Source organism: Macaca mulatta, chromosome 13 (assembly GCF_049350105.2).
Source record: "Macaca mulatta isolate MMU2019108-1 chromosome 13, T2T-MMU8v2.0, whole genome shotgun sequence".
NCBI classification, from domain to species: Eukaryota; Metazoa; Chordata; class Mammalia; order Primates; family Cercopithecidae; genus Macaca; species Macaca mulatta.
The window spans coordinates 86,346,667-86,418,755 of record NC_133418.1 but is presented as its reverse complement, the minus strand read 5'-3'; the positions used below and the strand labels follow the sequence as shown (position 1 = coordinate 86,418,755).

Genomic DNA, 72,089 nt, shown 5'->3' with positions numbered 1-72,089 from the left:
TCTGCCTCCCGGGTTCAAGCAATTCTCCTGCCTCAGCCTCCCAAGTAGCTGGGATTACAGGCATCCGCCACCACGCCCAGCTAATTTTATTTTATTTTTTTAGTAGAGACGGGGTTTCTGCATGTTGGTCAGGCTGGTCTCAAATTCCTGGTCTCAGGTGATCCGCCCCCCTCAGCCTCCCAAAGTGCTGGGATTACAGGCATGAGCCACCGCACCCTGCCTCCAGTCTTCTTTAATAGGCAACAGATGGATTTCTAAGCAGTTACCTCAAGAAAAAGAAAAAAGAAAAGGAAAAGTCCATGAAACAAATCCACAAGGATTAGCCAGTCTCTACTTAGTGATGATGCCTACAGAAACTGCTGTTGGCCAGGCTCCATTCCCTCACCAATCCCAGCAGCAGAATCACCTGAGTACTTACAAAAAAGCCAGATTCTCGGGCCCACCCCAGATCTATGGAATCAGAATCTCTAAGGATAGAGCCTGGGAATCCTCATTTAAAATGATCCCCCATACCGCCAACTCCCAAGCAATTCCCCTTCACAAAGAAGTTGGAGAAGAGCTGCTTGAAGGATGAGCATTCTTCCCAGCTTGCCTGGAAGACAAGTTTATAACTGTTATCCTGGCATATCAATAGTGCCTCACCTTTCCCCCATTAAGTGTTCCAGTTTAGACAACCAACTTGCATGTATATATTTCTATATTTTTTGTACCAAAATGAAACCATACTGTACATGCTATTTTATAACCTGAAATGTTTATGCAATGATTTCTCCTTTTCCATATAAACTTTTATCTTTTCTCATACCAATCTATATTCAGATTTTCTCCGTCATCTTTAAAACATTCCCTACATCTGGTTTAATCAGTCTACGCATTGTGTTATAATAGTTTCTCTTCTAAGCTAGTAAGTTTCTCTTTCTATCTCTTCCTCCCCACCCCACATCCCCACCTCTCTCTCTCTCTCTGACACTGACTTGTTAATAGACTAGGCCAGATATATTATAGGCTGGGCCATGTTTTGGATTTTTCTGGACAGTTCTTTATGGTGTTAGTTTGGTCCCTTGTTTTCTGTATTTCTTATCAACTGAAAATTAGATTAAAATTTTTATTCTTATCAAGTTTGAGCCAAGTTTGGCTGTACGTCACAGGTAATGTTGTTTATTTCATCGTATGTCACATGAGGAACATGTACTGTCTTGTTGACCCACAATTAGTGACACTGAGATCAACCACTGAATGAGAGTGACTTTTTGATCCAATGACAGGACACAGTTACATTGTTTTCCTTGCAACTGGGTAAAAATCTGTATGGTATCACTTTGGCTCTATATAAATATTCAGTTTCCTATCAACCATACAGCTAACACTTTCAACAATTTGATACTTGTTGCCTGAGTTCAGGGTGTTGCAAAATGTCAGTTCACTAGTTCTATCAATCTTCTATGTGATTAGCAGACATTCTTCAGTAGAACAGAGATTTTTCTTCATTATCTGGGACCATTTAGTTACCATGAAAAGCAGTTCCTATTGGAAAGGCAAGTTAAATGTTTCTTTTCTTTTCTTTCTTTTTTTTTTTTTTTGTTGTTGGTGTTGTTGAGACAGAGTCTCACTCTGTCGCCAAGGCTGGAATGCAGTGTGCAATCTCAGCTCACTGCAACCTCAGCCTCTGGAGTAGCTGGGATTACAGGCATGTGCCACCATGCCCGGCTAATGTTTGTATGTTTAGTAGAGATGGGGTTTCGCCATTTTGGCCATGCTGGTCTTGAACTCCTGACCTCAAGTGATCCAACCACCTTGGCTTTCCAAAGTGCTGGGATTACAGGTGTGAGCCACCGCACCCAGCCTGAATGTTTACTTCTTACACTTGGATTATTATTTTCAAAATAAGAAACTAGTTTAATAGCCACTTGGGCCCAATTTCTGTGGTCCATTTGCAGTATCTCCATCAAGACAGCGAGCACCTTCCAGAAAAGTCTAGTGGTTATAGAAGAACTAAACAATGCCAAAAAGTTTGGCCACACTACGCATAGATATGACTGGCGACCGGAAATACTCTACTGGAAATGGTAGCCCTGATGAGAAGTTGTGGCCTAAGCTAACTAGTTTTTCACATCTGATCCTCTAGTCACATCATATATTGCTTTTTTTTTGTTTTTGTTTTTTTTGCTCGGGAAGTTCTCGAAGAGTGCTTCGTTTATGATAGAACACACTCTCTTGCCTCTCCAAAAAGAGCTTTCATTAAGCAGAAACAGAGCTGCTCTAGTGAATGGGCTCTCAACAAACAGGAGTACTGTACCATGCAATGGGACAGTGATTCTTTGTGTTCCCTGAATTTGACACGTGGTGTAGGACTTTTTAAAAGGGCATTTCTGGTTGGGCACTGTGGCTCACACCTGTAATCCGTGGTTTGTTTTCAAAGTTGTTTTGGCTATTCTAGGTCCTTTGCATTTCATATTAATTTTTACAATCAGCTTATAAATTTCTACCTTAAAAAAAAAAAAAAAAAAAAAGACCTGGTGGGATCTTGACAGAGATCTCATTAAATCTATAGGTCAATTCAAGGATAACTGACATTTTAACTGTATTGAATCTTTTGACTCATGAACAAGATATATCTCTCAATTTATTTAGGTCTTCTTTAATTTATCTAAGCAACATTTTATAGTTTTTCAGTATACACGTCCTGCATATCTTTAACTTTTTTTTATTTCTAATTTTTTGTTGTTGTTGTTTTGAGATGCAGCCTCACTCTGTCACCGAGGCTGGAGTGCACTGGCACAACCTCAGCTCACTGCAGCCTCTGCCTTCCAGGTTCAAGTGATTCTCCTGCCTCAGCCTCCCGAGTAGGTGTGATTACAGGCACCCACCACCACACCAGGCTAATTTTCGCATTTTTAGTAGAGACAGGTTTTCTCTATGTTGGCCAGGCTGGTCTCAAACTCCTGGCCTCAAGTGATCCGCCCACCTCAGCCTCCCAAAGTGCTGGGATTACAGGTGTGAGCCACCATGCCAGGCCTATTTCTAATTATTTGTTGCTTATATTCATTGACTTTTTAATTCTTTTAATTTTTATCGTTTACAGTTCTTTATGGTTTTCTGTCCTTTTTTATTTATTTATTTATTTTGAGATGGAGTCTCGCTCTGTCACTCAGGCTGGAGTGCAGTGGCGCAATCTCGGCTCACTGCAAGCTCTGCCTCCTGGGTTCACACCATTCTCCTGCCTCAGCCTCCCGAGTAGCTGGGACTACAGGTGCCCGCCACCACACCCAGCTAATTTTTTGTATTTTTAGTAGAGATGGGGTTTCACCGTGGTGGCCAGGATAGTCTCGATCTCCTGACTTCGTGATCTGCCCACCTTGGCCTCCCAAAGAGCTGAGATTACTGGCGTGAGCCACTGCGCCCAGCCTCTTTTTTATTGTTTAAAAGCATCCCATATTTATTTCAATCATGTAAAATCATCTCATCGAAGAAGGTAAACGTTTTTGCTTTTTAATTTTTTTCTGCTCCCTGCATAGTCTGTTTTCTCTAGCTTTCTGTCTTTCATGTTAAAGGATTAATTTTTAGTGGTCCATTCATAATTAAGAGGGACACACTAAAAAGCCAATTAGCAGCTCTGCATGCATGGGCAAGGAGGGTTCAGTAGTAGCTATCACTATAACTGCCCATTTAACAAGAAACCCTAAAAATGTCAGAATCCGTAGTATTTTTGCCTTTGGCTAGACAGCTTCTCCAGAGAAAAATCCTCCAATCTGCTTAATGAGCTATAAGCTGATGGCCAGAATTCTGGGAGCCTAGTTGGAAGAAGGAGGGAGCAAGAAGAATGAGGGTGGGCAGTCTCAGTCTTCCATATATAGATTCATTTTCATTTTCCGAACGGTGCCTCAGCGCTCATTCTGTCTGCCTTTGTTTCTGAATTTGATGCTTCTCTACTTGAATTTCTCAAGAAAATAAGCTTCCTTTCTTGTTCAGAGGTAAGGAAGAGGTAGCCATCTGGCAGGGTCGGATATGGAAAGGGATCTGTGGTTTTAACTCTTCCTTATGTTCTTTCAACAAGACTCTGTTATGAGCCCCTCTCACCTCCAGCTAGTTAACTCAACTGAAAGGTTCCGATTCTTGAACCTTTCAGAGAAAACTTTGTAAACTGGCATGCCTACTGGCATTTTCTCTGCAGGCTACTTTCCATTTTTCATCGACCACATTTTTCAGTTGGTTGACAGCACTAATTTGCTGGTTTCTTCTATCTTAGGTGGATTTTAAAGCATCCTTATTTTTTGCACAAGTGTGCAATCCACAACATTTATCTAGAAGCCGAAATAGTTTTGAATTACCAAGTAATAACCCAAAGTAGCAGTCCTGACCCTTCGTGCCATCGAGTGTGGCTGCAGAGTTCTTACGTCTAAGGAAGGAAGGGAGGCTGAAAGGTGGGGTCTGGTTCACTCAAATTAGTAATTTTAAAACATATTGTAATTTGTAAAGATATATAAGAAAGTATAGATGACTATTTTCTTTTTTAAGAGATAGTGTCTTGCTTTGTCACCCAGGCTGCAATGCAGTGGCATGATCACTGTAACCTCAACTGCCTGAGCTCAAGTGATCCTTCCACCTTAGCCTCCCAAGTAGCTGGGACTATAGGCACACACCATCATGCTAAAGTGAGAAGTGCTTGAAGCCAGGAGTTCAAGACCAGTCTGGACAGCAGAGGGAGATCTGATGATGTTTTTAAAATTTTTTTTGTAGAGATAGGCTCTCCCTGTGTTGTCCAGACTGGTCTTGAATTCCTGGCCTCAAGCGATTCTCACTTCAGCGTCCCAAAGTGCTGGGATTACAGGCGTGAGCCACCTCACTCAGCCAATTTCTATAATCCTCCTATGATGGCAAACCAATATAAAAGTAAAAATTAAAAATTGCAACATCAGACAGAATTGCACTTACATAAAAAGAATGAAAAATTACAAATCAATAAAAAGATGAGCACCCAGTAGAAAAATAAAGATGGTTAAAATATGTGAAAATAACATTTTTCACCTATGAGGCTAACAAAATTTAATAGGCCATTTCTTGAATTGAGGGGTGCAATTTGCAATTCTCTCGAAATGTGAAATGTGATTACTGTTTTTGACTAAGAAATTCCAGTTCAGGAAGTATCATGAGCACATAAATGGGTGCTTGAAAAGCTGTATGATGGGTAAGCATCGACAGAGTAACAACAACAAAAAAAGAAAAATACAGAAAAATAAAACGAAGAAAAGCTGTATGGCAAAAACCCATCAGCATGGGATCGATGAAATAAGTTACCATTCCATCTCACAGTGGGATACTCTGCAGCAATGAAAAAATGAAGTGGGGAGGTGATTTTCCTTTTGTTTATACCTTTTTGACTTAATCTTTTCTAATAAGTATGTCTTACTTTTATAATCAGAAAAATCAACATTGCCATTTTGTTTTATTCACTTAGAACCGATTTTGAATAGTAGTTGAGAGTATGACCTTGGGAACAAAATTGCCTGGGTTCAAGTCTGAGCACCACCCCCTTTTAAACCTTCAGCAAGCTGCTTGATGTCTTTGCTCCTGTTTGCCTGTCGTTTAAAGGAATATAATAACAACCTCATGAGGTTGTGGTAATAATTAAATAAATATATAAGATATTAATACTTGGAACCTACCTGGCTCACAAAAGGCAGTTGATATGTATTAGCTATTGTTATTTCATTTTGGAAACACAAAGATTATTTAATGATTTGTGTTTAGGCTGTGTCAAAATGTCTCTGATGTCAAACAGCTGTTTTAAAATGCCAGTAGTCAATGGAGAAAGACAAGAACCAAGTGATAGGTTTAAATATTGGAAAGGAAGAAACAACATGTAATTATTTGCAGATGATGCAATTGCCTACCTAAGAAAATATGGGAGAATCAACTGAAAAATTATCAGGATGAGTAAGAAAATTCAGTAGAATAGAAGAATAAAAGAGACATACTCTGAATTCAATAGCCTTACACTAAACTAGCAATTAGAAAATAAAATGGAAAAAAAAAAGATTCAATTCACAATAACAAAAAAATATAAAACATCTAGGAGAAAGTTTTACAGAAATGTATAAATGCACACAAAGAAAATCAAGGTGTTGGCTCCTTTCCGGAGGCTCTAGGGGAGAAGACATTTCCTTGTTCATTCAGTTTGTTGGCAGAATTCAGTTCCTGACAGTGACAGGACTGAATTTACCTGCTGGCTGTCAGCTGAGGACTGTTTCCAGTTTCTAGAAGCTGCCCACATTCCTTGGTTTGCAGCCCCCTTTTTCTACCTTCAAAGCCAGCAACAGCAGGTCAGTTCTCCTCATGCTTTGAATCTCTCCTTTCATCTCCTTTTCTCTCAAAGAAGATAGGAAAGTTTCTCACTTTTAAGGGTTCATATGATTAGATTGGGCCACCTAGATAACCCAGGAAACTTTCGCCATCTAAAGGTCGGTAACCCTTACGCACTTCTGCAATGTCCCTGCTGTCATGAAGGTAACATATTTACAGGGGCTGAGGATTAGGATGTGGATATCTTTGGTGGGACATTATTTTGGGGGGCTGTTATTAGAAGAGTGTCTGCTTTGGAACCAAACCTCAGGGTTTAGAATCCTGGTTTCACCATCTAATGGCTGAGCAAGACTGAACAGGTTACTTTACATTTCCCCATCTTTATAATGGCTTCAGCCTCATCCATCATAAGAATTACATAACATGTATATTTAACAGGATGCCTAACATGCAAGTGCTCAATAAATGTCAGGTATAATTATTAATAGTCAACTTAAATGAACATTTTCTGATCCCAATTAGGTCTCACCTTGTTTCCAACCCAGGGCTGCAGCCTGTTGAGAAAGTTTTTAATCTTGATTCTGTGGTTTTCAGTATTGTAACTTCCTTCTAGATTTGTGTTATCTTCCCTTTGATAGCATGCTTGCTTCTTCATCTCAGTCACAAAGTCAGGCAGGGTCACCCTGTGGCTTTGGCACAGATGGAGACAGTTCTCATCTGTGAGAACAACTTTACATAGGAGACCCTGACTATATGGGCAAGGTGCTGAGAGGAAGCAGAAAGGAAATACAGAGTTCCCTGCCGTTACAGAGTTCAGAGACGAATGGCTGTTTTAACAAAACAACAGGAAAAAAATGGGGTCACTGCAGTGGCACCCAAGGCCTACTCTATGCCACTCAATTTGGGTTTAATGAACAAATAGATAAATAAGAGAGATATTATCACTATTCTATAGATTAACAAAAAACTGAGGCTCACACCATCGTTAGGACTTGTTCAGGCTCATATGGCTGATAAAGGGCAGCATAGGATGCAAATCTAGGATTTCTGACTTTGCTAAGTCCTATGCTTCCTCCCCTTGGCACCTTCTCTCTAAGGATATGGAAACCAAAATGGAAAATAGTTTCCTATGCTTATCTAAAACTGGAGTAGGGTCTGCCACTGGCACACAGTTCTGTTTGCCACATCTGAGAATCTCAAAAACTCCAGAAAGTGGACAACTAAATGATGGAAAAAATCCTGGGGCTTTGATAAAAGAGCTACTTAATCAGAAGAAACTAAAAAGGATAGAAAAAAAAAATTGAGACTCATCAACCTTGAAATGTTGTAGTTAAGAAAAGAAACCTATCAAATCCAGACTGACAGAACTAAGATGGACAGGGACGGTTTATGATAATCTAGTTGGCGCTTTTCAAACACCTGTTAAAGTACTTCTTCACAGACCAGAAAACAAACTTATCAAACTCTGCATCTCCACAGAGTGCTGGCCAGAAATATTCAGGCAGGCAGTCATGCCTGCCTGATTCAGGCTAAGTTGATTCAACTAAGTTGAATCATTAGGAATTAAATTGTGTTTTCCCATATGAACAGAAATATGAAGGGTCCTGGCCAAGGGGGTATCACGTCAAATAAACCATACATATGGCCAACGTAATATTAAAACTCAATGTTGTCTCTGGAAAACTCTATATACATTAAAAGTAAAAGGGTCTTTATGTACCATATCTTGGTTATATGGTTAAAAAAAAATTTTTTAACAGAGATCGTGTCTCACTACATTGCCCAGGCTGGTTTCAAACTCCTGGGCTCAAGCGATCCTCCCACTTCAGCCTCCCAAAGTGCTAGGATTACAGGAATATAATCCTAAAATGATATTAACTTTGCCTGTCTTTAGAATTTAGGAGGGTTCTTACTGATGTTATATGAATGAAGCAAGTATTTTTTGTGTGTGTTATGTGAGCCAGGGTCTTGACCTATTGTCTAGGCTAGAATGAAGTGGTGCCATCACAGCTCACTGCAGCCTCAACCTCCTGAGCTCAAGCAATTCTCCTACCTCAGCCTCCCAAGCAGCTTGGATTACAGGCACACACCACCATACCCAGCTAATTTTTTTTGTAGAGATGGGGACTCATTGTGTTACCCAGGCTGGTCTCAAACTCCTGGGCTCAAGTGATCCTCCCATCTAAGCCTTCCAAAGTATAGGCAAGGTGTGAGCCACTGTGGCTGTCCGGCAAATCTATAAGAAAAAAACAAAAGCCAGGTGCAGTAGCACTGTGTCTGTGGTTCCAGCTACTCGGGAGGCTGAGGCAGAAGGACCACTTGAGCCCAGGAGTTCAAGGATGCGGCACGCTATGATTGTACCTATGAATAACCAGTGCACTCCAGCCTGGGCAACATAGGGAGACCCATCTCTTAGGAAAAGCTGTCCAGGTAGGTTGGGATAATTTGAATTGCCAACTTGCTGTTACTTTCTAGTACCTGAGCTAGACTACTTTTTTATCTACAAAATCCATTTGTATTGCAGAAAAACCACGGATTCACAATGGCAATGATTGGATTGTGGCAGTTGGTATTTTCTATTGTGGTAGCATAGGGACTCTCTGGAACACCCTTATCTCTTCTAGAGATTTGTACTGAATGTCACCAAAAGTACTTTTCTACATAGTATTTCATTATGAGATCAGTTGGTCCTCAGGTATTATTGCTGTTCCCATTTTACATGAAAGGAATCTAAAGTTTAAAAGTCACCTTAAATGACTTGCTCCCAGTCACATAGCTCATTAGTGGCAGAGCCAGGATAAGCAGCCAGGTCTTACAAAGTCCTAACCCAGTGCTCTACTACACAATACTATCTCAAAAATATTGGGAATTATTTTAGGCTCATCCAAAATGACCAGAATGTAATGAGTTGTTTCTGTCCCTTAACTCCACCACATTATCTTGGGCTACCTATAAATTGTATCTTAAATGAAAAATACTACTCTTTCCCACAGGATAACCAGCAGCTGTCTGGTTATCTTGGTTGTATTTCTTCCAAGAATCTTTGGGAGCTGGCGAGATGTATACATAGCCAAGGCAGGATTTCTAGGTGATAACAGTATGACCATAATCCAGACAGTAGACTATAATCCAAGTCTTCCCAGCAAAGTATTTCCTATTTAGCCAATCTGGTTTTCTGTTTTGTTGGTTGGTTTTTTTTTTTTTTTTTTGAGATGGGGTCTTGCTCTGTTGCCCACGCGGGAGAGCAATGGTACAATCTTGGCTCACTGCAGCCTCGACCTCCTGGTCTCAAGCAATCCTCCCACCTCAGCTTCCCCAGTAGCTGGGACTATGAGCGTGTGCCACCACACCTGGCTAACTTTTGCATTTCTTTTGTAGAGATAGGCTCTCACTATGTTGCCCAGACTGGTCTTGAACTCTTGGCTTTTTTTTTTTTTTTTTTTTTTTTTTGAGACGGAGTCTCACTCTGTAGCCCAGGCTGGAGTGCAGTGGCCGGATCTCAGCTCACTGCAAGCTCCGCCTCCTGGGTTCACGCCATTCTCCGGCCTCAGCCTCCCAAGTAGCTGGGACTACAGGCGCCCGCCACCTCGCCCGGCTAGTTTTTTGTATTTCTTAGTAGAGACGGGGGTTCACCGTGTTAGCCAGGATGGTCTCGATCTCCTGACCTCGTGATCCACCCGTCTCGGCCTCCCAAAGTGCTGGGATTACAGGCTTGAGCCACCGTGCCCGGCCGAACTCTTGGCTTTAAGTGATCTTCCCACTTTGGCCTCCAAAAGTGCTGGGATTACAAGCATTGTACCTGACCAATTGATTTTTTAAATGCCTATGATCACTCCCTCTCACCACCAGATGGCCAATGGCATAGTGAGACTTTCTTCTGATTACAAATGCTCTGTTCAGATTTTTCTCAAAGCCACGTGACTGCAGGGGGAGTAATTATTGAGTCTCTTCTTCCTAAGTCTTTAGGATCTGGTATACCCCAGATTTCTTCAAGCTCAGAAAGGCCAGTCTTTGAAGAACACAGCTTTCAAGATATCCAAATCCAATACCTAGGTGTGCAAACACCAATTTCACTCCCTGCATCATAGCAACCCAATCTATCTATAATCTATATCCTGCCCCCATCCACCTTGCCCATTACTTGACTAAGAGGAGGTAGTTGGTGTCAATTGGGAATCCTATGGGATGGAACCACTGCTGCTTAACAATCATTTCCTCAGCTATCTTCCCATAGGGTGGGATAGAAAGTTCCCAGTCTGACCTATCTCTCTGACCTATACCAGCTTTAAGGATCCTCACATGAGCATTTTTCATGATGCAGGGAATTGGCAGGCAGCCTGATCCTTTCCTTTATTCACTAAGATTATTGCTACAATGCAGAGTTACTAGGGAACAAAAATATTATTAAATTAACTTGATCAATTTAAAAACCCTATATGGATAATTCAGGCAAGAATAAAATCTTTACTCAATAGCAGTTTTACCCATTTTATCCAAAGAACTTCAGCAGCCCCTTTCCACACGTGGTAACTGCTGAACCAGAAAAGAATCAGAAAAAATATGGAACAGAACTGCATTCTTAACAAACCATGCCATGTAGCCTAACTTCTACATTATATAGATGAGGAACTAGACCTAGGAACTGAGTTGCCCAAGACCAAATAGTGACAGAAATTACTAAAATCCAGGCCTCGCCCCTCAGTCTCTGCCCTTTCCCTTGTCACTTTTTTTTTTTTTTTTTGTCTTGAGACAGAGTCTCGCTCTGTCGCCCAGGCTGGAGTGCAGTGGCGAGATCTCGGCTCACTGCAAGCTCCGCCTCCTGGTTTACACCATTCTCCTGCTGGGACTACAGGCACCCGCCACCTTGCCCGGCTAGTTTTTTGTATTTTTTAGTAGAGACAGGGTTTCACCGTGTTAGCCAGGATGGTCTCAATCCCCTGACCTCGTGATCTGCCCGTCTCGGCCTCCCAAAGTGCTGGGATTACAGGCTTGAGCCACCGCGCCCGGCCTAACCTGTCACATATTCTTCGTTGGAAGAGCATCACAACCCATCACATGGCCCTGAGCTCCATCCCATGTGTCACACCTGGTGGCAAGTAGTTTGAGGATGGGACTCCAGAATGTATTCCCTGTGCACTTTCAGTGTCTTGCTCTACAGTTTATAAACCATGTGGCCTTCATTCACACATAATGGCAATAATTTGCCAGAGTAGTCTCACCTTCCTCAGAAACATAAATAAACTAACAAAAATAACAGGTTTTACTGATCCCGAGTCAAGTGTTTAAGAGGCAAAACTGCAGGGAGCAAAGGGTTATTACACAGCAGGAGGAGGTACAACAGGTGTGGAGCTATTTTAGTCTTTTTGGTTAAGTGGTGGAAATTTTGGCTCAAATACTAGTGCCTTGCTGAGAAATACTGTGGGATAAGTGATCATACTGGGCCTTTGTGGGATAAGCTTGAATTTGTATTGGCAAGTCATATAAATATTACTTACCCTTGTAACAGTCTAGCAAGAAAACCTCTATCATGACTGAGGTGGCTGACACTGGCATCAGTCCTCTCAATTTTCTATTAGGCAGAAAAATCTCAGGTTTTATTATGACAGGTGCATAAAACAAAATGCATTAGCTATCTCATTTTAGATTTTTTTTTTCAGAAGATTCCTAAAACCCTCTTAAGGATTTATAAATACATTGCACACATAATTTTTGTTTTTATGGATATTTGTCTACATAAATCAGTCTCTTACTGAATTCCTCTTCAAGACTTTGAAGCAGCTATGTATATACATTAGCATATGTGCCAAAGTCTAAATGAAACTGGGTAAACTGGATAAAATAGTCTCTTAATTTTTTAAGAAAATGTGAGTACATTCATGAATAGGTCCTCTTGCAGGCTGAGACTCAGTGAGAGTAGCTCAAAATTAGTTAGGATAAAGTCTGTAAACTAAGCAACCAGAGCATTACTCAGGCTTCAGAACACAAAGAAATTCTATTTTCTATTCATGGAATCATCCCCTCCTCACCCTCAAATCCTCTTTCCTGTCACTGTGCACAAGACCTCAGTGGGCTCTCTTCCCTGGCTCTAAACTCTTGTCCCATAGTCCAAGGTGACCAGAAGCAGCCAGCCACCCTAGCAATACAACCATAAACCAAACTCAGGATCCCATCTCCTGCTGGTGTGGGAGTGAACTAACTCACAGATTTCTCCCTACACACCTCCCCAAATGTATCTAACCGGCTACATTTAAGCCTTGCAGACCCATATTAGCCCTTATTTAAACTAAAGGATTGGTGGGCTAGACCTACTTTGTTACTGTAGTAAAATAAAATTACTATTTTAACCTTTTTAAAGTATACAATTCAGTGGCATTTAGTGCATTCACAAGGTGTACAACCATCAGAACATTCTGATCACCCAAAATATATCTTGTAGCCAATAACAATCACACCTCCATTACCCCCAGCTGGCAACCAGAATTTTGCTTTCTAATCATTTACCAAAGCAGATAACATTGCTTAGGCTACTACAGCTTATACTTCTACTCACTGAGAAAAGCCAATTACTTCAATGACTCAAAAGGGCTTTTGTGTAAGATTTTGAGCATTAACATCTGGATTCAAGTCATTATATCCCCATTTATTTTGTTAAACTTGGGTAGATCACAAAAATCTGGGCCTCTCACCCCCAGTTTGTGAAATGGAATGATTAGACAGCCTTCGCACCCCCACCACAAGTGCTGATCATTCCTTGACCTTATTTTTTCATCTTATAGTGGAATTCATAAAAGCTAAAATATTTAGATTATATTACCCAAAGACTAAAGACTCATTAATCAATTTTCAGTTCCTCTTAAGGATTTAGGAAACAGTCTGCCTCGTATTTAGAAACAAGGTTTAGCCATTTTTCCATTGCTTCCCTTCTAAGCTCAAATGAACCTACTGACTTTTTAAAGCTAACCATCTGCCTGAACTTGTATTGTCTGGCATACGAAGTGTACTTGATAGAAGCTGGAATAAATGCCTGAAATATCCATGAAGCCAAATGGTTGCAAGTGACACTAGTGAAATGGTTTTTGTAGAAACTGAAGGTTTTTTGGTTTAAAATTGTCATTATTTGAATTTTTAAGTTGCAACAAAAATATTATCTACTTTACATTCATGCTTTGTGACATCAAAAATCAGATATTTTAAATGGAAATCAATGAACAAAATTTGCTTTGAATATATACACACATAGTCCAAGTCAGTCAGATTCTGCAGATTATCTGGGATATCAGTATTTTTTAAAAGTTTCCCACATGATCCTTTTTGTTAGTCATGAAATCATCTCCCCACAAAATAAAATGTTCCTAACTGTTGAGAAGCACTGCTAAATATCACTGTGCAGCACAGGCATTATCTACCTTGTTTTTCTTCCCCTACTCTCCTAAGAAAAGGTTATTTCACATAAAGTCACATCCAAAAATCACCTTAATAACCTAAACTTCACAATCGTAAGTTGTAATCAGGTTTCACACTCCCAAGCTATCCCACCGGTACTGTTATTTAATACGCTATACTAAAATTATGGTAACAATCCAAATCTTTAAGGCCATTTACTGATTTTCCGGGCTCTCAATAAACTATGATTACTTCCCAGAAAAAAAAAAAAATAACATTACTTCTTAATTTCTTTTGGTATTACTGGGGAGAAAAAAAAAGGAAAAAATAAATGATGACCAGATTATAATTATCAACTCAACTCAAAGCAAACATTTCAAGGTTGCTCTGCAGCTTAGCCTGATTACTGTGTCACCCCACAAGGGAGGTGTGAAAGTTTTCAAATCAGAGATTGCCACTAATTCAGTGCTTTTACTTTATTAGCAGTTCTGTATCACTTACAAGGGTTTAATGTATACAGTAGAGATTTCTAAGGTACATATAAATAAGCTTTCTGCTCTTAAAAATTAAATGACCCGAGTCTATTTTAAATGTTCTCACTACAAAAGTATGCGACATAGTGGATGTTAATTAACTTGATTGAGCCATTTCATAATGTATACATTATACCCATATATGTAATTTTTGTCCATTAAGTTTTAGAAACCCTTGAAAGAGCCATTAACAAATCTACACACAATACTTTCAGTAAGTGTCCATAAATATTACATCTATGTCTAAACTTTGTGGTACCTGACAGAAGAGTACAAGGTAGTCTCATGCGTGTAATTCCAACACTTTGGGAGGCTAAAGCGGAGGATCATTTGAGGCCAGGAGTTAAAGAACAGCCTGGGCAACATAGTGAGACCCCCACCTCTACAAAACAAAAAGTTTAGAGTTACCAAAAAATAAAGCCTATGGTTAGCAAAAAGACAAAGATATATCATGTTTAAAATAGTGCCTTTTGTCAAACAACTGTCAGTGCTTTCATTTTATTGTGTTGTTTGTAGATTAAACTGCTAAAGATGAGATTTAGGCAAATGGAGACCCTTAAAATACATAGGTTGTGTTTTCAAACTCAAAAGAGAACTCTGAAGATGGGTGTATTGTGCACAAAATACCCAATGAGCCTATGCTCAAGGTGGTTTCCACTGTGTATTCAATTTTTCTCTACTAGCTAGTTTCCCTCAAGACAGCAAAATGTCTCTAACAGTCCCAGGCCTAACCTTACACAAGCAGACCACACTCTTTAGCGAGAGCACTTCCTCATCCATTCGTCAACAAATCCTAGGTGTCATTCTCTTTGGATCAGCCTAGGTTACCTGTTCAACACAGAATCAGACTATTACCTTGTTTACAACAGTGGTTCCCCACCCAATCTGATATCCTTTTACTATGCTGAAATAAAATTCCTAGATAATACCTACCTACACACAGACACACACAGCTTAAAGAAAAACCAAGTAAAACTCTAATTGTTAAGGGAGAAGTAAAATTTATGATAAAATATATGTTGTAATACATAAATGCTCAGGCATGGCTACAATAGAATACAGAGATGAATGTGACAAATGAAGACTGACCCTTGTGTATTATAATGGCAATCCCAATAATACGTTGATGATTTAATTTTCCAAAATGGCAAACAACTCTCGAAAGCATTCTAAACATTATTTCCTTGGTTTGTAAGGTAGTTGTATTGCTAAAAATTCAGTGTACTGCATATTAAAACCACACAAAAATATTTTGCATTAATATATTAAAAAGTCAGACTCTAGGATCAGGTCATTATAAACAGGTTTTTTACCTATTTGAATATCTGATAAGAAATCGGAACGTCATGTAGGACAAGGGATAATTCTTCCTGGTCCTACCCATCGAATTGTTTGCAGCGTCCCCTAAACACTGAAAAAACACCCCTACAAACTGTCAAAATACCCCTCTAGGAAGACCTGCCACCCTTATTAAGAGGTACTGAGTTAGAGTGATGAGGCTAAGTCAATAAGGCTCACTCAAACCTTGATTACTGCTAAAAAATAGGGGAGGGTGGAATGGAGGATAGAGAAAACAATATCCAACATTACTAGCTTCCTCATTTGTAAATTAAAACTCAGAGAATTTCAAGTGTTCCCTCGAATGAAGGACTTTCTACGAAAGTAACTAGTAAAGCAAAGTCCATTTTATTTGTTCAAGTTCAAAAAACATTAGAACTAAGATCCCTAGAAGATGGTATTTTGCTAAATAAAATATATTAGGTTTTAATTAACACTTGAATCCATTTGATGAAAATGTTAGGTTTTAGGCAAAAGCAACGATATTATGGATTAAATATCCACTATTTAAAATCCAAAATATCTGCGATTTAATATCCCAAATAATTTATTTGGTTTAAATAGTATTCATGCCTGCACATTCACTTACTTTTTGGTTGACACTGAAAATCATCATGAGCAGAGCTGCAGTACTGTGAAGACAAAGGCCTGCTACTCTTCACACGAACCCTCAGTGGACTAAAAGTCTCTTAGACCAAACAACCACATGGAGATAGGAAGTTCATCGCTGTTATCTCACAAGCACTTTCGTTACCTTTAAGAGAAGCAAAGCTCCTTGTGCTTCAGATTCCTAAGTATGGGAGAATGTTCTCCACTCAAAATTTCTGTATTCCAGAAAGAGTATCACTGACAGCTACTTTGCAGTTCCCTAGCAGCCTGTCTGTAAAGAAAACATGAAACAACTGACCCCATTTAGTCATTTTTTCCCCTCTTCTCAATTCTGTTCAAGACATAGTTGAGACAACCAAATCACTAGGATGTTTGCAAAGTCTCATGTTGGCTACAGTTGCAAATATTTTTATTTGGTGAAGCAACACCTTTAGCAGAACAGGGATTTTTAAAAGGCAGCTCATATTCCATAACTCAGTTTGGCAGATTTATTATCAAATACGTAGTAGGATTTGGATACAGAGATGGGATTTCAATATTTTTTTAAAGAAACTCAAAGCTAGTATTATTTCTTTATAGTTCTTAAATCTGATTTTTCTTGTTCTTCTAAAAGCATAAAGATAGCTCAGAGAAGAATGTTGCCAAGGCTAAGGAAAGAGGGAGTATTCACAAAGCAAACTTCATTAACAGCAGTCATCCCTAAGTAAACTATCAAAAACATTAGTGACAGCAGCAGTATAGGGCTTACGCACCAGTGCATATATCTATCAGCAAGGCCCAACTTACCAACCAGTTTACTCCCAAAGAATACACTTATTTTGGTAGAGAGAGAGCCTTACAGATAAAAATCATTTCTACAAGTCAAAACTAATTAAAATCTAAATGCCCTGCCAATACCTACAGGTTTATTTCTTAGTATCTTAGGCATTAAAAAGTCTGTAGGCCGGGCGCGGTGGCTCAAGCCTGTAATCCCAGCACTTTGGGAGGCCGAGACGGGCGGATCACGAGGTCAGGAGATCGAGACCATCCTGGCTAACACGGTGAAACCCCGTCTCTACTAAAAAATACAAAAAACTAGCCGGGCGAGGTGGCGGGCGCCTGTAGTCCCAGCTACTCGGGAGGCTGAGGCAGGAGAATGGTCTAAACCCGGGAGGCGGAGCTTGCAGTGAGCTGAGATCCGGCCACTGCACCCCAGCCTGGGCGACAGAGCAAGACTCTGTCTCAAAAAAAAAAAAAAAAAGTCTGTAATTCTGTAACCCACATTAATTTTCAGAGGAGGAAAGAAAGTAGACAACTATTACATAAACCAAAATTAAGGCATTTCAATTTTTCAACAGAGGTAGAAAAGTATTTATAGGGGGAAAAAAGCTTTGTTTATTGTAAAGTTAGATAAACTTAGGTATTAAATTGGCAACGAGTAAGAAACATACATAGCCCAGTATCGAACACAGTTCACACAGTTACCCTTGGCATAACTTACTGGGTTCTGTGATAAGGGTCTAAAATACTTCTAGGTTAAAATTTAATTTTTTATTTATCTTTAGAGGAAATGCTGGTCCACTGCCATCAAAATGAGGGGAAATAAATGTTAATGTGTGTTTAGTTTCCATCTAAACTTTCTATTAAACAGCTCTAAAACTGTAAACACGTGCCTTATTTATAAAAGGACTTTTATATTAAAATTTAAAATAAAGTCTTTACAAAAGATCTAAATGGAACTTGCATTTACAAATTTGTTTAAAAGTGTCAGGATTACAAAACTGCTATTACCAACTATTGATATCAGTTATTCTAGGTAGATGACACATATTCTCCCTTTTTTTAAAGATGAAAACAAAATGGCCACATCAGTTTTTCTATTGCAAAAAAGCTGTGAACTTGATAACAATCGTGCTATAGTCTCTTAATACCACGTTTGGTCCTTAAATCTTACTTGCCTAGGTATAAAATCTATTATTTTAAAAAGAAAAAAAAAAAAAAGCAGATCCAGTGGGAGAAAGAATGTTTAATAAATGGTATTGAGACAAATAGCTATCTGTTTGGAATAAAAATAAAATTAGATCCTTAAATCTTGTACCATATAGAAAAATACATATTACTGATGGATTCAAGAGTAAAAAATAAAAATGTAAATATCCAAAATTCTACATACAATTTTAGGGGGTACACAGATTCTCTGAAGCCCACCCATAGATCCCAGATTATTATCTATAAGAGGAACTGTTAATTATAACCTCTATTAAAATCTCAATGCCAAATACTAGCTGTATTTAAGTCACATGCAACAAATGAAAATGAACACATTAACTCATTGTTATAAGTTTATAAAATCTCCAAACTGGACTAGAAACAGAGAGGCATGTCAATACAAATGGACACTGACTTAAAAAAAAATACACCAATTTAAATAAGTTTGAATGCATACTGTACAAGTGTATCCATGTCTGTTAGCCTTTCAGAAATATAAAATCAGTTAAATCTGTAGTACTTAAAATTCAACATATGTAATGTTATTCTCAAACTTGATTAAATAAATACAAAGTTATGTTTAATATGAGTAACTGCAACATACTTAAACATCTAAACATATAATAGGAATTCTATATTAAAATGCAATACTTTCACCTGCATTAATCTCTTACACAATGAAAAAATACTTGCAGATAATTAGCATTAAGAATGCAAATATATTTTTACTGTGGAAGAAAAATTACAGTAATAAGGTTAGAAATTATATATCTGTATAATCTACAATGAAGCTGTAGATAGTCTACATTATGATATTCTATCTTAAAATGAAAACAATTCAATATTTAAGTTTACAACAAATTTACTCAAGGCAAAATATGTTTATTACAGAACAGGATCTTAAAGTAAGCAAGGCAACATGAGATCAACCATTTTAGATTTTTTTAATGAAGTGTAGCTTTGAAATTGTAATAAAGGTGAACATAAATTCTAACATGCTCTTCTCTTCTTATAAATGGGATGATGTAGAAAAGCAAAGCTTCAATGTATAGGGATTGGAACCATCTGTAAAAAGTAAAAAACAGAGTTAATATTTCACTTCATCAAACTTTCAATATCACTTTGAAGTACCAGAGTAAATTATTTCACCTTTTTATACTAAATATAAAGAATATGGTGAATATAAAGCAGGAATATAAAGAAGTAAAACTGACCAGACTTGGTGGCTCACCTGAAGTCAGGAGTTCGAGACTAGCCTGGCTAGTAAGGCGAAACCCCTCTCTACTAAAAATACAAAAGTTAGCTTGGTGTGGTGGTGTGCGACTGTAGTCCCAGCTACTCTGGAGGCTGAGGCAGAACTGCATGAACCTGGGTGGGAGGTGGAAGTTGCAGCGAGCTGAGATTGTACCACTGCACTCCAGCCTGGGTGACAGAGTGGGGTGACAGAGTGAGACTCCGTCTCAAAAAAAAAAAAAAAAGTAAAATTTCTAAGTAAGGTAAGGGGAAGATTTTTATTCATATTTACTGAAAGGTAAGCTCATGAAGGCAGACTTTATTGACTGCTACATTTCTATTGTTCTCAACACTGTTCGGCACTCAATTTTTTTTAGTGAACTGATCATTAAAGAATAAACAGTATTGGCCGGGCGTGGTGGCTCATGCCTGGGAGGCCAAGACGGGTGGATCACGAGGTTGGGAGATCAAGACCATCCTGGCTAACATGGTGAAATCCCGTCTCTACAAAAAATACAAAAAAACTAGCCGGGCATGGTGGCGGGCGCCTGTAGTCCCAGCCACTCAGGAGGCTGAGGCAGGAGAATGGTGTGAACCGGAGAGGCGGAGCTTGCAGTGAGCTGATTATCAGGCCGCTGCACTCCAGCCTGCACTCTAGCCTGAGGGACCGAGCGAGACTCCGTCTCAAAAAAACAAAACAAAACAAAACAAAAAGAATAAATAGTATCAGGATTAAGCAGCAAAGTTCACATTGCAAAAATACTGCCAGCAGTTAACTCTCTATAAAAGTCAATTCAGGCCAGGCGCAGTGGCTCACGCTTGTAATCCCGGCACTTTGGGAGGCCGAGGTGGGCGGATCACGAGGTCAGGAGATCGAGACCATCCTGGCTAACACAGTGAAACCCTATCTCTACTAAAAATACAAAAAATTGGCCAGTCGTGGTGGCAGGCGCCTGTAGTCCCAGCTACTCGGGAGGCTGAGGCAGAAGAATGGCGTGAACCCAGGAGGCGGAGCTTGCAGTGAGCAGAGAATGTACATGTACAAAGCTGGAATTTACATTTACATGTACAAAGCTGGAATTTACAAAGCTTTGTACATGTACAAAGCTGGAATGTACATGAAGACATCTGTGATCCCAAAAGTTTCCAGGAAATCTAGTATTAAATCTCTCTTCATCAATGGGGCATGTAAGTTTTGAAATTACTGGGGAAAAAAAAAAAATTGGGTATACTTCACAAAAATATTTCCACTTTGCAAATTTTTCTTTCCTTTAATTTTTCAGACCAGGCAGAAAATAGCTCTTCCTCAACTGTATATATAAGAAATCAAAGCAAAGAACCGGTTTTGCTATCTTAATGTATCACAATTTTAGTATTAAAAGCTGTAGTTCATTAAAGAAAAAAAATTCCTGTAAGGGGAAAAGCATATGCATCAACAAGTGTGTACAAGACACTGCGGAGGATAAAAACATACATAACTGTCCCTATCTGCAAATAGTTTACAATTTATATACTATCTCTAATGTATTTCATATAACTTTAAAGCTTTTTAAAACTTTCTCTCAAAAATTAAGCCTGACTCACTACTTAATAACATTTCCCTTTTTTTTTTTTAAACTAAAAGTAAAATGAGAAGGAAGTCGACATTGTGGCTTGTGCCTATAATCCCAGCAACTTGGGAGGCTGAGGCCAGAGGATTGCTTGAGGCCAGGAGTTCAAGACCACCAGCCTAGGCAATACAGCAGGACCCCCCCATCTAAAACATTTTTTAAAATAAATATACATCAATAAGCTGGGCATAGTGTTGCATGCCTGTAGCCCCAGCTATTTGGGAGGCTGAGGTGGGAGGATCACTTGAGCTCAGGGAAGTTGAGGCTGCAGTAGGCTGTGATTGCACCACTGCATTCCAGGCTAGGACATGAGCAAGACCCTGTCTCAAAAAAAAATAAAGTGTTTCTTACTTTTTATTAAGGAATTTTCAAACATACACAAAAATATAGATAGGTTTAATGAATCCCCACATACCTATCACTCAGCTTCAGTAATTGTCAATATTTGGCTGTCTTACTTCATCTACCTACCCTTCACACGTAGTTTTGAAAGACAGAATATTTCAAAGCAAATTTCAGATGTTATTCCACCCATAAATCATTCAGTGGTTTTTTTTCTCTTTTTTAAACCATCATTCATCACCACACCCAATAAGGTTCCCCTATTATTTAAATACCCTTTAGATCCAGGATCAAAGTAAATTACACAGCACAAAGTTTCAAAAATTAAACTTGAGTTTTCTCATGCCTGTAATCCCAGCACTTCAGGAGGCCGAGGTGGGCGGATCATGAAGTCCAGGAGTTTGAGACGAGCCTGGCCAACATGGTGAAACCCCGTCTCTACCAAAAATACAAAAATTAGCTGGGTGTGGTGGCAGGTGCCTATAATCCCAGCTACTTGGAAAGCTGAGGCAGGAGAATTGCTTGAACCTGGGAGGCGGGGGTTGCAGTGAGCTGAGATTGTGCCACTGCACTACAGTCTGGGGGACAGAGTGAGACTCGTCTCAAAAAAAAAAAAAGAGGCCATTGTTAGTATAATGGAGACAATAAACAAGCGGTAACAATTTCACTTGGCACAAATTAAAACAACAGAATACCATTTTTAATCTATCATACTGGTAAAAATTGAGTATCTGACAACACTCAGTGTTGCTAAGAGTGCTGAGCAATGAACATTTTCATATACCACAGGTGGTAATGTAAACTGGTGCAACCTTTATAAGGTACAATCTAGCAACATTTTACCTAACTATAAATCTTCATGTCCTACACTACTGAAAAACTGTCCTAAAAACACACATTAGAAAGTGCAACTATTGATCAGTCGTGGGTGCTCACGTCTGTAATCCTAGCACTTTAGGAGGCTGAGGCAGAGCTCAGGAGTTCAAGACCAGCCTGGGCAACACAGTGAGACCTTGTCTCTATTAAAAAAAAAAAAAAAAAAAAATTAAAAACTAAAAAATATTAAAAAATAAAAAAGTGCAACTATAAGGATGTTTATATTATATTACAATAACAGATAAAAACAAACAGAAGCAACCAGAGTGTTCATCAGTGGGGAGATATGGTAAATAAGACAAAACTGTGATACATCTCAATTATAAATAGCTATCCTGAAAATGCTTTAAAAAAGCAGCTTTGAATGTGGCAATATAGAAATAGCTCCAAGATATATTAAGTGAAAACAGCAAGACATAGGCAAGTATGTACAGAAGAATCATTTTGTTTTTCTATTTTTTTTTTTTGAGACGGAGTCTTGCTCTGTTGCCCAGGTTGGAGGACAATGGCGTGATCTCGGCTCACTGCAACCTCACCTCCTGGGTTCAAGCAATTCTCCTGCCTCAGCCTCCCAAGTAGCTGAAACTACAAGTGTGTGCCACCACGCCGGGTTAATTTTTTTTTTTTTTTTTTTTTGTATTTTTAGTAGAGACAGGGTTTCGCCATGTTGGCCAGGCTGGTCTCAAACTCCTGACCTCAGACGATCCGCCTGCCTCAGTCTCCCCAAGTGCTGGAATTACAGGTGTGAGCCACAGGGCCCGGCCAAGTTTTAAAAATATATATAATCATATACACACACTAGGGAAGAAAAAAAGAATGAGACAAAAGGTTCGAGGTTGTAGAAAGCTTTAACTTTTCATTTTGTACCTTTATGTACTGTCTGAGTTTTCTAACCATATGCATGTATTGCTTTCCTCTAAAATGATCAATAGGGATTGTAGAAGTTATAGCTTGAAGGTGATTCCAACCTCCTGGTACTCCCACCCTGTATAGTCCCCTCCCACACTCACTGTACTATGTTTGGTCTCTGTGACCAAAAAAATTGTAACGTTAAGTGATGGTATGCCACTTCCAATGTTAGGTTATAAAAAACATTGTTGATTTATCTCTTGGATCACTCAGAGAGAAGTCAGCTACCATGAAAAGGCCAATGTGGCTTGACTGAGCCTGCACACAACAACATGAGTGCGCCTGGGGGTGGATCTTCTGGCTTCAGTCAAGCCCTGAGATTACTGCAGACTTAGATAACAGTTTGACTGCCAACTTCATGAGAGATCCTAAGCCTGAATCACCCAGCTGAAATGCACCCAAAATACTAACCCTCAGAAACAGTAAGATGATAAATGTTTGCTGTTTTAAGATGCTAAATTGTATAGCAATTTGTTATACAGCAATACAGGAATTAATATGCCTTTTGTTTTCGTATTTATCTGTATTTTTTAAGAAGCCTATTAAGTGTTATTTTTATATTACCATGAATGTTTCTGTGAAGGTAACTCCCACTAAATAATTATGACACAAATACAGCATTTTACTTACTCGGGACTCTTATCTGATAGTGATTCAGTGCCGTCAGGGCTTCTACTGCATCAGTTTTGCACTCCCATTCTAATAGCCCAGAAAGTGTTTTGGCTGAAGCTAAAACAAAAAAACACAAACTCAGTTATTATTACTTGCTTATCACCAACTTAACCAGAAAACTTTAAAAGAGGGACTGTTCACTTACGTTTTGCATCAAACACTTTATATTTGATGAATGTAAGAACTTCATGGTCATTACACAACTGCCAAAGAAAGTAAAACTTCATTAAAAATATAGTCAAAATAATATCCCACTTTTTTACAGAAAGTAAACTTTATGGCAGAATTTAAGTTTCAATTCTGGAATGAATGGATTAAATCAAGTATGTTTTTACATACTTTCTCAAGTTGTATGAGAAAATCAATTAAAAACAGTAAAATTCTATAAATTATGTTAAGTAACTTAGTGCCGTACAATAAAATCACCAATTTGTTAACTAAAATACATATTCTCAGAGTTGACCAGGATTTATCTAGTACTTAAGGTAGGGAGTAGAGTTCCAGAAAATCATTTATCTGAAGCATTTCTTACAATTCTTACTTAGCATTTTCTAAGTTAGGGGAAACAATATGGATAAAATTTTGTTGTGGGTGAGATTTAAAGACATGAATGTCTTTAAATAACTTTCTGAATGCAGGAGTAAGACGACCTCATTCTAATTCCAACTCTCAAAAGGACTGAACCACACATCAACAAAGACCAATGAGGAATGGAGGCCAAAAAAGTACAACAGTCAAAGAATAAATTATCCGTACCAAGTAAATAAAATACTAATAATATCAAAAGCAAAAGAATGAGCAAGGCGACTTCCAAATGAAGCTAAAACAGATTTTAAAATAGGAAATGGCAACATTCTATACACATTTGTATTTCAGTGCCTACCTTTGTGAAGGTCTCCTCTGTGACACACAATGGAACATTATAATAATGCAAAACACAGGAGGGTGGCTGGATTATATTCTTAGATGCTTGGCCAGCACTTGTAAAGCGATTATTTTTGCTCATTGCAAAATCCTTGTAGCTACTCGTACCATCCTCCAGCTCAAATATTTGACTTGGAACAACTGAATGTTGTTTAGACACGCTAAAGATTAGAAAGAAAAGACATACAAAAGTACTTTGTTAGATAAAAAGCAACAAGTAGTCTCAGAATGCTGATATATTTTGCTTGCATAAATCTTAACCAAAAAAGGCATACATAGAGCTATTTAAATAGAGGATTTAGTTTGGGTTATAATCAATCACTCTTGTAGTTTAGACATCAATTAGAAAGAAAATCTATTAAATATATTCTCATATTAGAAAACTTTAACATAAAAACTTGCCCATTTTAACGTTTTATCATCATAAAACTAAAAAACAGGTATAGCTAAGCAAAATCTGAGTGATATGACCCTAATCCTTATCTAAAATCACAATACTACAGCTGTTGTTTAAGATGTGCCCTCAGTTACATTAAAATATTCTCAAGTTGACATTAATGTCTCTAATAAAAAAGGATAAAGATTTAAAAATATTTTTAAAAATTTATCATTTAAGATAGATAATTACCAAACATTAAGTCTTTTCCCAAATAATTTGACATTATTAAGGTGTGTGACAGCTCTTTCTACAGCATACTCATCACCCATTTCTACCAGTGCTGTACCAGGAATGGTCTTCATAAATTTTACCTGTAAACACAAAATCCCAAAAAGGTGACCATTTAATTCCCTTTTACAGTAGCAGAATTTTTTAAAGACAATATGACCTAAGTGGTTTAAAATACAGAAGATCACCTGGATTTTAACTATATTCTGCCATGTTACGAGATACCCTTAACTCTTATCAAAATTCAGTAGTTAAAAAGGAACACTATACTACTATTGTATAGCCCACTGAAGAACAGCACATTAATACATAATGTTATATATTAATTATGTGATTTGAGGGCAATATACTTAACTTCTCTGAGCCATGGATTGTTGTTGAAAATGTAGATAATACCATCTGGCAGGACTCATTAATATTTATTCTTTCAACAAATATTTATTAAGTGTCTAATATGTATTCATAAGCACTGTGGTAGGTACTGGGGATTTAATGGTGAATGTTAACAGACATTATCTTCCTGAACCTTATATTCTAGTAGTTAAGTCAGAAATGTAAAAGTAAACAAATAGTAATTACAAACTATGTAGAATTCTATTAATGCAACAAACAAGATGCTATAAAAGAAATAATACAAAATAGCCTTGAGATAGCATGGTCACAGGAAGGCCTGTACAACGTAGGGGAATACATGTTATTTCAGGACAGTTTGGGCAGAGGCCAAAGTTACCCTCTTGTACTATTTCCAGTTTTAGAATATAATGCTGTAAGGGTTAGAAGGTGTAAAGTATGATATCATTCAGCATAGTGCTTAGTCTTGGAAGTCCCTAAGTAGCTATTAAGTACAGTAGTTCCCCCTTATCTTTGAGGGATACATTCCAAGAACCCCAATGGATGCCTAAAACTGCAGACAATGCCTGGCGCAGTGGCTCACACCTGTAATCCCAGCACTTTGAGAGGCCAAGGTGGGATGCTTGGTTGAGCCTAGGAGCTTGAGACCAGCCTAGGCAACATAGTTGAGACCCCATCTCTACAAAAAAAAAAAAATGCAAAAACTAGCTGGGCATGGTGGCACACACCTGTAGTCCCAGCTACTCAGAGCGAGACTCCGTCTCGAAAAGAGAAGAGAAGAGAAAAAAGAAAGGAGAAAAGAAAGGAGGGAGGAAAGGAAGAAAGGAAGGAAAGAAAGAAGGAAGGAAGGAGGGAAGGAGGGAAGGAGGGAAGGAGGGAGGGAGGGAGGGAAGGAAGGAAGGAGGGAAGAAAGGAAAAGAAAGGAAAAGAAAACAGATAGAGGTTAAGCATAGTATATACTATATATAAGCATAGCATATATATACTACACTTTTTCCTGTACATACATACCTATGATAAAGTTTAATTTATAAATTAGGCACAGTAATAGACTAACAAAACAATAAAATAGAAAAGTTATAAATGATCTACTATAATAAAAATTATGTGAACATGCTCTCTCTCTCACAGAATCTTATTTTACTGTAGTCACCTATTGTTGGAGCAGTTAACAGTGAGTAACTGAAAGCAAAACTGTGGATAAGGGAGGCCTCCTGTATCAATGGCATAGATGACACCTTGAATGTATTTCCTTCTTATCTATTGACCTCTAAAGAATACTGAGAATATATTTACACAACAAATGCAACATGGCATCTATTTCCATCACTTCAACTACCCACTTTAATAGGATATACTACACCTGTACTTAAACAAAACTCAGTTGTAACAATTTTTCAGCTTTATTTGAAATCTCTTGTCTTCTCATGGGCTAAATTCTCTCCCTTGATTTAATCCAATGACTATCTACAAATCTAATAGTGACTAAATATACACATTAAATATGTGGTTCTTGTATTGGTAAATCTTCAACAGAAAGAAAAAATTAACTATATACGGATCTTTAAAGGATTATGATAGTTTGAGTTCAATGTACCACAGCCTATCATTTAAAATGTTTTAAAAACTTGGGAGATGTAGAGTGAAAGACACTAGAATTACTCAAATAACATATAGAAAATCTAAGTTTCATTAGAAAAAGTAATTTGAGTTTCTAAATCATGAGACAGTTTATAACACAAAAGACAAAGATCTACTAAAAATGTTGATTAAATTGCCTGATTCTGATTGTCTGCATATGTGAATAGCACAAAAAGAAAATATAAAGGAAGTTAAAATATACATTAAAGCCCATTTAATTATCAAACATGCAGTTCCCTCCACTTAACACTTGGGTCTAAGATAAAGTGTCTGTGTGAAAATAATACTTCTCCCAATGCTACTAAACCTATCCCATGTATTCTTGGCCAGTTACGCAAGCGTAAGTATCCCATATGTTATCCCCCAGACCAAATGTGGAGTTTTCTTTTTTTTTTTTTTCCTACTGTGATCAAATGGTTGACAAAATTCTTGTTTCAGAATTTTGAAGAGTTGCTTCCTTTGATCAAGGAGGCTTTAGAATTAATGAACTAAGAACTAAATGTACCAACTTTTTAAGCCATGTTCCCCTCCCACACAGTGACTCACATGCTGCAAGTACTTACTGTTGCAAAGAACACTAAAATCACTTAAAACAGGAAAAAAACACATTACTACAGTACTAAAACTCAAATTAGCAAGTGTATCAAACAACTGGTAACTTAAGACTACCATTCACTTTCCTAGTTAAATTTTCCATGATTCTTTCAAAAACTATTTATCTCACATTTGTGAGACATCAATAAATAAAATGTCATAGATTTGGGGAAAACACAGTTATTTGATAATAAAGTTACAATTATTAAAGACCTCCAAAATATGTAAATTGCTAGACAGAAAGTTTTGGACACATTCTATCAAAGTGGGTCAGTTTCAAATACTGATTGAGCTAAATGCACATGGTTCCTCTGAAGATAATAGAACCCTGGCATTTAGGAGGCAAGTGCCTAAATTCTAGAACTCTTCTGAAATTCACAACTTCTGGCTGGGCTCTTAAGCTTGTTTTTACATATACCCTCCATGAAAGTAACTGTTCTTTCAACATGTTAAATGCTAGAATCTCTTTGAAATGAGATCACAAAAATATAGACTTCATGCCTCTCATACCATAAGGTTGATTACTACTGCTTTAGATTTCTTTTTATAATGGTTATTTAAAAAATATTTGTAATATCAACAACCTATACTTATTACTTACCAACAAAAAACATTTTCCAGAGTTCCTATATAATGGATTTTTAGCTTATGTGGGTCATTACTGAAAGAACTTGGATATTCCTGACACGTATTTGCAGCCTTTTCAGAATTACTACTGAGTATCCTAGCAAAAGAAACTAATATAAAGAGAAACTTACCTTCTCAATATTTCCATATAAGCAGAATAGGTTGAAGACTCTTGAACAATTCATTTTTAGTTGATGTAATCCACTAACCATTACAACTGAACCAGAGGGATTTCCTCCATGCATGTAAGAGGAAGAAGCCTGTGGTAATGGATAAGCAACAAGCTCAGGTGTATCTCGAGAGCCCATTCTGTAACGACTTGGCAAAGGCAATAATGGACCATGGGATCCTATAAAAATGATCAAAATAAACAAATTAACTAACATATACATATAGTTCTGTTTGTAAATACTTTAGGAGATATACTGCACCACACAAAAAATAAACTCTTAATATTAGCTAGTTTGATGTACAAAGAAAATTCAAATGTATGGATATTTCAGTATAACCTAAGGAAAATTAATAAAATTTGTATTCATTTGCACCAGATACAATATATATTGACCTATACCTGCATACACCAGGCTATGAGTTTATATTTTTAAAATATGATAGTTTAACAAAAAAGGCAATGAGGTGGGGGTTAAGAAAATGAATGTAAAATTTGGGGCCACTGTATATAAATTATACCTCAAATTTTAAAAATATCACACACCAGGTCCTATGGGGGGGGGCAGGGATAGCATTAGGAGATATAGCTAATGTAAATGACGAGTTAATGGGTACAGCACACCAGCATGGCACATGTATATATATGTAACAAACCTGCACATTGTGCACATGTACCCTAGAACTTAAAGTATAATAAAATAAATAAATAAATAAATAATAAACCTCCTGCCAATGTCTTTTGGAGGAGTAATAATATTACATGTACAGTGAAATCTAGGAAGCTATCTCTATACAGATATAATAAAAAGAACCTCTTCAGTCCCACTGAAAAGTTGTTTCCTTGAATATATTTTACTGTGTACTTTCAGGTTGGTATCTTATTCCTAATTCTAATTTAGGAAACTAAACCCTATATTTAGTTAATAACTCAACTACACACAGGTGTCTTATTACAACTTCCATTTTTGAAACAATATCAAAAACCCAGAAGGAAATAATGCCTGAGTATCTAAAACTATTTCAGCAGAAACACACACACAAATCTGTGTTTCTTACATTGAGAATCCTCATTAAGAATCAACTTGCTAACTTTAGAGTAGCTTTAAACAACTTTATCTGTTTTTCCCATCCACAATACAAGTAACAAAAAATAAAGCGAGAGTGTAGAATGAAAAGAAATGACGGTGGAGAAAACTGACACTCAAAGTAGGCACAGGGCACATTTTACAGCAATAAGAAGACAGAGAAACTCAAAAGCAGCAACTAAGATGGAGACATGCAGCTCAGAAACAGAAACCCAGGGCCGGGCGCGGTGGCTCAAGCCTGTAATCCCAGCACTTTGGGAGGCCGAGACGGGTGGATCACAAGGTCAGGAGATGGAGACCATCCTGGCTAACACGGTGAAACCCCGTCTCTACTAAAAAATACAAAAAACTAGCCGGGCGAGGTGGCGGGCGCCTGTAGTCCCAGCTACTCGGGAGGCTGAGGCAGGAGAATGGCGTGAACCCGGGAGGCGGAGCTTGCAGTGAGCTGAGATCCGGCCACTGCACTCCAGCCTGGGTGACAGAGCGAGACCCCGTCTCAAAAAAAAAAAAAAAAAAAAAAAAAAAGAAACAGAAACCCTACACATCTTAGGTGCTCCTAAGTTAATTATAACAGAAGCATCGTCTGGGGTACGTGCAAAGGTCCCCCTGATGTGCAAAACCAATCCAAAAACCCAAGTCCTTTCTCCATTTCTCAAGAACTAAAGAGTATGCAATGTCACTGAGTTGCACTTTTTGTAAGTAAGACTAAGGGACAACTGTCATCTACCTACTAAGTGAATTACTAAGAACTACTAAATTTTGGTATTCATAACATACTATTAGAGCTTATAGGTGGACTCCAATTTTCGGTATTCTAATAACAGCTGCCATTCATAACAACACAGTAACACTACCACCAAGCACACGCAAACACGGTGTGAATTTCGGCAGTTTCAGGGAGGAATACTTTATCAATTTATCATCATCAGTGTCTCCTTAAATTGGTCATGGATTTCAACTACTCCTTTTATTGTCAACTGGTAGTTTAACAAAACAATCCAGCCGGGCGCGGTGGCTCACGCCTGTAATCCCAGCACTTTGGGAGGCCGAGGCGGGCGGATCACAAGGTCAGGAGATCGAGACCACGGTGAAACCCCGTCTCTACTAAAAATACAAAAAATTAGGTGGGCGCGGTTGTGGGCGCCTGTAGTCCCAGCTACTCGGGAGGCTGAGGCAGGAGAATGGCGTGAACCCGGGAGGCGGAGCTTGCAGTGAGCCGAGATCGCGCCACTGCACTCCAGCCTGGGCAACAGAGCGAGACTCCGTCTCAAAAAAAAAAAAAAAAAAAAAACAAAACAATCCAAATGAGCGACTGTTTAGTAATTACATATTTTAGCCTCTTAGACTGTTATACACACACCAAGATTCAAATATCAATTATTCTTATTCCTACTGCAAAAGTACATATACATAATATACTGCCTCCCCACCACCTACCATTTGCTTATACAGTAATAACACTTCACCATCATCACACTGAATTTTCTTTTTCATGGAAGTAAAAAGACACATGGTAGATAGGCAGTGGAAACTTTTACTCTATGTATAGTGGCTAAGGTCCAAAACCTCTGAGATCTACAGCCCTAACAACCAAAATCAGTCCAAAAGAATAACTGATGTTTATAATTATGACTTTGAACCATCATTATTAAATTACCTTATCTATACTACTTAAATTATTACCTATATTGTTTAAGATAAGAAAAATCAGAAGTCTTTTAAAAGTTTTCTATACTAAATTGATAATAGAAAGTCTGGGTGTTCAAAAAACTAATGCTTCAAATATTTAAAAAACTGATGTGGAAAAATAAATGGTATATTAACATCTTGAAGGCATTTTTCATCTTTTAAGCTTTAAAATCTTTGGTCTACAAACCATATCCAAAGATGCTACAAATTAATATACAAACTCTTCTTGAGCTTATAGCAAATAAATCTATATATCAATTTCTGCCACAGTTCAACTAAGAAAGCTTCTACCAGCTCATATCATTAAGTCTGGGCTTCCCAAATTAAAAGATGTAAAGAATTGTGATGATTCACATATATTTCATACTGCTATAATAAACCAATGAATAAACTTACTCTGATGGAATCTATGGGTCCTGAACCATAATTAACTCTTTCTATTCCCTTATAGGTCATCATATAGGAAAAGGAAAGGTAATCTACAAGGTGATTCCAAAATGCAAGTAAACCTGTTTTGCCGAACTGCTGTTCTGAAGGGATACATTTGTGATTTGCAATATTTGTCAAAAGGCTCAATATCACTAGCACACATCCCCATCTTTGCTTTTTCCCCTATTACTCATCTTACTTCACTTCTCTGCCTCTTTATTCACTCTCTTTCCTCCTATATCCCATTTTGCTTACTTCTCTAGAAAAGTAGAACAAATTAACCTCAGAGTTAAATATCTTAATGGAGACAGGTCAGAATGGATATCCCCCTAATACAATCCCACCACAACTCTCAAAAAATTTCACAATAGGCTTTTTAAAAATAAAAAATTTTTGCAGGGTATATAACATATTTTGTTTATACTATTTTTTGGTAAAAATTTTATAAAGGAAGGCAGACTTATACTAAGAAAAAATCTGTTTCCACACTACTACAGTACAGTTCCTTGTCCGCCATTTATTCTTTCACAGATGTTTCTAATCCCCTTTGGCAAACTATTTAACCAGGTTTTAGCCTTCAGCTGACTGCCATGACTCTACAACTATACTACAAACTTGCAACGGCAAATTTTTTGTAATCCTCCATTATCAAAGTGCAAAAGACACCCAATGTTTCTTTATTGCAGGATCAGAACTACCCATACAACCATGTTTAATATTTACTCTGTTACAGGAATAACTAAGAAAAATAATCAAGGTACACATTCACTAAACCAACTGTAGTAAGATTTTCATTCTATACCACACTTACTGTTTTGACAAAACAGAGATGGTTTCAATCTTTTCTGCCATATAGACTATGGAACCTTAAAACACACACACACACACACACACACACACACACACACACACACACACACACTCTCTCTCTCTCTCTCTCTCTCTCCCCCCCACCAGAGTTCAAAAGAAAAACACTAGAAAATAAGCCAAAACTCACAGCTAAGAATGGTCATTAAAGTAAATATGTAAGCAATTTGAACCATTTAGGACAATAGGCAATACTAGGTGCTTTTCAGTGACCAATCCCAAGACTACAACATAGCAATTTCTATTTTCTGCCACTTTTAATAGTATTGTGCTTCAACTTTAAAGCACAGAATAGGTAGAGTCAATAACTACCACTAAAAACTAAAGAATATTTTAAAACCATTTACAGCTAGTTAAAAGATCTACTTATAAGGACAATAGTTTGATACCTAATGTTACCCTAACTTTTTCCTGGGGCAGATTATTATTCTAGGTTCCATAACCTTGTCAACGTAGCAAACAGTAAAAGCTGAGAAGTTTTAAAAGGGGAATAAATATGAACAAATTTAACTGAAGCCAAAATACCAGCTATAGAACTAAAAGGTGAGTCTAACCAAAAGCATGGTTCCTTTTTGACAAATACCCTATTCTTTCTGCCTTTATTACTCAAAATTCCTCTTTGTTCCTAATTGCTGGAATGAAAGAAAATACACTTACTGAACAATAATTCTTCTTTCTGGTCCTCTTACAAGCCAGAACCCATTAAAAATCAAAACCAAACCAAAATATAATGGCAAAAAAGTATTCAATCCCCGACTAGTAGCTCTCACTTATCTCAATGTTTTTTTTTATAATCAATATCCTAAGAAAACAAATTTTGGACAACTCCTGGGAGTACATTATAAGGGACTGATCCCATATAAACCAAGGCAGATGCGCAGGAAAAATACAGAGACAAGAAATGTGCCATACTTCATCAGAAATGCAGCAAGTCAAACAGTTCATCTATACTACCTTCTTTCTGCCTTGACAACTTACCATAGCCATCATGTCTAAACGAAGAAGGGTGTTCTCCCAAAATGGCTTGTCTCTGGCGACCCTTTCCTCTATCTGACACAAAAGTAGAAACATGATTTTAACAATTTTGACCCAAGTACTTAACAGAGTTCTCAGATGGGAAACACCCATTCAAAACATCCAATACAACAATTCATAAAAGAAATATGATTCCTGGTTAACTTTAAACATCCATTCATATCCAATTTAAATACAACACCAAGAGTGTAAAAAATTAATTCTATCTAACAAATTCCACTTAACTTGAATATATCTTTTTGGCAAATGCCAAATACAATCACACTTTCAAATTTAAGGAAGAATGGATACTTTTCAGAAAGTGAATGTACACAATGCTAGAGGTTTGACACTGTACAGAAGTTTTTACCAATACATGTCTTTAAAACAAGCTTTAAGTGCAGTACTTTTGAAAGACAGTACCTGAATCATACTATTAGCTTCAACAGCAACACATTTTCAAAGTGGGCTTCTTTCAAGAAGTTTCAGCATAAGCCAACAACAACCTGTATTACATGGTTTCACAATCAGTAAACACAGAGTATTTTACATGTATATGCACATATTTACAAACACCTGACTTGAGAGCTGAAAATGTTCACATCACTGGCTCATATTATATCATGAATAGGTCATTGTCTATTGACCTTAACACCAGGTAGGACTATGAGCAACCCCCAAACTTTAAAGATGCCAAGATAAAGCTAACCAAGGGGGCTACATTATTGGATGAGAATACTACAATACTCTAAAGGATAATTTTTATTCTAGCTACATTTTCAGAAAAAGCATGCCAATTTTCCCAAATCTAATTAGAGACATCAACAAAAAAATTACTTATAAGTTTCTAAAATAGCACCTCCCATGTTGGTTAGTAAATTTTAAAAATCATTGTACAATACTTTTAGAAAGTTTGCTGATGAAATTACAGTGCCCAATAAGATTTTTAAAAATATGAATCTTAAGACTCTGGTCATTCTAATCCTTGAATATTCAGAGAGGCTTTACCTATATCCTTAGTCATTTAAACAAATGAGGTTTATGGGAGATGAGAAATACTTTAATTTTCACTTCAGTCTAGAGAAGTAGAGTTTTAATCATGTATTCCAAGTTATTGTAGCATTGAAATGGACTGACACCATCTAGTTTAACTTTTATTCAATGTAAAAATTCTCTTTACATCATCTCTGTCAGTTGGGACCATTTAGCTTCTGCTTACCCAAAACCAATAAGAAGATTTCCAGATAGCCCTAAATTGTGAGAAAATTAATTTTTATATTGTATAGAAATTGATCCTCTACCCATATTCTACCCCATTTGGGGCCTTACAGACTTAGTCATTGTCCAAAACCTCTTCTAAATGCTTGAGTAGTTATTATGACTGTCCCCCCGACCCCATTTCCCCCAAGTCATTTCTTCTTCAATCTTAACATTCACAGTTCCTTCTACTACATGGCTTCTAACGTCTCTCATCATGCAAGTCTCACTCCTTTTGAGCCAATCTAGCCTACTAATCCATCCTGTTAATATTCCTCTGCTTAAGCATATGCCATCGAACACTAAATACAATTCCTTATCTGACCTAGGAATCTTAAAACCACAACCATAATGTCTTCATGACTCAGTTTTACTGAGTTAACAGTGTGCTATAAAGGAAAGAGAACTGGGTTGGGAATCAGATGATTCCAATTTAAACCACTAGTTTGCTGTATAGTCACAGAAACAATTTTCATTCATAAATGAAGGAGTTAGATTATCTTCCAAGGTATCTTTCAGCCAAACATTCTCATTAATAATTCCCTTCATTTGAAGTATTCGCTACCTAATAGGTCACGTAAAACAGAAGTGAGCAGAAAGCTGAACACTAAATATAACAGTTTCTTTTTTTTTTCTTTTTTTTTTTGAGACGGAGTCTCGCTCTGTCACCCCGGCTGGAGTGCAGTGGCCGGATCTCAGCTCACTGCAAGCTCCGCCTCCCGGGTTTACGCCATTCTCCTGCCTCAGGCTCCCAAGTAGCTGGGACTACAGGCGCCCGCCACCTCGCCCGGCTAGTTTTTTTGGTATTTTTTAGTAGAGTCGGGGTTTCACTGTGTTAGCCAGGATGGTCTCAATCTCCTGACCTCGTGATCTGCCCGTCTCGGCCTCCCAAAGTGCTGGGATTACAGGCTTGAGCCACCGCGCCCGGCTAAATGTAAGTTTCTAAACAGTGGTAAGCTTTCCTAGAGTCAATTGATCTGATGGAAGCTGTGGACCTTCTCCCCAAAAAGATGCACCTATCTACAGGTTTTAAGATTTCTGGAGGGGTCCGGCATCCTGGTTAGGGATTCTTTACACTAAAATATAACTCAAGCTGAAAAGGGCTTTGAAAAAAGTGAAGTTATGTTTTTAAAAGAGCTATTTTTTTTTTTTTTTTGGTAAAAAAAAGTTTATGAAGGTCTTTATTTAGGGATAGCAACCTAACAGTTTCAATAGCTATCAACTTGAGTGTAAGCTAAGAGCTCTACAGAAACAAAAACATAAACTGTTATGGTCTTGCAAGACAAATATCTGTAAGGAATTAGAAAACAAAAAAAATTCCTTGAAAGCATAAACTAAAACTCTTTTACTTGCTTTAATTATATTTCACTATTCACTTATCTACCTTACACATTTCCAAACTTATCTGACCGACTAGAATTATATGAAGAACTAACCTCAGCTGGCTTTGTGTAAACTTCAGACCTTTTAAAAGAATAAATGTAAACACTATTAAAATAAGCTTATCTATACCTGTTAAAAGAGACCCTGAGAAAACCACAACCAAAACTATTTCAAATGAGATTTTTTTGTTAAAAAACAAAACCGAGTGGTCAAAAACTGTAAATTGACAGAAGTGAGAGATTTCTCATCAACCACTTGTCCTGTTGTTTGAGTGCTAAGGATTTGCTTTTTAATACTGACATCAACTGCACCAACCCTAGGCCAAGCAGATTTCCATAAGTAGTGAAAAACATGGGGTCTAGCCAAAGCTGCATTACAAAACAAATCTATTTGCAATTTCATGCATGAGGCAAGATCATTTCCTGGGAATTGAGAGTTAAAGGAGCCAATCATGTAAAAGTCCTAAATATGCAAACATGCAAAAGATCAATCATCACATTGTCTTTTTCTTTTTGCTAGAGTACATGCACTATAGAGTACCCACTGCCCAAGATATTTTGTATGCCATAAAATTTTTTTCTAGTCACTGACTTTTACAGACATACTTATCTTGAGTTTTTCCAATCTGTGGTTCAAACACTGATATTGTAGTTAAGATGTAGCCAATACTGCAGCCCCCTTGTTTTTACAAGATCCACATTTTAATTTGTATATTCCAGAATTGCCACACACTTAGTTGAACAATTTTATCAGTCAAATTTATGCTCATGAAATCTAGCACTTATAGGTGAAGATGCATCTCAAATGAAATGCTCTTATTTTCAGATTTATCAAGTTTAAATATATTCTACCTTGAACAGACATGTTACTTTCACCTACATTTGAAATGTCAAAATTTCTAGTTACACAAATTGACATAGTGATAACCTTAAATTGTTACAAAAAGTGACAACTTATAAACAGCCACTTTACAAAAATCAAACCACACAGAACATCTTTCACATATAATGCACCTTTTCATTATGTTAGAATTTGTTTAGTGTCCACAATTGAGGAAAAAACAAAAAATTTAAAAAGTAAACAAGTGCAGCAAGTGTGCACCTTTCTAATCCTTTTATTTTTACTATCTGTGTGGATTGGTTGAGCGTTATCAATTCCCAAGACCTGTTAATAAACTGGTCCTCGTTATTTGCCAATTAACAATTTGAATCTAAGCTGCAAACAGTTACAGTAATGGGCATTAAGATTTACAACATTGCAGATGAAGTCTAGTTTCCGTTAGTGGAAAGTCTTAATTTCTACAACTGAAACCTTAAGGGAAATCAGACCAATATATACATACAACTTGAATAAATGGGCACAGTCTATCATGGTGTTCATCCCATGCAATTCTGAAGTACTGTTAAGTGTCCTCCTTTAAAAACTTGGGGTGATGGTGCATGCAGTATGCAGTCAAGGTGAATTGCGAGTCTGAGTTTTTCAGAGGGCTTTTTGCTGATGCCGATGTTGTGCATGATGAAGTGTAGAGTCAGCCTGCTGGAGTCCTCTATCCTTCTTAATGCCTCGTCCAGCTTGGGGGAAAGTCCTTTCCATAGAGAAGCAGTGTGCAAGTTTGCAGTTTGTAAGGAATATTCTGAATCAGTTTCCTCTCCTCCAAAGAGAGAGAGCTGCTTGGAGAAATGCAAGTCCTTGAACTGCGGGCGTGCCTGAATGTGTGGGCTCCTTGTTGAACTAAATATAAATAGCTCAGTACATACCAGTAGGGGGCACTAATGTTCAAGGTTATTTTCCAGCATTACATGGCCTTTTGCAACAAAAGCATTCATCAACAAGGTTTTCATTTGAACTAGCTCATCTCAGGAAAAAAAGAATCTAACTGCATGTAAATATTTGTCAGCAGATTAAGTACATTCTAAAATGCATGAAATACCTACCTCGTCTTCCCAAATATGGTTTAGTGTAGTCCCAACTGTCATTGTCATTCCTAATAACATTTAGACGAGTTGGCTGTTAAGATTGAAAATAATGTAAGTTCAAACTGTATATCCAAAGCATAAATATTTCTTTGGTAGGGTGTTGAAAAAAATATTTACCCGTGCATATTCAATTTTTAGTGTGCAACATCCAGCATATATATCAGCTCCATTGAGTGCTGCTTTAGCTTTCTGGGCACAAAGGACTGATTCAAACATAAGCTCTATTAAGGAAATTTGGTTTAAGGTATCTGATACTTAATCATTATTCACTCCCAAAGGACAGGATTGAAAATAATCAGAAGTAGCTCTTTTATTTCTGGAAATGTTTTACCTATTTCAGGATGAATTTTAACAGAATTGTTTGTTTTGTTTTGTTTTTGAGACGGAGTCTTGCTCTGTCGCCAGGCTGGAATGCAGTGGTGCAATCTGGGCTCACTGCAACCTCCATCTCCCGGGTTCAAGCAATTCTCCTGCCTCAGCCTCCCGAGTAGCTGGGACTACAGGTGTGCGCCACCACACCCAGCTGATTTTTTATTTTTTTAGCAGAGACAGGGTTTCACCATGTTGGCCAGGATGGTCTTGATCTCTTGACTTCGTGATCCGCCCACCCTGGCCTCTCAAAGTGCTGGGATCACAGACGTGAGCCACCGCGCCTGGCCAGGAGAATTTATTTTTAAGATCAAGGGTGGCTGGGCACAGTGGCTCATATCTGTAATCCCAGCACTTTGGGAGGCTGAGGCAGCTCAGGAGTTCGAGACCAGCCTGGTCAACGTGGTGAAGCCCCGTCTCTACTAAAAATACAAAAATTAGCCGGGTGTGGTGGTGGGTGCCTGTCATCCCAGCTACTCGGGAGGCTGAGACAGGAGAATCACTTGACCACAACTCTGTCTTAAAAAAAAAAAAAAAAAAAAAATCAAGGGTACCAAAGAAAACAATACAACCAAACTATCTACCTTAATTCTTTTAGGTCATCATTAGTACTTTATAAATTGGAAAGCAGAGGAGATAATGGAGCATGGTCCCATTCCCTAGCAAAGGACAACTTGCAACCTTGAAACAGAAAAGATTTTACTCTTTAAGAAGAATATTACAAAGACCCAAAATAATACAAAATATATAATTTTTATATATTTCTGAGAAGGCAGAGTTTTATAATACTTTATCTAAAATTTTATCAGTGTTTTAAAAAAATAATACTTAACTCCATAATTTAAAAAAAATAAAATCACAAAGGTATATAAGGTAAAAAAACAAAAAAACAAAAGTGCCTTGCCAGAAGTAAGCACTATTAAAGAGTTTGCTGTATATCCCTACCTATTTCTATGCATACACATGCACACGTAGGTTGGGGTTTTCTCTTTATTATTATTTTTCAAGATGGGTCCAGCTTGGGGGAAAGAGTATTATCTATACTATTTTGTAAAACTTGCTCTTTTTACTCAACGTGTGACAAATTTAACATAAAGAAGTTCTTACATAAACCATTACCATTTTAAAGGTTCAATAAAAAAAAGGTAAGATTTTACTGACTCTAAAGTTTTGGTACTTCCAAACTATTTTAAAGAGGGAGTCAGAAAAGTTCACTTGGGATAAATTCCAAAATAGTACAAGTGTACATATCTTCAAATAGTGTTATTTAACAGCTTAAAGAGGAAGTACTAGATTGCTTTCTGGTAGCAAGTCATTCTTATAAATAGTAAAATTCCCTATGAGTACTGCAGTTTCATTTTTTAAATCTAAGTCACGTAGATTTTTGTGAGAGGAGAAAGTAAACACCACTTGTCTAGAAATGCTTAAGCCAGAAAAAATAAGATCTGCATTAATTACACATCAATAAAAATTTACAAATAAAGGATATTCAACCATTGCTTGTATCCCATTTCTTTTGAATATAACAATACGCTGCACTTTGCCAACAGGGTTGCAGACAGTATATAAAACATCCTATGAAGGAAAAGAACAAGATTTCTTCACACTTTACATTTGGAAAAACATTAATGCTATGCTTCGTTTTGTTTTACCTAAAAACCATCAACTGTCAAGATGTCATTTCTATTGATTATTAATAAAATTAGATTTTTAAATTATTACTTTTTTTTTGAGACAGGGTCTCACACTGTTGCTCAGGCTAGAGCGCAGTGGCATGATCACAGTTCCCTACAGCCCTTGACTTCCCAGGCTGAAACGATCCTCCCACCTCAGCCTCCCAAGTAGCTTGAGACTTCAAGGCATGCACCACCACACAAGGTTAATTTTTCATTTTCTGTAGAGACAGAGTCTCACTATGTTGCCCAGGCTGCCTCAAACTCCTAAGCTCAAGGAATCCTACTATCTCAGTCTCCCAAAATACTAGGATTACAGGCATGAACCACCATACTGGCCTAAAATTATTACACTTTAATAAATCTTAAGTTATTTCTTCACCTAAACAATACACCCACATTAAAGTAGTTCCAATGGAACATTTGGAAAGCACTGTCACCTATTTTATCTCCTAAATGAATCCTCAATTGTTATTTTCTTAATAGGTGACTAAAATAACTTCTGATGATATAAAATAAACCGAAACTATAATCAATGAGTATTTTTTCCAAATGTGACTCTGAAATGTTTAATATTATAATCACTTGCATTATAGTAATAAATATGTATTAAGGGCTAATATTAGAACAACTCTGGTACTCATTTTTCAAGGGATAATGGCTATAAAGAAAAGTCCCAAGGAAGATCAAACAGTTAGATGTCACTAAACAAGACGCCTGAGTCATCTAAGATTCTAAATACCTACTTAGGAGTAACTATTCAACTACCAAGAAATTTCTTGAGCACCTATAATTTACAGTTGCATTGTTACACACCAGAGATATAACAAAAAACAGAGTACCTATACTATATTACTTATATGTTTTCCCAACACCGAATATTATAAATATATTAATTCTATATATTTATAAGTCTATATTTAAGATACAAAATGTCTAATTAAATCTAAAGAATATCTTACGCTTTAAGTTTATGTCCCAGTATCATATGCCCAGACTACATATGATACCAACTGAAGTTTCCCTTACTATGATGTTCTTCTATTCATTACAAAAATCAAGTGTCTGTGTTACTAGCTTATCACCAGTAACACTTTTCAAAAGAGTAAAGAAGCAGGGAATTTAAAGTAAATCAAAGACAGATTTTTAACAAGCTATTGCAAAATAGTTCAAAATGGTATGTGCATCTTACCGTAACATGGGATTCTGTCACTACCTAGTAGATGCTCTTACACATATGCTGGCATATGCGTGACAGAGATTTTTTGAACCATTTCAAACAAGTCTCTCTAATTCCTTATTATCAAAACCAACACTGGTACTGATTATACATTAAAAATTTCAATGTGCCTATTTAATTATGACAACTGTGCTTATCTTTTTAACTACAGTGCTCAGCATTTTTTCTTTGTTCATTAAACTTGCTAGTCAAGATTAATTTTCAAAATTAAAAAAGCTATTTCCTAGTATCTAGATGGTAATGAAAAAACTACAGATCAGTCACTCTGGACACAAACTGCAAAATCACTTTTAATTTCATTTGTCACACTGAAACACATACCACTGTAATTGGATAAAGCGGATTCTGAATTGAGAGCAGAAGAACTTTGTTGCCTCCTGATGGATCATCAGTATTTCCTGGCCTAGTGATCCTTTTGCTTGTAGAATAGTTGAAAAAAGCCTGTTGACCAGCAATGTACACGGGTTCATCTGCAGCAAATGTCACACATTCTTTGGCACTATCTATGTTTTCAAATTCCACTAGAGCCTGTCGTTTAAATGGCATCATCATCACATAGCTGAAAAGGGAGATAAGGAGGAAACACAAAAACACAGGAAGTTCCGTTAACATTATTTGTCCTCAATTAGGTAAAAGCAGACTTTAATACAAATGTGTCAAATCCCACAGATTAGTACTCTTCACTACCTGTGTTCAATGTAAGTCAACTCTTTTTTGAGACAGAGTCAGTCTCTATCACCCAGGCTGGAATGCAGTGGCGCGATCTGGGCTCACTGCAAGCTCCGCCTCTTGGGTTCACGCCATTCTATTGCCTCAGCCTCCTTAGTAGCTGGGACTACAGATGTCCGCCACCATGCCCAGCTAATTTTTTATATTTTCAGTAGAGACAGGGTTTCACTGTGTTAGCCAGGGTGGTCTCGATCTCCTGACCTCATGATCCGCCCACCTCAGCCTCCCAAAGTGCTGGGATTACAGGCATAAAATAAATCAACTCTTAAATCATCCAAAGAATTGTGGTACACCAGGTAGATGTACACATATGAAAGCTTATCTCCCAGTGATTAAGTTTATCTACCTCATGATCTCCTCAAAAACAATTACCTGTTATTAGTTACTAACAAGACAACCCAGTTTATTCTTTGGGGTGCTACTCCGAAGCAGTATTAGAAAATTTCAAAGACACAGAAACCAACAGAGACTAAACTCAACAGAAGGTTGGCAGACAGAATCCCTACTTAACAGCAGAAACTACGAACCTCTCTTGAATTTTCTTGAATAAACATCCACACTAACAGCTAAGAACTGACTTTACTTTTAAAACAGATATAAATGGAAGCAACCACAGACTGACCAAAGTTCCAAAGTTCATACAAATAATCTCCTCCGAAACATTTTTACTATTAACCATCCATGAAAAAAATTCATTAGAATATGGCAATCATGATTGTCTATGAGCAGGAAGGTAAGATGTTTACTTTTCATAGTATACTCTTTACTAGAGAGACAAACAAAGCAGCCAAAAAACCCCAAAATACAACACATTAAGTAGTTCTTTTTGGAGGAGATACATTTTAAAACAGAAAATGAAGAATAAAGAAGTAAAGGAAGGGTGGAAGACAGAAATCACAGCACATGGATCACAATGGGGGAAACACGTCCTCTATTCACAGGAACGAAAACCTTAAAAATGCTTTAAAATACAATTAAGTGGTTTTAGTAATAGCAGAAGGCCAAAGAAATGTCGGGTCCAGTACTCAGTGACATCACTGTTTCTCAATCAGGCATCCAGGACCTACTGCTACACTATGGAAACTGACGAATGGTACAGTATTAATAAGAAACAGATCACCTTACAGCCTAGCAAATTATTATTATAATAAATGTCAGCCTCCTCATTGATAAAACTTGGGAGAATTGTCAAGATTAGAGTTACTACATACAAACTGCTAAGCGGATTGCCTTGCACGTTGTACACCCTCAATAAAAGGTAACTATGACTGTATTATTATTTTTTTAACATACCTTTCCTCATTCATCTTTATGTCCTCAGAAGCTAGAAACAGAGCCTGGCACATATTTGTTACTCTAGGGGGCTTGTTAGTTTTCCCCATCCGTATCATTCAAAATTAAAGAAGTACAAAAACAAGGTGTTGGATTTAAATATTTACCAACTAAAAGTGCAAGATATAAATCCCAGGAGACATTCATTTTAGAAACACAGACGCTTCACTGAAGTTCTAAAGTCTTGCACATGGAAAACAGAAAATCCTGGTATCAGGTCTATGCTAAAGAAATTCAAGGAGAAAAAATCTTCTTTCACAAAACAAAAAAGTTGGTTTAATATCTAAATGTATTACTAAGTTTATGTCATTATGCTAATGATGCCATTTGAAAACAAAATTATAAAGGTACTGATATGGTTTGGCTCTATGTCCCCATCCAAACCTCGTATTGAATTGTCATCACCAGTGTAGGAGATGGGGCCTAGTGGGAGGTGATTGGCTCATGGGGGTGGTTTCTAATAGCTTAGCACTATCCCCCTAGTGCTGTCTCCTGACAGAGTTCTCACAAGATCTGGTGGTTTGACAGTGTGCAACACCTCCCCCTTTGTGTGCGCGCTCTCTCTCCCTCTCTCTTTTTTTCTCTCTCTCTCCTGCTGGCTATGTAAAGACATGCCTACTTCCCCTTCACCTTTTGCCATGATTCTAAGTTTTCTGAGGCCACTCCAGAAGCAGAAGACTGTATATCCTGCAGAACCATGAGCCGATTAAATGTCTTTTCTTTATAAATTACCCACTCTCAAGTACATCTTTATAGCAGTATAGCAATGTTAACAACAGACTAATACAGATACAGAAGTAAATTATTTATTGGCCTGTTAGAGACTTAGTAAATTTGCTTTCAGTAACTAAAATAAGAAGTGAGCTGGCCGGGTGCGGTGGCTCATGCCTGTAATCTCAGTACTTTGGGGAGGCCGAGGTGGGTGGATCACAAGGTCAGGAGTTCAAGGCCAGCCTGGCCAACACGGTGAAACCCTGTCTCTACTAAAAATACAAAAAATTAGCCAGGCATAGTGGTGGGTGCCTGTAGTCCCACCTACCTGGGAGGCTGAGGCAGGAGAATGGTGTGAGTCCAGGAGGCAGAGCTTGCAGTGAGCCGAGATCGTGCCACTGCACTCTAGCCTGGGCGACAGTGAGACTCCGTCTCAAAAAAAAAAAAAAAAAAATTAGCTGGGTGCGATGACAGGTGCCTGTAATACCAGCTACTTGGGAGGCTGAGGCAGGAGAATTGCTTGAACTCAGAGGGCGGAGGTTGCAGTGAGCCGAGATCACGCCACTGCAGTGCAGCCTGGGTGACAGAGTGAAACTCTGTCTCAAAAAAAAAAAAAAGAAATGAGATAAAAGCACAACTTAAAAGTGAAGGTTACCCAGAAAAGTAGCATCAATGAAGAAAAAATTAAAATGTTTTATTTTCCTTTTTATTGCCAATATTCAATATAAAAAAACTGAAATGTTACAGACATTTTACCATGTGCTTAAATTGTCTGGTGCACAGTTTTTTTTCAATCTTTAAAACGCACTCATATGAAACCAGGTATGGTGGCTTGTGCCTATAGTCCCAGCTACTTGGGAAGTTGAAGTGAGAAGACTGCTTGAGCCCAGGAGTTCAAAAAAATAAAGAAAAAAGGTATTAATATGAGAAAGAGTGGGAGATCAAAGAGACAAAAGGCTAAAGAAACAAAAAAGCTAAGGGACATGGTGGGATCAATGCTTTTAACTCCATCAATTTAAACATCTTTACTAATTTCTAAAAAAAAACATAGGAGAAGACAACAGATTTAGTGCACAAACCGGGTCCCAAATGTTGTATTGTAAAACTAATCATTTCCTAATATCTCCTTTAATGGGAGAGAAGGGGAAAAAGAAATACAACATATACTTTAAATATTCTTTTGATTATAATTCATACAGTATAGAAAAATAACAAACGTTAACAAATACAAGCAATTTTATCCTGACACAACACAACCATTCTTAATATCTTGTTATATTTTCTTCTGAGCTTCTTTCCTATGCATCTAGTTTTTAGATATAAGCATACTATATATTGAACTTGGTAATTCACCATTTTAATATAAACAGTTTCTATGCTGTTTATAATCCCACACCTTCCACTAAATAAAGGGAAAGGTTCCAAATTGTAACATTTTGAAGCAAAATTTCTACTGGAGTCTGTTCAAGGTTCTTTCAGCCTTAATAGCAGCCACCTCTTATGCAAGTTCATTTCATACAACTGAAACTCCTATTATACTTATTTATGCCAATTAAGCTCTTAATTACACACTAATTTGTTCCAATTATTTCACAGACTTTTCTAACCACATAACTACCAATCTTGAGGGCAAATGATGCAAATTAACTGAATGACATTCACATACGGAAGACTTTACCGGAGACTAAGTATCAAACAATCTAGAGTCTAAAAATGCAAAGGCCACCCAGGAGTAATTCAAATTACTAACTTAAAATAGTTCTTTCTTTAATCCCTAACCTTCAGGTCATGGTACTAATTAACATCAAAATAGTTAATGCTTCCCAAAGTTTCCATTTGTATTTGCTCATCAACTTGTTTTCTGACATCTGCCTAAGAAAATAAATTTTAAAGCCCTAAATATACAAGAATAGAAGAAAAATAAAGCACAGACATCCACCTCTTTATAATTCCACAGGACAACGTGCCACTTACATAATCATTAGAAGGTCCTTATAGAGACTGGGGTTAGTCTACTGCCAACAGCAAGACTAAAGGTCTAAGGAGTCTGTCTACCTAATATGTAACTCTCCACACAGATTTAATTCCAATATCCACTCCAAATGACTGAGAATTGATATAATCAACTTAGTGATACACTTTCAACATACAAACTTTACTATGCCCACGTGGATTCTCAATTTGTACGTCCAAGGTTAATGTGTATTTGCCAAGTCATTTACTTCTCAATGAGGTCACCGAAGAAAATAAAATTATACCATGATGGAAGGTATCACCTAATACTACTATTCCTTTGAAGAAATAATCCATTTCTGCTGGATACCCTCCTGCTGGACATCTCTGATCACTACGTCACTATCTATGCATTATCCTCTCAATACTCAAAAACTTAACCATGAATTTTTATAAAATTGAAGTAGTAAGTATCTGAGAAAATACATTGAAATTTCTCTTCTATTTATATACTTGAACTTGATCTGTGTCTTCGGTAGCTATAATAAAAGCTCTAAACATATTCATCAAGAAAAAAATAATAAAATCAACTCTAGATTATACTAAGAAAAGAACAACAGCCGGGCATACTCCAAAAATAATTTAGAATTTTTAAGTGTCTATTTTTGGCAGCAGATTCACTTTTCTAATTACGTTTTCACTTAAGTTAATATTATTAAGCATACACCAGCTGTGGGAAGAGACAGGGGGAACCTGTGTGAATACAACTCACAAAAGGAAGACAAACTAGGATAAAATATTGCTCATGATTTGCATTAAGAACTCAGAGAGCCTATAATCCCAGCACTTTTGGAGGCTGAGGTAGGAGGACAGCTTGAGTCCACGACAGCAGCTGGGGCAATGTCAAGAGACCCCCATCTCCACAAAAATTTTTTTTTAATTACCCAGGCATAGTGGCATGTGTCTGTAGCACTAGCCATTAGGGAGGATAAAATGGGAGGATAACTGGGCTCAGGAGGTGGAGGCTCCAGTGAGCCATCAATGTGCCACTACACTCCAGCTTGGGCAACAGAGTGAGACCCTGTCTCAAAAAATAAAAAGAACTCATAGTAGTATGCACATAAACAAAAGAACTTACACAAATATGCACCTAAACAAATAATGTCTACCCTTAATCTATTTACTTTTAGTTGCCAATTCCTAAATATTCCAAAATCAAGAAGAAAAAAATCAATATTTAAGCATCACTACTCGAAACTCTGAAGATGAAGCGTGTAATCAACTCACTGGTTTAAAGAGTGTTTGAACAGGACTCATGTACCCATTTGAAAATCAGATGAAAAGTGCACATAATTTCTTTATACAACTTTGCTGGGGAGTGAGAAGTGATCATAGCTCCACAAAAATACATCCATGCATCACCCAGGAAGGTTAAAAATAGCAGGCTTAAAACGTTCCAAAGAAATACAGTCATAGGCAAACAATAGATCCTACTTTGTTTATATATACAAACAGTATTTACTATGCTAAACATCAAGGCTTGTAACAAGCAAGCAAGGATTATTCTGCCACACTGTTTTCCATCTACATGAAGTCCCTATCGTCCTTACCATATTGTCCCAAATTTTTCCAGCGCTTCCACAAGGTCTGCTTCCACCACAGATTCACAGAGTCCTCGAACATGGACGACGGGTGAAACAGAAACTTTATGATGACTTCCACCTGCCTCCTAGCAAGAGAAAATAATTTCTAGTTAAAAATTTTTAAGTCTAAGGCTGAACGCGGTGGCTCACGCCTGTAATCCCTGCACTTTGGGAGGTCGAGGTGGGCGGATCACTTGAAGTCAGAGGTTCAAGACCAGCCTGGCCAACATGGTGAAACCCCATCTCTACTAAAAATACAAAAGTTAGCCAGGAGTGGTGGCACATGCCTGTAGTCCCAGCTACCGTGGAGGCTGAGGCAGAAGAATGGCTTCAATCTGGGAGGTGGAGTTTGCAGTGAGCCGAGATTGTGCCACTGCACTCCAGCCTGGGTGACAAAGTGAGACTCCGTCTTAAAAAAAGAAAAAAAAATTTTAAGTCTAACTTGAATTGCATCTTTTAGTAAATTCAAATCTGCTTAAAAAGTAAACATTTTTCCCAGCACTCTGGGAGGCCGAGGCGGGCGGATCATGAGGTCAGGAGATCGAGACCATCCTGGCTAACACGGTGAAACTTCGTCTCTACTAAAAATGCAAAAAATTAGCCGGGCGTGGCAGCATGCGCCTGTAGTCCCAGCTACTTGGGAGGCTGAGGCAGGAGAATGGCGTGAACCCGGGAGGCGGAGGTTGCAGTGAGCCGAGATCATACCACTGTACTCCAGCCTGCGCGACTGAGCGAGACTCCACCTCTTAAAAAAGTAAACATTTTTAAAATCCCAAACCAAATTGCAATTCACAAGCTAGCAAAAGGATATGAGAATAAAATAATCAATTGTTTGTTTTAAAATTTTTAATCTCTAAAAAGGGAGTATTCTATCTCAGTAAGAAGTACAAAGATATTATTTAATAACATTTCCACTTCAAGAAAATCTCAGAAAGAAAATTTAGCAGATACATAGGGCATGCTACAACTGGAAGCACATTTGATACTCATTTCAGTCTTACCTCCATAAAATCAAAATCTCAACTAGTCCAAATGAACAAAAAGTTCCAATTAAAAATTTTTCCTCAACATGAAGATAATATTCTTATCTTTCCTGTAATGTAGATTTGTATCATCTTTTGTTCTTGTTTAATTCGTTATCCAGTCCCACTATAACTTGAAGATACTCACTTAGCAGCATAAATTAATTAAACACATGACAACTTAAATTCATACAAGGGTACTATCTTTGCAAGTCAGGGGGATGAACAAGAACTACTCAAAAATGCAAGCTCTCCTGGGCATCTACGGAATATTGTGTATCTTCGAGTACGCGGGGCAGGATGTTTCAAAATGTAATATGGTCTTAAACTTTATTTTTAAACGTAGTTATCTGTAAAAATTACTTTGAAAATGCAAATAGCTTTCATTTACTTATTCAAGTACCATTAAGACAAAGATCTGTATTTACAAATGCCATTAGGCACTTCTCTTGCATCATAACTTCAGAAATGACTTCCACCATGTACATCCTTGTCTATACAAAAAAATTTTAAAGTTTTTTTCTCCATAACCAGACTAATCTGAAAGCACTATTTTGCCATTAAAATTTAACAATTGTTTTAAGAAAATTAAATCTCATTAAGGCTATTTTAAATGACTCACCGATTTTTCTTTATTATAAAGACTGTTAGGAAAATATAACAAATGGAGTGTCCTGCCAGTAAAAATTTATGTCACAGCTGAAAGAAAGGAACTGATTTAAATATATGAAGTAACCAGAGAACTACTCAGGCTACTGTCAAATCCAAAAAATAAACTCAGTTCTTTGCCAATACTAATTCAATCCTTGGAATTTATTTGAATTGCTGATGCCCCATCTTTCCTATGGTTAAACAGATATCCCTTACATGCCACTAAGTTTGAAATGAATCATTCTGACTATACCCTAAGTAAATCAACACTTTCTGGCTGGGCGCGGTGGCTGACGCCTGTAATCCCAGCACTTTGGGAGGCTGAGGCGGGTAGATCACAAGGTCAGGAGATCGAGATCATCCTGCCTAACAAAGTGAAACCCATCTCTACTAAAAATACAAAAAAATTAGCCGAGCGTGGTTGCAGGTGCCTGTAGTCCCAGCTACTCAGGCTGAGGCAGGAGAATGGTGTGAACCTAGGAGGCGGAGCTTGCAGTGAGCCGAGATCACACCACTGACAGAGACTCTGTCTCAAAAAAAAAAAAAAAAAATCAACACTTTCTTAAGCAACATTAACAATGAACAATCAAATGTGCATATCATCATTACATTCTTAAATATAACTGGAAATGAATAAAGCAGGAAGAGCTCTAAATAATACCTACCTGCCAAACAGAGCATGTATTTAAAGAATAACAAGTTTTACTCTCAAAATAATTAGACAATAATAATCTGCAAGATATAATTAAGAGAATCGTATCAGTCCATTCTTAGAAATCAGGTGACAAAGGTAAAATAAAAGGGCAACAGAAAACTGTATTGGCCTGGACTCTTCAACAAGTTAGTATCAAAAAACAGTGGAGGGAAGATTCCATATGGAGACTAAGAGACACAGCAACCAAATGCTGGGCCAGGCATGGTGGCTCACACTTGTAATCCCAGCACTTTGGGAGGCTGAGGCGGGTGGACCACAAAGTCAGGAGTTCCAGACCAGCCTGGCCAAGATGGTGAAACCCCGTCTCTGGCATGGTGGAGGATGCCTGTAATTCCAGCTACTCGGGAGGCTGAGGCAGAGAACTGCTTGAACCCAGGAGGCGGAGGTTGCAGTGAGCCGAGATTGTGCCACTGCCCTCCAGCCTAGGCGACAGAGTGAGATTCTGTCTCAAAAAAAAAAGACCCAAATAATGGCGGGGCGCGGTGGCTCGCGCCTGTAATCCCAGCTCTATGGGAGGCTGAGCCGGATGGATCACAAGGTCAGGAGTTCGAGACCACCCTGGCTAACACGGTGAAACCCCATCTCTACTAAAAATACAAAAAAATTAGCAGGGTATGGTGGCAGGCGCCTGTAGTACCAGCTACTCGGGAGGCTGAGGCAGGAGAATGGCATGAACCCAGGGGGCGGAGCTTGCAGTGAGCCAAGACTGCGCCACTGAACTCCAGCCTGGGCAACAGAGTGAGGCTCCATCTCAAAAAAAAACAAACGCTGTATGTGAGCCTTTATTATACAAAGTTAAAACTACTATCAAACACATACATATTAGGGACAACTAAAGAAATCTGAATACAGACTGGATATTAGGTTAACATAATAGAATTAATTATCACAGTCTTTAAGAAAATAGTAATGGTTATATAAAAGAACATCCTTATTCTTAAGAATGCTGTGATATTTAGGCATGAAATGTCATCATGTTTGAAATTTACTTTCAAAGAGTTTAGGGGAAAAAAGTATGTATATAAATATAGATATGCAGATGTAGAGATAAAACCCCACACAGCAAAAAGTTAAAAACTGCTGAATCTAAGTGAAGGGTATACGTAAGTTGAACATTTTATGTAATAAAAAGTTGCAGAATTATTTTATAATATTTAAAGCCTACAAAAAGGTATGAAGAACTTTATTAAACATACCCATGGCCAGGCACAGTGGCTCACACCTGTAATCCCAGCACTTTGGGAGGCCCAACCCAGGCAGATCACCTGAGGTCAGGAGTTTGAGATTAACCTGGCCAACATGGCGAAACCCCATCTCTACTAAAAATACAAAAATGAGCTGGGAGTGGTGGTGCACGTCTGTAGCTACTCGGGAAGCTGAGGCAGGAGAATTGCTTAAACCCAGGAGGCAAAGGTTGCAGTGAACCAAGATCACACCATTGCACTCCAGCCTGGGCAACAGAGCCTCTGTCTCAAAAAAAAGAAATACCCATGAACCCACCATCCAATTTAATAAATAAAACATTATTGGCCAGGTGTGGTGGCTCACGCCTGCAATCCTAGCACTCTGGGAGGCAGAGGCGAGCTCAGGAGTTCGAGGCTCAGGAGTTCGAGACTAGCCTGGGCAACATGGCAAAACCCAGTCTCTAGCAAAAACACAAAAAATTGGCTGTGTGTGGTAGGGTACGCCTGTAGTCCCAGCTACTCAGGAGGCTGAGGTGGAAGGACTGCTTGAACCCAGGGGGTGGAGGTTGCAGTGAGCCAAGATCGTGTCACTCTAGCCTGGGTGACAAGCAAGACCCTGTCTTAAAAAAAAAAAAAAAACACACAAATTGATCGCATCTGCTCTTACTATCCCCTTCCTTTCCCATTATAGGTAACCACTATCATGAGTATAGTGCTAAAAAATATAACTATTTTTCAAATTGCTCTTCTTACAAAGAAATGGATTATACAATCGATTTTTAGATCTCTCAAAAAAAAATCTCATTTTAATATATTATTATTAAATTGTATTTCCTAAGTAGAATAAACTGAAACCACAGTCATCACTTAAAAGCTGGATGATGTGGGCTGGGCACAGTGGCTCACGCCTGTAATCCCAGCACTTCGGGAGGCCAAGGCAGGCAGAACACCTGAGGTCAGGAGTTTGAGACCAGCCTGGCCAACATGGTGAAACCCCATCTCTACTAAAAATATAAAAATTAGCCGGGCATGGTGGCAGGCACCTGTAGTCCCAGTGACTTGGGAGGGTGAGGCAGGAGAATGGCATGAACCCGGGAGGCAGAGCTTGCAGTGAGACCTTGCGCCAATGCACTCCAGCCTGGGCGACAGAGCGAGACTCCATCTCAAAAAAAAAAGCTGGACAATGTTAAATATACTCAGTATGGTAATTAGGGGAAGATATGATTGTCTCAACCTCAAGGCAGAAAACATACCCCTCACCCCCTTGTATTTCTCTTATTCCCACTCAATGAATCTGCCATTCATAAGTTTATCTACCTTGATACTTCTATTTTTATTAGGTCCCCTTTTCTTTAACACACAATTTTCTCATTCCTTCTGTAGTGTTTTATTAAAAACAAAAACAAAAAAAACCCATTGTTATTTCCAAATATAAAACCAATATATCAAAGATATCTTTTCAAACTATCTGTCTACCATCCTCTCCTGAGCTTCGTTTTCCCCCTCTTTTTCCCCCAAAATACTCATACTCTTCTTAAATCACTTCTTTTCTTTACCTGTACTATATACTGGTGACAAGAAATCTGGTGTCATTTGTAGAGTCTTTTCTTTTCTTTTTTTTTTTTTGAGACGGAATCTCACTCTGTGGCCCAGGCTGCAGTGCAGTGGCACAAGGTCTCACTGCAACCTCTGCCTCCCAGGTTCAAGCAGTTCTCCTGCCTCAGCCTCCCGACTAGCTGGGACCACAAGCATGCACCACCACACCCGGCTAGTTTTTGTAGTTTTAACAGAGACAGGGTTTCACCATTTTGGCCAGGCTAGTCTTGAACTCCTGGCCTCCAGTGATCCACCCACCTCAGCCTCTCAAAGTGTTGGGATTACAGCTGTGAGCCACGGCGTCCAGCCTGTAGAGATTATTTTACCTACTCTAAAATAACCTCTTTTAAGCATCATACTATGAAGCTGATTCCTAAACTAATGAACAAATCAGTCTTGTTTTTACTCCCCATCAATATATTAATATTGTGGTCACGTCTTCTCCAGCTTAAGGAGTCTTTTAATCCTTCCTCATACAGGACCCCAAGCTATTTCCATTTCAGATGTTTAGTTACCTAGGCTCTCTCGTTTCTATATCTATTGCTTACCAGACCAGCTGCGTATCCACAAAACGAAGGCATGCTTGCAACATACACTCACTTTACAAACTTGCATAATCTCTTCTTTAGGTCAATTGGGTTAACTATAATGGTGGCATTATTTGGTCTCTACTACAGGCTCTAGACCTGTCTACTTACAGACATTTCAAATTCTCACCCCTTCAAAGGCCATTTCAGGAACAAACTCTTAATAATACAATTTTTTTTTTCACTACTCCCTCTTCACAGAAATACTAACGTTAAATGCTAATTTTGACTACTGAAGATTAAGGACTAAACTCTACTGAAGAGAAGAAAAGCTCAGTACAGTATAAAAAAGGTTCAATAAACATTAGTTAGCACACCCTACCTCATCTACATTTCCCTCTTCTACATAATCTTTCAATTACCAATATTTGTAATGATTTATTAAGTCACACCTAAGTTTACTCTTCAGGCGAAATATCCTCCAGGTTCTTCTGTCACTCCTTTTATGATGCAACTTGTAGTGCCTTCTCCATTCCGGTAAGCTTTGTCTGGATACATTAAAATTTATCAGTGTAGTCCCAAGAATGGGTACAGTATCTCCAGACATAAAACCATCGCCTATCTTACTCTGGACACTTCATATAGATCAAGGGACAAAGTTTTAATGGGCAGCTGTAAATATCATTTTAACCCACACAATGTTTAATCACATTTTTTCCTTACTAAATTAAATAATTACGTCTCCTGGTCTTTTCCTCTTTGTAAAGAAGCACATCTAAAATATGGGGAAACTAACTTTCCTATCCTAAGTTTTTCAGTACATTTGATCACATAACAGAGCAAAGATGTAAAATCATAGCCATATGAGTGAAGTAACTTTTTAAAAAATAAACTTTTTTTGTTGTTCATATAATAGGAATCATTTAGTTTTGCCTACCCAGAACTCCTTACCCCTTCTGCTTAAAAATAAAAACATGCAAGAAAACCCAATAAAAACAACTCCGTATTATTATTATACATGGGTATTTTCAATCACACGGTCATGCCTCCTCAACCTCAGAGGTGGCCTGGTGATGAATTAGATGGGGGAAGAGGGGAAGATCAAAAATGCTTGATAAGAAGGGATAAATACAGGCTGGGAAAGACAGGATGCTCTTTAGCTGCTAGCTATAAGAACGTCAGCCTAGCTTTACCACTACACAAGAGAAAAGGAGAACTGAAACATGGAAAGAGAATCAAGTCTCTATGACATCATCTAAATCCCCGGATCCAGCCATTCCTAAAACCAGTGTCACAATTTGGCTTTCCCAGTTACACAGGCCAATAAATCTTCTACCCCGTTCCCTTTTTGTTTTCCTTAAGCTCATCTAAGTTGTTGCTGTGACTGTAAGTCCTGAAAGTTAGATTTTTAGATATCTAATATTTTTTCACTATCATAGCCCCATCACCTGATATATGGTAGAAGCTCAATTATCATGTTTTAAATGAGGTTAGAGATCACTGAGTTCCAGGAAGGTTAAGTGAAAAAGCTTGTTAACAGAGCCAATACACTCGCCTTGATTGTGCTACTGGCTCTATGAACAGCTCTTTTCACCGTAACGTACTAACATGAAGAAACAGTCTAAAACCAAAAGATGGTAAAACCTACTACTTTTCATTTCTTTCCCCAAACTAGGCCTAAAAATCCTCATTCTACTAGAACAGCTTATCTGGAGGAGACACAAGACACTACTGCTATGCAAGCTTCAGGCTCTGGCACTTACCTCTGGGGCACACATCCTTTAACTATTTTATTTCCAGGAAGTAGTTACTACAGTCTTCTAAACTTCTCCTGTGGGAGCTAAGTGACCTCATCCCATCTCCCAACCCATATGCATCTAATAGATCACAGTAATATTGCTATCATCTGTAATATACATTGTGCAAATATAACAGAATAGTGTATCTTGAATTAAAACTGGATTTTCTATGTGCTGTATAATTCTTTGTTTCGAAATCCTAGGAGCTACAATTTTATCTTGGCATTTTGCCATCTTTCACATCTATTTATTAAAAGTTGAGAAACAAATTTTCACTTCATCAGCAAACAAACCACCTAATATCTGATTTGCCTATTTATTTACTAGCAGAAAAAAGAAAAACTTTAAAATCTCCAAAATAAATTAGCACTCCATTCCAATTCCTCAAGTGGTTTTGCCAAGTGAAGCCTTAATATTTCCAAGTGAAGCCTTAATATTTTAAGTCAAGCTGCCTTCTTAAAAGTAAGAAGATACAGAAACTTACTACTCAAGTGGTTTTGCCAAGTAAAGCCTTAATATTTTCAAGTCAAGCTGCCTTCTTAAAAGTAAGAAGATACAGAAACTTACTATTAATACGATCTTGAAGGTCATGCCTATTAAATTTAAGAACACTACTCCACAAGAGAAAAATAACTGTACAATATGTGGCAGGAACCTCTATAATCAAGCTTTATTCAACAATGCAGCTCAGTGAATGTGAAAAACCCTAGGAGTTTTTTGCTCTATTAAAAAAGGTACCAGAAGACATAAATTTGAAGGGTGTTTTATTTCTCATATCTAAAGTACTAACTTTTCTCTCATTTCTCTTTATACGTTCAACATAATGATCACTCACAATTATCCATTAATTTTTAAGTTAAGAGCCTTTGTAGAACCACTATGTTTTTCTTAAATATTCATTTTCCTCTTTAAATCTAGTTAATATATTATCAAAGCACTCAAGGTTAATCATAAAAAAACCAAACAATGTAAATCTTCAAAGGCTTACTTTGCACTTTACAAACTTTCAACTAGAGTTGAAAAGAATGCCATCATTGTACCTAATCTGCATTTACTTTAACAGTCTGACCACAAAGGTATTTCTTCTCTCGGCTGAAGGACCACTGAAGTTGTGCAAAACCCTTTTCAGTTACAATGAATTACCAAATCTCCGAACGAAGAAACACAAGACAGTAAACTTCTCTCCGGGGAATGCCTATCCTAATAATAGAATTTTATTATGTATAGGTTTCCATAGTTGCCATGATTTCAGAACAGTATCAAAAAATTACATGAAAAATATTTAAAAACAAGATAAACAAGGCTTCATTAGATTTCATAGTACAATAATGGTTTTACTGTTAAATGAAAACAAGTCACCCTTTCCTAAGAAACATATCAGTAGTAAGATAAACAAAACATTAAAAGTTATATCTCAATCTGCTTGTGTCAGTTCCCGCCTGGGTAACTTAAAAGCAGCATTAGCATTACGTTAATCACTTAACTACAGCTTCGGGTAAAAAAGGTATGTGTTTCAACCTTCATATTTTACAGACTAAGAGAACTCAGAGTAGTAAACTGACTTTCTCAGACTCACATTAATTGTATGCTAAGGCCAGGTGCTGTGGCTCAGGCTGTAATCCCAGCACTTTGGGAGGCCAAGTCAGGTGGATCTCTTGAGCCCAAGAGTTAAGAGACTAGCTTTGGCAACATGGTGAAACCCCTTCTCTACAAAATACAGAAAGAAAAAAAAAAATTGGCCCGGCGTGGTGATGCGGGCTTGCAGTCCCAGCAACCCGGGAGGCTGAGGAAGGAGGATTGCTTGAGCCAGGGAGATCAAGGCTGCAGTGAGCCGTGATCATGCGCCACTGCACTCCACTCCAGCTGCGGACCATGGAGAGAGAACCTCTCAAAAAAAAAAAAAAAGTATGCTAAGACTAGGCTCTTGACCATCCCCAAACCCTACTCAGTGCCATTTCCACCGCTCCATACACTTCGCTTTGGATACATTAATTATGTTATTTTCTTCCCAATATCCAAAATAATACTACTGATGATTTAATGCTTTGGCTGTCTTCAAAAACAATTTTTTTATAAACTGATTTAAGTATTTTTCCAAAATGCTTGAAGACATTTCATGATGCTACACAAAAACTCAAGCAAGATTTCTAGCAACGCGGTACACTGAACAAATACATCTAAATATCAGTTATATTCCTGTTACCAATTTCCACAAGAGTTGGCTTTGAACTGAAACTTCCTAAGAAAAAATGCATTTCCTTCATTCATACTTCCAAGTTACATTTTGAATATTTCAAACAGCTAGGCACAAAAATCTAAAGTAATAGCTAACACCGTAAGACTGAGAGAAAAAGTTCCTTTTTTAAATGTGTTGCAAAGTTCGCCCTCACATCCTAGTAACTGGAAACTAACGCTGGGGACTACTGACCAGCCTTTTTTATTTTTATTTAAAAACTCAAACGGCTATAAAGGGCTTCTAATGTGCGTCTTGTTTTCAAAAGGTAAGGTAAAAATCCTTTTAACCTAATAGTAGGATATATGTGTACAATTTCGTAATTCTGCTAAAGTTTGCAGAATTAATCACAATTCACGTGTTAAATGTTTAAAAAACATCTAAGTCATTAAAACAGCTTAAGTGCACCAAAAAAGGGCAATAACGTTTGCTCCGCTTTGTTTCCTTAAAGTCTCCATCCAACTGAAGCTAACTACTTGCTGTGGACAAAATGATCACATTCCTTCTGTCTCCCGCTAACATTTCTGGTAAGAGAAAGACAAGGCTCTGGGAATGTGCGTTTAATGCAGCCCTTAGCTCAGTTCATCCTTTCATGGGGCAAATGTGGAATAAATTACCAAAGAGAAACTTTAGTAATTTTAAGATTTGTTTTACTTGAAGGTAGGGGTGTACCAACAGCTGCCAACACTTCTGTTAAAGTGTTGTAACCGAAGAGGTAAAAAGTGCACTGAGCAATCATCACAAAACTGGGTAGAGCAAAGGATGCACGCCATGCTTATAAAGAGTTTAATTTAAAAATTTTTTAAATGAAACATTCAAAGGAACTAGCATGTGAACGCCAAGGCATAATCTGTTATTTAATTACGGCTCTCCATAGATTCGAGGCGGAGAGCCCCCGGTGGAACCGACGCAACCATCCCGGGATGGTGACCAGCGCGCAGATGCTGCGGGCATAGGGGCTAAAGGCAACCGGTGGTCCCGACGCTGGCCCCGAGCCCGAGGAGTTAAACTAACAAAGAGCTCTCCGAGCCGCGAAACCCTCCAGAGCGGAAGCGACGCCTCCCCGCCGCCGCCGCGCCGCGACCCTCCCCAAGTTCAGGGCTCGGCAGTGGACTCGCTGTGGGGCCTGCGGCCAAGACAGGGCCGGGTTCGCAGTCGGGATGCGGGAAACAGGTAGAGCCCAGAATACAAGCCCCAAAGAGAAGAGTGGGCGCTTCGCCAACCGGGTCGGCGCAGCGGAAAAGGCTAATAAAGCGAGCGGGAGGCCCCGCACCGAGGCCCCGCCAACCGGCCCTGCTTCCCGGGGAGCAGCCAGGCACAGCGGACAGGGGGGCCGCGCTTTGTTACCGGTTGGGAGAAGCTCCGGCCACCGCCTCCGCCATCGCCCCCGCCCCGAGGCGTCGCTTCCCGGCGGTTCTCGCCTTCCTCGGCCGAGTAGTCGATCTCCCCCTCCTCGGTCTTGAGACGTTTGGCCTGGCTCTCGTACTCCCGGTCCTCCTCGTACGTCTCCCTGGGGGAGGAAGAGGAGGAGGACATGGCGGCGACCGGAGGGACCGGCGGGCAGGAGGGTGGGGGTGGCGGTGGCGGTGGGACGCGCGCCTCGGATGCCGCCGGCCAGTCCTCGCCGCCGGCAGCGCCTCTTCTGCGAGGGTCTCCGCGGCCCGGCCGTCCGCGGGGACTGCGCGGCCAGGAGACGGGCGGCTGAGAAGCGCGGACGGACTGAGGGGGGCGCCCCGGGAAGAGGCTCCGGAGCGGCCGCTCCCCTCAATTACCGAGCCAACATCCAGCCTCTCCCTCCTCCTCAGTCTCCGCTCCCTGCCCGGAGGAGCGAATCTAAGGATGGGGACGCGACCGTGGCTTCCGGTCTTCCCTCCTCCCCTAAGCCGCTCCCAGCTGCGCAGGCCGAGCCTCCGCCCCCGCCTTCGCGGCCGTCGCTCAGGATCGAATCCACCGCAGCCTGCGGGAAGCGCCCCCCCCGGCCCGGGTCCTGCTCCCTATTGGCAGGGGCGGGAAAGTCGACCGGGTTTTCCATTGGCTGTGAGGGCCGTTCGTCAAAAGCCGCCCGCGGCTCGGCCTCGCCTCCCTCCCTGCGCCTTCTGAACTCGCTGCCGTCCTGCGAGGCCCGGCGCGCAACGTCCGCCGCGCGCCGCCTGGGAGCCGTTGCGACCCCGCGACCGTTGGCGCTGTGCGGCTCCTACCCGAGGCCAGGCGTGGAGCGAACACGGACGAGCGACGAGAAGTGCAGGGAGGCCAGGGCTGCGGGTGTTAACCGCCCTACCGCTAATTTAAATGCTTTGTGTCACCTCTTCAAAAGAGAACGAGGAAGAAAACCTCTAAAATCCCAGCAGACATACCCCCCGAAGAGCCCCAAAATTGCAGGCGATGAAGGGAGAAAACGGCTTGGAGCCATGAAAGTGGTCTTTCCACTGTTTTGTGTTCAAAATCTGGTAGAAGTGGGCAGACTCTCCCGCCCCTAGCTGGGTGTTGGAGAACAGCTGTCAGCGTCGACTGAAGGCTGCGAGGCGCGCGTCGGCAGGAGGCGCTGCACGCGGGCGCGCGTAGGTCTGAACAGTTACAACTCGTTTGTAACCTGCGCCCTTTACTGACAATGTAAGGGACTTGCCTGTCCCGTAAGTCCCTGCTCCAGTTAAATATGTTTTAATCCTTGCATATAAAATCTCATCCTCCATCCCAATTCTTTCTCTTCCGGGCAGTGTTGTATTTCACTTGATCATTTATTGTCGAAAGATACAAAAGCCTTTGGAAATTATGTGACCACAGCTTGCTTCCTCTGTGGCGTCCTGAGGGCTCTTCCAAGATTTTAGTTGCTGCTCTCTTTTTGTAACAGGGCCCCTTATAACTCCCTCTTAAGATGTTCTGTTTTAAAAACTCTGGGAGCGCCTGAAGACAGGAACTGTGTGCAATTTTCATTTTCGCAAGCCCAGTTCCTGTGCAATCTCCAGCACAGTTTAGGTACTCAACAATGCTGAATGAGTAGTCCTTGGGAAATAAAGGTCCAGTGTATCTTTCAGGAGAGAAACTGGCAAATCAAGGTAACCTAACTGCCCACTGTCAGGTGCCTCTTGGAGGATTAGCTGAGATCGAGAGCCTCTTGTGTTTCTGTTGTCCTTGTCCCTCAGATGCTTCCCCAGATGTGGCTGTTCCTTTCCTAACAGTGTAGATTGCTTCCTCCAGCCTAGTTCTCTCCAAAGTTATTTCCTCCTCCAAAAAAGCTATTTTTATTTATTGCTGAGAGTGCTTTAATGTAACACTTTTTGTACGTTGTAAATTACACCGCCTATCATTTTGGAATCCAATTGCAAGATTTTCCATACTATGCAGCTATAATCAAATGTATGTGCGGCTGCAGGTATACATTGACAAAACAGAACTAAAAAAATTATTAATTTATTTTTTAAATTAAAATGGAAGTCGACAGAAGAAATAGCAAAAGGTAGCCGCAGAGCTGGCTGCAGATGAGAAAATGTCATTGGCAAAAAGCTCTGCAATGGTTTGGGAAAGTAAAATAGCAGCAAGGGAAACGATACAATTCTGCTTGAAATATGTCCTATGGATTCATATGTCCCCTAACATGTTCAGAATGCAGACACTACCTGGCCTTCAGAAAGCTGAAGATACCAAGGGTCAAAAAAAAGGTCTAACAAACCTACTTCGTGTGTTATCTTTAGCATCCATTGTCCTTTTTATAGCTGTCTCAGTATCAAAGATCAGGAAAGGATGAGCGGATTAATAAACTTGATACAAAGGAAACTTCTTTGATGAGGTGAGATGGGCCATTCCCAAGATATTTTTAATTTGCTCAAAGTAAAAGCGGCAGAAGAGCTGAGAGCTTAAAACAATTATTTTTTCGGAGAAAGAAAACAATAGAATATTATGTGAAATAATCAAGAGTGATGAGAAGCACTAAATATCTTTTAAGTATGAGCAACTACCTGTTAATTTTGTTTTGTGTACATTTTCATATGCTAGGTGAATTTAGTTTGGTAAATTTTATTCACTCACAACTGGATTTACTAGGCCTTATACAAACTTTCCAAATATTTCATGTGAAGATGCAAATATTTTAAACTCTCAAAGCCCTACATTCAACCTATGGATTATACCATGTTACAATGCAACTCTCACACCAATGGGTAAGGAAACCCAGCCTTGCCAAACCTAGGGCTGCTGTGCTCAGCGTTCACAAACAGCAGGTGGAAGCCAGTATGTACCAGTATTAAACTGTGTTCTTTTTGTGATAGCCCAGTTGAGTACAAAAAAAAAAAAAAAAAATTGAAGAAGTAAAACTCAGAAAGCATTTTTAAAGGACTTCAGTCAGTTCGTTGACCATGGGTGAAATGTGAGCTTCTTGCAGATGAGTTGTTCAAACAGTGATAGTAGGTCCTTTGAGAAGGAAAATACTAGCTAACTCATCACCGTGCCATGAGAAGAGCTAAAGAGGGAGGACATAAATTATATTCTACATGATTTCACCTAGGTGAGACAAATTACATACTGCCCAGTAGCCAGAAATACCTAAGAAAAGCAGAAACAGCTCCTAAATGCCAGGACTGTCTGGAACCTCTGATGCATTATGGTCTCAGACCTTTGACTATTTTCTGAACGCTTGATTGAATTGGCTGCTGTCGAGTAGGCAGCAGCCAAGAGCTCCCATTGCCACAGCTCAAAGGGGACTCCGGTTATACTGGAGTAGGAGACAGGCTTGGGGCAGGCCTAGGGAAATTGAGAGTCAAGGGCCTTTATAATCAATCTAGCCTCAAATTGCCCTTTAGTTTTAAATTTTGTTACTGACCTATTATATTTATAAGACACTGTGCTAGGTGATGAGAGGACTATGTGAGAGGGTTCCTGCCCTCTCAAAGCTTGCAATCAAGTTGTGGAAACAAGGCTTATACCCAAGAGATAGGCTACAAGCATCCATATGTAATAATATGCATACAATAATTAATAGCACATTTAAAGTGTCAGTCACTGTGCTAACCACTGAAAGGGTTTTGTCAATAAATTCTCACAGACGCCTTCTACCAGAGGCATTATTATTACTCTTCCCGTTATACAATTAAAGAAACAGTCTAGGGGAGATTAAGAAACCTGTTTTAGGACAGGCACAGAGGGAGGCAGAGGCAGGCAGATCACTTGAGCCCAGGAGTTTGAGACGAGCCTGGGCAATGTGGCAAGACCCTGTTTCTACAAAAATTTTAAAAATTAGCCTAGAGTGGTGGTGCGTGCCTGTAATCCCAGCTATTCAGGAGGATGAGGTGGGAGGATTGCCTGAGCCCAGGGAGGTCCAGGCTGCAGTGAGCCGTGATTGCACCACTACACTCTAGCCTGGGTGTTGGAGTGAAACCCTGTTGAAACAGAAAAGAAAAGAAAACAAGTAAACCTGCCCTAAAGCTGCAGTTAATAAATTGAAAAGCTAGAACCAGAACCCCAGCAATCGGGTTCCAGAGCCAGTACTCATCATCAGGAGACCAATGATTTAATTATTGTGTTATTTACTACCATGGACATACAGATCTAATTTATAGTCACTTACTATATAATGATGCTAATTCATTCACTAATTTCTCCTTTTTATTTATTTCTTTATTTGAGACAGGATCTCACTCTGCTGCCCAGGCTGTGGAGTGCAGTAGCACAATCATAGCTAACTGCAGCATCTACCTCCTGGGCTCAAGCAATCCTCTCACCCCAGCCTCCCAAGTAGCTGGGACCACAGGCACATACCACTGCACCCAGCTATTTTTTTTTTTTATAAAGACGAGGGTCTCACGGCTGGTCTCAAACTCCTGGGCTCAAGAGATCCTCCTGCCTTAGCTTCCCAAAGTGTTGGGATCACAGGCATGAGCCACTGAACTCGGCTTCATTCACTAATTTATACCTGGGTTTATGTAGCTATAATCCTGGGAAAGGCTGAATATAGCTTTCATCATTTGCATCTGTATAAGGAAATTCAATTTACTTCCACAGGAAATTACAAATATAATGCACTGTTTTGTGTTAATTTTTAAATTCTTTTTTCTTGTTTTTTTCTTTTTTTTTTTAGACAGGGTCTTGCTCTGTCACCCAGGCTGGAGTGCAGTGGCACAATCTAGGCTCACTACAAGCTCCGCCTCCTGATCCTTGTGCCTCAGCCTCCCGAGTAGCTGGGATTACAGGTGCGTGCCACCACTTCTGGCTAATGTTTGTACTTTTAGTAGAGATGGGGTTTCACCATGTCGGCCAGACTGGTTGTAAACTCCTGGCCTCATGCAATCCACCCACCTTGGCCTCCCAAAGTGATAGAATTACAGGCATAAGCCACTGCACCTAGCCTTAAACTTAATTTCTGTAGAAAACCCCAGAAATTATGTGAAAAGTGTCACCATTTTCTGATGGATGCATTATTTGAATAACTAAAGATGCAAATTAGTTTCTCATACCCAAACTCAATTTCCAATATTGCTGCCATTTCATTGAATATGCAAAACTTTTGTTTCCTGCCTCAACTCCTGTAAAAGTCCAGTAAAATCTTCATGCACATCTTATTGTGAGTCACACTTCCAAAGGATTAGAGCCATAGAGGTGTGTTGTGATTAAGACAAACATACTTAACATGAAATCCAGCTATTCAGAGACAAATCAGTTAGTTTCTATGAAGTTTTGTTAAATCCAGAGTGCGCTATTTCTGACGATGCCACTTGTTTGACAGAGATCACTGAGAAAGAGCACTGTGGCACTGTTGCTGAAACTAACCCCTTTAATTCAACCTATATTTGCTTAGTTATGGTCAAAAGAAGCCGCAGTTCCAGGAGGATGCTCTCTGCAGGAAATGCCTCAAGCACTATTAGCTCAAGATGTAGTCAAGTGTAACCACAGTGGTCTACTCTATCAGGAACCGTCATGCACAGCTGCTCTGTGAATCCAGCTGCCACAGTGTTTGACCTCTTTTAAAAAAACTATGATAAATCTGCAAAAATAAAAGATTAACCTTAGAAGTGCTCACTCATATACCAGATAATGAAAGGTAAAATTCAGGTTTTTTTTTTGAGACGGAGTCTTGCTCTGTTGCCCAGGCTGGAGTGCAGTGGCGCGAACTCAGCTCACTGCAAGCTCCACCTCCCAGGTTCACATCATTCTCCTGTCTCAGCCTCCCGAGTAGCTGGGACTACAGGCACCCGCCACCAAACTCGGCTAATTTTTTGTATTTTTAGAAGAGACGGGGTTTCACGGTGTTAGCCAGGATGGTCTCAATCTCCTGACCTTGTGATCTGCCTGCCTCAGCCTCCCAAAGTGCTGGGATTACAGGCGTGAGCCACCGCACCCAGCCAATTCAGGTTCTTGTTATTGGTTACAGCCATTTGACCTTAGTCTTAGAAATAATATTTAAATTATTTTCACTTTTCCCTCTGACTTGTGTGACTTGATATTGCTTTAGACATTTAAAAAATAATGTTAATACATTATAATTTAATAAAGAACAAAATGATAGCATTTCTGTCCACAGTTGAGAGTGAATAGAATTTGCCAAATGAAATTCACCTTGCATATGAAAATATGGATAAAATTAACAAATAATTGCTCATACTTAACGACAAAAAAGTGCTACTGATCATTCCCAATTACTTCACAGAATATTCTATGGTTTTGATTCTCCTAAAGAAAAATAATTCAATTTTAAGCTCCCAACTCTTCTTTTCTGTCTCTTTTAATTTGAGCAAATTAAAAATATCTTGAGAATGGCCCATCTCACCCCATCAAAGAAGTTTCCCTTGTAAGCAAGTTTACTAATTCGCTCATCCTTCCCTGATCCTTGATACTGAGACCACTATAAAAAGGACAATGGATGCTAAAGATAACACATGAAGTAGGTTTGTTAGCCAGTTTTTTCACCCTCCCTACCTTCAGCTTTCTGAAGCGGGCAATATCTTTGCATTCGGAATATGTTAGGGAACATTTGAATCAATAGGACATATTTTAAACAGAATTGTATCATTGTTTCCCTTGTTGCCATTTACTTTCTGAAACTATTGCAGTACTTTCCTTACCTTCACCCCTAAATCCAGAAAATTAATAGGTCACTGTATTAGTCCATTTTCACACTGCTAATAAAGACCTACCCGAGACTGAGAAGAAAAGGAGGTTTAATTGGACTTACAGTTCCACGTGGCTGGTGAGGCCTCAGAATCATGGTGGGAGGTGAAAGGAACTTCTTACCTGGTGGTGGCAAACGAAAATGAGGAAGAAGCAAAAATGGAAACCCCTTATAAACCCATCAGATCTCGTGAGACTTATTCACCATCATAAGAATAGGATGCGGCCAGGCGTGGTGCCTCCTGCCTGTAATCCCAGCATCTTGGGAGGCCGAGGCAGACAGATCACTTGAGGTTGGGAGTTCAAGACCAGCCTGGCTAACATGGTGAAACCCCGTCTCTACTAAAAATACAAAATTAGCTGGGCATGGTGGCCCGCACCTGTAATCCCAGCTACTCGGGAGGCTGAGGCAGGAGAATTGCTTGAACCTGGGAGCAAGAGGTTGCAGTAAGCCAGCATCACACCATTGCACTACAGCCTGGGTGACAAAGTGAGACTCCATCTCAAAAAAAAAAAAAAAAAAAAAAAAATGAGGGAGAAAGACAATAGGGAAAACTGGCCCCTATGATTCAATTACCTCCCCCTGGGTCCCTCCCGCAACACATAGGAATTCTGGGAGACACAATTCAAGTTGAGATTTGGGTGGGGACACAGCCCAAACCGTATCAGTCACCTTTATTTTAAACAGGAAAAAAAGTCTTTTTACCTATGCATCTTTTCTTCAGTAACCACAAGTCAGCTACTAGGTTTGGCCTAGATGTGTGTTGTCTAATATAGTAGACACTGGTCACATGTGGCTATTTAAATTTAAATAAATTAAAATTAAATAAAATGTAAAATTCAATGTCTCAGTCATGCTAGCCACACTTTAAGTGATCAATGGCCACATAAAAATGACTACCTTATTGCACAGGATTGGACTGGACTGATCTCATTCATCTTTGTGTCTTCAGCACCTAGAACATTGCCTGGCTAGATGTTTGTTGATCTAAACTAAGCTTCTCTTTCTCTGCCACAAGAAAAAGAAGCATATGAAACAAAGCATGTCAGCTTTGCAAATTATGTCTATGAAGATGTCTCAAAAGACTGATCTATAATATGATCTGCTCCTCACCCATATTTGAAATGAAATCATTTTTAAAATATAATTCCATTTTTCAAATAACTGCATAGATATGGTTCATTTTGTGCACTTGATGTACCAAAATGCATATCATTTACATTTATAAATCAGTCAATTGTAATAAATGTGAGAGATGCATTTTAACAAAAACTTTCCTATTGTGAATATTTTCAAAAGTGAAATTCCTTTACAAAGTGAGTAATTACTCTCTGATTTACCTGTAAGCACATCATTATATAAAACTCAGAATTTGGGCAGGAGAAGGGAGAGCATCAGGATAAATAGCTAATGCATGTGGTGCTTAATGCCTAGGTGATGGGTTGATGGGTGCAGCAAACCACCATGCCACATGTTTGCCGACGTAACAAACCTGCACATCCTGCACATGTATCCCAGAGCTTAAAATTAAAATAAAATAAAACTTTAAAAAATAAGAATTTGCCCTTAATTGAGGAATTAGACAAAAAATAGTTTTATGTGAATGTGCTATTATAACCATCTAATGTAAAAAACTTTATAGAATAAAGTTACTATTATTACTAACTACAAATAAATAACCAGCACTGTATAGCACTTTACTATGTACAAAGCAGTATCACATACATTGCTTAATTTGATTCTCACAGAAACTGTATAAGCTAACAGGGAAGGTCCTTACTGTCTCCATTTGGCAGGTGAAGTTCAAAAAGACTAATCTTTTGTCTCTAAATTCCCATCTTCTTTTCACTATACCAATAAGGACATATGAACTATCTATGGTAAGTACATTGGAATTGGAACTTTTAATTTTTCTGCCTTATTTAGATGGAAACACTTTCCTAGAAATATAACTTTTTTTTTTTTTTTTTAAAGACTGAGTCTTGCTCCATTGCCCAGGCTCCAGTGCAGTGGCACAATCTTGGCTCACTGCAAACTCCACCTCCTGGGTTCAAGTGATTTTCATGCCTCAGCCTACTGAGTAGCTGGGACTACAGGCACCCTCCACCACACCCAGCTAATATTTGTATTTTTAGTAGAGACAGAGTTTCACTATGGTGGCCAGGCTGGTCTTGAACTCCTGATCTCAAGTGATCTTCCCACCTCTGCCTCCCAAAGTGCTCAGATTACAGAAGTAAGCCACCATGCCTGGCCCTAGAAATATAATTTTTAAGCAACCTATAATGTGTGTAAACTAAAACTATTGTTTTATACCTCTGAAGAAAAATTTATCTCACCAACTATTTATAAGAAGGCCCTCAATCAATATTTGCTAAAAGATCAATGAATACATGAGTGATCCTGAAAACAAATAGAGCAGACTATTATCAGTCAAAGTTCAGTTGCAAAGAACAGAAGCCAGTCTGGTTAGTTTAAGCTAGAAGTATTAAAGCACTTAAAGAATTGAAACTACTAAAGGAGTGACTCACAAAACCATAACTCAGAACTGGGGAACCAGAAGAGCTGTGCTGTTGTTCATTGTGAAGCTGACTGCTCCAGCACTACGCCACCATACCACACTCTGGAAGCCATCACAATCAGGAAGCTGCCACTTCCATGGCCAGCTCCAGAATCACACCATACCAACTATAATCTGCACTGGCAAAGTAGATGCACCGCCCCATGTTTCCTGATATTCAGGAAACTAATAAGTGAACCCTGGAACCTCCAGAACCATTGTTACAGAAGAAAAAATAATGCGTCCAAAGCCAAACCTAGCAGCAGAAACAGCCTTCCAGATCTTACAGAGGCTCTGATTGTTGAAACTTAAGTAATAATAGGTGCAAGAGAGTCTAGAGATGCAATATTTGACTTACTAGTCTCTGTAGGAGTCTGGGCCAATTGGCCAACATGTGTGCTCTTTTTAGAATCTTTTGTTAGTAGCAAAAATTGAAAAAAAAGATTCTTGCAACAAATTAAGAGAACTAAAGATAGCAATAATCAACTAACATATTACCAAATCAACTCTTGTTATAAGGATTTATTATAAGATTTCAGTGCAGGCCGGGCGCGGTGGCTCAAGCCTGTGTTTTTGTTTTTTTCTTTTTTTCTACAAAAAAAAAAAAAAAGATTTCAGTGCAAAGAAGAAAGTACTAATACACCATTTTATCTCAGTCTGAAAGCAAAGTCTCTAAGATGGCTTCAGCTATTCTGCAACTGGCACCAAAATGACCACAGGAAGGGAGAAGAGACAAAGCTAATCTGCTTAATTGTTTCCATAGTGCAATGTTTTTTACAGAAAAATAAGTGAAATGTACAAAACATGATTCTTGGAAATGCTTCTGCATGAATACTAATGTGTATATCTGCAACTTAGACGTAATTTTTGGTGTTTTTTGTTTTTGTTTCTTTGAGACAGAGTCTCGCTCTGTCACCCAGGCTGGAGTGCAGTGGCCTGATCTCGGCTCACTGCAACCTCTGTCTCCCAGGTTCAAGCAATTCTCCTGCCTCAGCCTCCTGGTTGCCTCAGGCAATCCGCCGGCCTCAGCCTCCCAAAGTGCTGGGATTACAGGCATGAACCACCAATGAGCCTATAATTTTTGTTTTTGGTCCTGTAGACAGTAAGACAAAACTCAAGTCCTTTTAAACTAGGGAAGGCAAAATATTTCTACCTAGTCAGATTGAGTTATTTTCACAAGCAGCAGCATTTCCACCCCATCATCCAGCTAGTGGTGGGGCACTAGAGGGAAATAATTATTGGGTGAGAAAAGAAGAGAGAGAATTCTGTAGCCACAGCCTTATGTGTTGAGGGATCCTATGTGCACTGTGGTGTGGCATTCTGAATGGTTGGGGCACCACAAGGGCCCTGTGTGGTGCGATGCCCTTCCCGGGGAAGGAAGACGCCAGAAGAAGAAAAATGAGTGAAGAAAGCTGAAATCACCAAAAAAAAAAAAAAAAAAAAAAAAAAAAAGTCATGTACTTCACAACTTTAAAACATTACCTCTGCCCAGTCTTGTAGTGGAGAAGGATGATTGCCTAGGGACCTCCAGATTATCAGACCCTAATCTTTGAGATTCAAATATAAAAAAGAGAACAATGGGTCAAATAGACAAATGATCTAGAAATTAAACGGATTGGAGCATCAGGCCTCTATCTATTGCTATTTATTTACTTCCTGGCATTTGGGAGAGATCTCTTTGGAGGCAGCTGTGACATGCCAGGCATCACAGTTCAATACTGGGGCAGATTCAATGATTCATAATCCCAGTGACATCCTTGACACATTGTCAAAGAATTGTTTCTCTTTCTTAGACACCCACAACTACAAAATCAGTTCCCTCATGCCCCAACCCCCTACCCCACCAGCCTTCTTCTGCAGTAATAGAGTTTTCAGCTGGGCATTTGACCGCACAGAGGCTACATCTCCCAGCCTTCCTTGCATCTAGGTGTGGTCATGTGACAAAGTTCTTGCTAATGGAATAGGAACAGAAATGATAGGTACATCTTCTGTATCACTTGCTTCAAAAATGTTGTTTGCCCTCCACATCCTCTCTTTCTCCTTCCCACGTGCAGGAGTACAGAGGTGGCAATGAGTTAGTTTCCAACATGCACAACATATAAGGGATGGCAGAGAAGCAAGATGGAAGGCACAGGGTACCTGGAGGATTTTTACTGAGAAGAGCCACCCCAGCCTGGACCTCACATTTCCAGACTGTTATCTGAGAAAGACAAACTTCTATTATGCTTGTGTACCTTATTTTGGGATTTGCTGATATGGCCATCTTTAGCCAATACCTAACATATCTCTGGTAAGTCTGCAGATGGGGGAACTAGATGGATTGCTGGAAACTACAGCTTTGTTTTCTCTAGACTGTATTCTTTTACACTTTTCAAGTTTTGTGCTACATACATTTATTCTCTTTTTTTTCCCCCAAGTTTTGTGCTACATACACTTACTCTCTGTTTTTTGTTTGTTAGTTTTTTTTGAAACAGAGTCTTGCTGTTACCCAGGCTGGAGTGCAATGGTGCGATCTCAGCTCACTGCAACCTCCACCTCCAGGGTTCAAGCAATTCTCCCGCCTTAGCCTCCCAAGTAGCTGGGATTACAGGCGCCTGGGATTACAGCTGACATGCCCAGCTAATTTTTTGTATTTTTAGTAGAGACAGGGTTTCGCCATGTTGGTCAGGCTGGTCTTGAACTCCCGACCTAAGGTGATCCACTTGCCTCAGCCTCCCAAAGTGCTGGGATTACAGGGGTGAACCACCCCGCCCAGCCTATTTTCTGGTTTTTAAAAATCCATCAATTCCTTAATTTGTTAATGTCTTTGTATCGCTGTTAAACAAAAAACAGGGCCGGACTCGGTGGCTCATGCCTGTAGTCCCAGCACTTTGGGAGGCTGAGGCCAGTGGAGGTCAGGCGATCAAGACCATCCTGGCTAACATGGTGAAACCCCGTCTCTTCTAAAAATACAAATTAAACAAAAAACAATGTTATATTCGTAGGGAATGTTTTTTTCATCCTGGCTGAGAAAAAGAGCCATGTATTTGTCCCCAGACTTTTTTTGTTTTGTTTTGTTTTTTGAGACAGAGTCTCGCTCTCTCACCCAGGCTGGAGTGCAGTGGCACTATCTTGGCTCACTGCAACCTCCACCTCCCAGATTCAAGTGATTCTCTTGCCTCAGCCTCCTGAGTAGCTGGGATTACAGGTGCCTAACACCATGCATGGCTAATTTTTGTATTTTAGTAGAGGCAGGGTTTCACTATGTTGGCCAGTCTGGTCTTGAACTCCTGACCTCAGGTGATCCATCCACCTCGGCCTCCCAAAGTGCTGGGATTACAGGCATAAGCCACCGTGCCTGGCCCAGACTTTTGATATCTTGGCTTCCACCACCAATGTTAGCAAATATTTCTAGCAGAGTCTGGTAGCAAAAGCAACAGTCTTTAAATCACTAAGTATAATGATGACTATAAGAACCAATCGAAACACGACGACATTCATGTGTTCCTGAAACCATCCCTATAAACTTTATAAAATTAGTCAGGGAAGGAGGGAGGGGTAGAAACGAAAATAAACCAAGCTCACAGCGCATTCAGCGTTAATCATGAGGCCAGCTGCTCTCTGTCTGCTTCC

The 72,089-nt window shown here is 38.9% G+C and overlaps 1 protein-coding gene across 6 annotated transcripts; it reads right to left on the bottom strand.

Annotated features, from left to right (window-relative positions):
• Window positions 1-18,150: 18,150 nt before the first annotated feature.
• On the bottom strand, window positions 18,151-59,666 carry HNRNPLL (heterogeneous nuclear ribonucleoprotein L like). Of its 6 annotated transcripts, XM_015112139.3 has the most exons (14): window positions 59,598-59,666; window positions 59,173-59,335; window positions 48,066-48,184; window positions 42,052-42,289; window positions 40,307-40,392; window positions 38,566-38,662; window positions 38,407-38,479; window positions 33,797-33,868; window positions 28,709-28,926; window positions 25,326-25,447; window positions 24,657-24,858; window positions 23,919-23,976; window positions 23,732-23,830; window positions 18,151-19,196 (listed from the first exon to the last, which is right to left on the bottom strand). In XM_015112139.3, the coding sequence occupies exons 1-14, from the start codon at window positions 59,606-59,608 to the stop codon at window positions 19,141-19,143; spliced, it is 1,614 nt and encodes a 537-aa protein (XP_014967625.1). In that variant the 5' UTR covers window positions 59,609-59,666; the 3' UTR covers window positions 18,151-19,140. The 6 variants fall into 6 exon arrangements, with proteins under 6 accessions (XP_014967625.1, XP_014967624.1, XP_077815830.1 ...); XM_015112138.3 differs by having other exon boundaries at window positions 59,173-59,666; XM_077959704.1 differs by lacking the exon at window positions 48,066-48,184.
• Between the last annotated feature and the right edge of the window lie 12,423 nt (window positions 59,667-72,089).

What these genes read in the sequence shown, in the direction of transcription:
- HNRNPLL (XM_015112138.3), bottom strand. Translation starts at nt 59,361, where the DNA reads ATGTCCTCCTCCTCTTCCTCCCCCAGGGAGACGTACGAGGAGGACCGG. An exon ending in GTTTAGACATGATGGCTATG is followed by an intron (nt 28,927 to 33,796) that starts GTAAGTTGTCAA and finishes TCATTTTTATAG; the next exon opens with GATCCCATGGTCCATTATTG. An exon ending in CTATCAGATAAGAGTCCCGA is followed by an intron (nt 19,197 to 23,731) that starts GTAAGTAAAATG and finishes TACTTTTTACAG; the next exon opens with ATGGTTCCAATCCCTATACA.